The sequence below is a fragment of the Melitaea cinxia genome, chromosome 21, assembly GCF_905220565.1.
Source record: "Melitaea cinxia chromosome 21, ilMelCinx1.1, whole genome shotgun sequence".
Taxonomy (NCBI): Eukaryota; Metazoa; Arthropoda; class Insecta; order Lepidoptera; family Nymphalidae; genus Melitaea; species Melitaea cinxia.
Genome location: NC_059414.1, coordinates 8,364,976 through 8,437,064, shown reverse-complemented (window position 1 = coordinate 8,437,064; position 72,089 = coordinate 8,364,976). Strand labels below are relative to the sequence as shown.

General features: G+C 32.2%; 4 protein-coding genes across 4 annotated transcripts in view; 1 reads left to right on the top strand and 3 right to left on the bottom strand.

Moving 5' to 3' along the window:
* LOC123663831 (leukocyte elastase inhibitor-like) overlaps nucleotides 1-1,376 on the top strand; it is a 3,350-nt gene extending 1,974 nt beyond the window's left edge. Inside the window, exons 5-7 of the mRNA XM_045598466.1 lie at nucleotides 24-238; nucleotides 341-523; nucleotides 866-1,376. Of these exons, the coding sequence (XP_045454422.1) occupies nucleotides 24-238; nucleotides 341-523; nucleotides 866-1,147 (680 nt within the window). The 3' untranslated portion in view covers nucleotides 1,148-1,376. The remainder of the gene's footprint in view (nucleotides 1-23; nucleotides 239-340; nucleotides 524-865) is intronic.
* A 3,290-nt stretch (nucleotides 1,377-4,666) lies between these two features.
* On the bottom strand, nucleotides 4,667-13,727 carry LOC123664059 (facilitated trehalose transporter Tret1-like). Its single transcript, XM_045598678.1, has 8 exons — nucleotides 13,659-13,727; nucleotides 10,509-10,644; nucleotides 9,654-9,882; nucleotides 9,149-9,305; nucleotides 8,007-8,224; nucleotides 6,737-6,908; nucleotides 5,729-6,015; nucleotides 4,667-5,409 (listed from the first exon to the last, which is right to left on the bottom strand). Exons 1-8 carry the CDS (start codon nucleotides 13,725-13,727, stop codon nucleotides 5,133-5,135), a joined length of 1,545 nt encoding a protein of 514 aa, XP_045454634.1. The 3' UTR covers nucleotides 4,667-5,132.
* Nucleotides 13,728-27,096: 13,369 nt separating this feature from the next.
* LOC123664288 (facilitated trehalose transporter Tret1-like) lies at nucleotides 27,097-41,439 on the bottom strand. Its single transcript, XM_045598879.1, has 7 exons — nucleotides 41,386-41,439; nucleotides 38,572-38,707; nucleotides 33,350-33,578; nucleotides 29,604-29,760; nucleotides 29,019-29,411; nucleotides 27,819-28,105; nucleotides 27,097-27,441 (listed from the first exon to the last, which is right to left on the bottom strand). Exons 1-7 carry the CDS (start codon nucleotides 41,437-41,439, stop codon nucleotides 27,129-27,131), a joined length of 1,569 nt encoding a protein of 522 aa, XP_045454835.1. The 3' UTR covers nucleotides 27,097-27,128.
* Nucleotides 41,440-65,792: 24,353 nt separating this feature from the next.
* LOC123664287 lies at nucleotides 65,793-71,141 on the bottom strand. The gene has a single exon (XM_045598878.1). The coding sequence runs from the start codon at nucleotides 71,139-71,141 to the stop codon at nucleotides 65,793-65,795; it is 5,349 nt and encodes a 1,782-aa protein (XP_045454834.1).
* Nucleotides 71,142-72,089: the final 948 nt, after the last annotated feature.

Sequence of the window (72,089 nt, the reverse complement as noted above, 5' to 3'; positions counted from 1 at the left end):
TAATAGTCTGTATTTTATTGTAGATGCTGTAAATCCTAGCACCCAATTGGTGATTGTAAATGCTGTATACTTCAAAGGTCTGTGGGAAACTAAATTCAAAAAAGAAGCTACGAAGACATTAATATTCCATCTAAAGAATGGAGAAGCTAGATCGGCTCAATTCATGCGTATTCGTCACTCATTTAAATATGGAATCGATGAGGAAACTAAATCTTACGTCGCTATACTGCCTTTTGAGGTTTTCTAATATATTTTTTTAACAAAATCAGTTATTATAAAACACTTATTTGTAAAACTCTTAAATATTTCATAACTAAGTGGAGTTGCATTTCTGTTTTAGCGTCATCAATACTCACTGATATTGATTTTACCGCATCAATTATCGAATGCAGACAAGACATTAAACTCATTAACGAATATCAAATTAATGGGCTATCACAAGTTCGAAGAAACTGAAATACAATTGGAATTACCAAAATTCACAATCAGATCAGATACTGAGATGATATCAGTACTGAAAAGGGTCAGTATGTTTAATTTGTAAGACTTGATCTTGTTTCATTGATAGATACCTGAACTACAAAAGTATCCAAAGATAAATTTTATCTTTTTCACCATCAATTTCCACTTATCTACGAATCGGAAAACTGTGTGTGTGAGTTCAATAGCAGTAGTTTTTTAGTTAAGATAGCATAATTTACAAGGGCCTGTTTTACCTCCTGGTACTGAAATCTATTAATAACTTATATGTAATTTAACTCTACCAGCGATCCATGAAACAGTTCCTTATTCTTGTAAGCGTTTTTTACCACTATTTTAGGTTCAGCTGTAATTCGTAATTTATTGGAAGTGTTTTTTGCTACAGATGAATGTTTCAAGAATATTTGACCGCAGAACAGATCTTACAAGAATTGGCACTTATCGAACCTATGCACCTGAAATATCTCAAGCGGTTCATACAGGATTCCTGTCAGTGGATGAGCAAGGGTTATCTGCTGCAGGTGCCGCTGGTTTTGCAGCAGTCGCTCTATCTTACGAAGATCCTCCAGCAATCTTCCAGGCAAATAGACCCTTCCTTGCTGTATTGTGGGATACGCAATTTGCTATACCACTATTTATAGCGAAGATTGAAGATCCAACACAGTGATTATTTGTGGATATAAATCCTTTTGTTAAGATTGATATTGTAAAAAATTTAACAATACACCTACAATTGCTAAAAATTGCAGCAGTTCTGTATGTTATAGGAGAAAATGTATTAATTAAGACACGTTTTTAGATTCGATAATATAAATCGACGTTCATATGTGACCTAATTTTAAGAGCGAAACGCTCCACAATAAACTTAAAAAAATAAATAAACAGGATTGCTCTTATAAGTTTTTGAAATTTGATGATCACTTGCACAATTTATTATAAGATATCAAATGGCAATATCAAATATTTACTATATTCGATATTGAGATTATTATATTCATAACACGTGATCTTGTCGAACATTTGGATGGATTGGTTGCAACAGTAATTGAACATTAGAAATTTGGGAAGATCTAATACAAGCGTGCTAAACATCTCATTTGACAAGTAGATTGACGTAAAGATACGAAAAATAGACAAGTAAATACGCGTTATCAAAGATTACTTCAAGTGGTAATCTGATCTCGATCAAATTTAAATGGGACCACAAGACAAGCATCCCTGCTGAAAGTTACAAATAAAAAACGATGATTGTATGGGAAGTTATTGTAAACTATTATGTGTTTGAAATAGGGGATCCAAAATCTTCATAAATTTAAATACGTTAGATAAGTATTAAATGTTACCAGCTATTAGTTGTTAGTAACATATTGATGCTTTAATGAGTTATCGTTAGTATAAAATATTTGTTTATTCACAGTTATTCACATACACTGTGTACACCTGTACATACACACACCTGTGTGTGACGGCTTAACGTGCTCTCCGAGGCACGGTGGGAAGACCTACAAGGACTCCACAAACACCCAGACCTATACACCCAGACCAGAGATGTATATGTATCTAAATAAAAAATAGTAAATAGATCCCCCTTGATTTCCCTGGGATTCCATCATCAGACCCTGGTTTCCTTATCACGGTACCACGCTTGGGATATCTCCTTTCCTACTAAAAAGAATTATCAAAATCGGTTTATAAACGACGAAATTATCCCCGAACATACATTAATATATTGTGTACGGTTGAATTGAGTAACCTCCTCCTTTTTTGAAGTCGGTTAAAAAACCATTGGCAGTTACGAAGAGGACGCTGAAAATAAAATAAATAAAAAATTGTGTGGTGTCATGGAACACCAGGTAGGAACGAAGTTCCTTCGGATAGTATAGAAGCAACACAATTTAATAAAAATGTTGAATTTTATATATATTTTCTAGTTCTTGATTTTTTTTAATTTTGTTGATTGGTTTTTAGTTAAGTATGTACAAAAGTATTTAGGAAAATTTGTATTTTAGAAAATAACAAATACAGTAAAATAAAATAAATCACAGAAAATAATAATAAAATTCAAACTATTAAGTGAAATAAAAAAACATATGTCTTTATTTATTTTTGTCGACAGTATAAAATTACATAAATAATTTAAAAAAAAGTTTACTAGTAATATTTTAGTTTTTTTTTTTTTTAAGTCTAGGTCGGCAAACAAGCGTACGGCTCACCTGATGGTAAGCGATTACCGTAGATTATAGACACCTGCCACACCAGAAGCATCGCAAGCGCGTTACCGACCAAATCCCCAATCCCCCCAGGAGCTCTGGTCACCTTACTCACCAACAGGAACACAATACTGCTTGAAAACAGTATTATTTTGCTGTGATCTTCTGTAAGGTCGAGGTACTACCCCAGTCGGGCTGCTCCATATTTTGATTAGGAAATTCCTGCTGTGCCCTACCTCAGTTGCTTTAGTTTTAGAAACGTCATATTATACAGACGTGTGACTGATGTAATATCAGTCACATCCGTTATATATTTTTCTTACGGTTTTAGTATCACATTTTTTTCAGTTCGGTTGCACAGCCAAATGTCAAGCCTGCCGTAAGGAACTTCGTTCCAATAATAAATAGATAAAAATATATTCGTAACCTATAAAAACCGTACCGTAAGCAATTGTAAAGCACTCAGGGAAAATATGTATTTTTTTATATACAATAATAGGCTTGCGTTTGACCACTATTTCACCTGATGATAAGTGAAAATGCGGTCTAAGTGAAAATGCGGTCTAAGATAAGAAGTAACCTATTCACTCGCGACTTATAGAATCCCAGGTTATAGTATTATTAAAAATATAAATAAACATGTAATATAATTAAAAAAATTAATCAAATAAAAATACTATTTCTTCACAAATCACTTTATATTACAGATTAACCAAATTTATCTTTTAAATTTCAAATGTATACACTAGTAGTTATTTTAATCAATAATTTAACACTGCAGAATAACCAATTTAATTGTGATCAAGACATTTATATAGCTCACCCCATCACCATCAACTCTCCTCTACTAGCCTCACACTTCATACCGCCACACTAGCGCCTCCTCTTCAACACCCGCTCACTTCACTTTACTCGTTACAAATTATTTCTCAAAAACAAAACAAATCAAATGTCTATAAACCAGTGTCAATAATTTATAAAATCCAAAAAAAAATATAGCAGTATGAAACCCATTGTAAAAGGACGAGAATACAACGAAAATAAAAGAAAGAAAAATAGCTTATGGAAAAAAGTTAAATGGCTAAGTTATAGGTAAAGGTAAAAAGATCTACAACCTTTGTATTTACACTTTTTTTACATAACCTCAAAATTCATGTGAAAATTTTATAATATCCATTTTTGTTTTTTTGTTTTTATCTTTTACAATGTACTGTGTGGCTACGGTACTAAAGAATATAGCCACCCCCTCTCTTCTCGTGGGTGTCGTAAGAGGCAACTAAGGGATAACACAGTTCCACTACCACCTTGGAAATTAAAAAGCCAACCGATGGCGCGATAATCATCCAACTGCTGGCTTTGAAATACACAGGCTGAAGACGGGTAGCAGCGTCTTCGATGCGACAAAGCCAGTACTGCGGTCACCAACCCGCCTGCCCAGCGTGGTGGCTATGGACAAAACACATGAGTTCACGTTATTTTTGGCGTAAACTTGTGGAGGCCTATGTCCAGCAGTGGACTGTATAGGCTGTAATGATGATGATGATGATCTTTTACAATTTTATTTTTACGCAATTTGGTGAAACTTACCTTTTTAAGTCTTATTTAATTGTTCGTTAAAATATCTACTTTCAGATGGTGTCAAAAAAAGACATTACTATGGTAAATGTTCTCAGAGTTCTCTTGCTTTTCCAATGGGTTTCATCCTACTATAATTTTTTTCACTTTTTGCTATTTTCAAAGGCTAAACGCACTGGTCTATATTGCAGTATGGTGTCAAAGTAGTTCTGACCGATCACAGTAGTAGTCAGAAAATATTTCTAGTAGTACAGTATTTTCACGTTTTTCAATTATGGTTCACATCGTCTAATTTACAATAAAAATGAGTTGAACTGTTAAAAATTATTTACTACTTCTTAGAAACTTTAACTTATATGAAAAAATATATCTTTAATTACAATCATAGTTAAACAACAAAATATTTTGGGTAATTTTTATTCATTGAAGTGTTAGGTTTGTTTTTGCGTTTGAACATATATTTTGTATAATAAATAGATAATTAGTATACATATATCAATAAAAATATGTAGCTTTATCGGTCTGTTGGTACCTGCGAAAGAGACAGTAAGTAGTCTATCGTAGGAAAAGACGACCGTGTCTGTATGTTCAAAGATATTTATTTTTCACATGAACTACGCGTAGTGCCCTAATAAAAGCACGTTGAATACGGTCACTTTTTTAGATATGTTTTATTATGTTTGACAAGATACCATACTAGCTGAACCAACAGCTAGTTTCGTAAACATAACAACATATACCTTTTTGCTATTGTGATAAATAGTAGTTAGTATTATTAGTTATCGTTAGGTTAAATACCTATTTTATATGCTTCTAGGCTTCTACGTATTATTATTCTAAGAACATGTTATATTTTTCGATAATCTTTTATCTTTTTTCTCTTTTCAAACATTTCAAAACTGAATTTCCACCAAATACTCGCAGTTCACCGTTGTAGAATCCTTCTATCTCTTGTAGCGTTTTACCTTCGGTTTCTGGGAGGAAAAAGTACAAATAAATAGATCCCAGAAAACCGAATGCTGCATATGTAGCGAAAGTTCCCCATAGTTGAATATTAGTTTCCAGATCAATGAAAGTTTTTGATCCGAGAAACGAAAACAGATAGTTGCTTGCTGCAGACAACCCCTGTGATGTTGCGCGACTCCTGTAGATGTGTGAAAAAAGTAAAATGGATAATATAATCTGGTAAAATAAAGTTCGATAAAATGGAAAACATGTCGTATGTATTGTAGATTAAATATTAAAATTATGTTATCGGTTTATATAAAAATCTATTTAATCTAAATAACTTGAAAGAAAAAAATTATATTAATAAGCAGTAGTATTTCTTGTAAATATCTACATTCATGTTAAAGTTGATAACTGTTTCAGATTTGTTGATTTGTTTTTTCTTTTATATCAATTGTATATAATTTTCAAAATATTTGTTTGGTAAATAGAAGTATAATTTTGTGATAGTTTACCTGAACGGAAAAAGTTCTCCAAGTAAAACCCATGGTACTCCCAAAGCAGTAAATATTGTTAGAAGGTACAGTAGCACCAATGGTAGGACACTAGTCTCTTTAGGGAATGTCGATGGATTGTATGAAAATACAGAATCATCTAAATTTATTTTAGCATATGTACTCAAAAGGGTACAGACGACTGCGCTTGCGAATAGTGCGCTTATGACAACTATTCGCTTCCCAAGAATTTTAATAAGTCCGATGACGATGAAACTTATAACGAATGTTATAACTCCAACCATTAGCTGCAAAAAATAGATAAAGGTGATTTGGTAACGTAATGAATTTCTAACTTAAATGTTGTAAGGTATTTTATAATATCTTATATATAAAATTCTCGTGTCACAATGTTAGTTACAATACTCCTCCGAAACGGCTGGATCGATTTTTATGAAATTTTGTGTGCACATCGGATAGTTCTGAGAATCGGCCAACGTCTATTTTTCATACACTTAAGTATAAGTGGGGGGGGGGGGGTGAAATTAAGGGGGTTAATAACATATATGGCAAAATAACGTTTGCGGGGCTAGCTAGCTTTTTTATAATAATTGTTAAAAATAAGCGTCTTGTTATTAGTAATTTATGAGTTAAATAAAAAAAAAGCAAAATTTTAAGAAGTTGTTTCCTTCCAACATTATTTATGCTAGAAATTGATAGTAAAAAAAATTTTTTTTTAGTTTTTAAGTTACACCAATTTTTTTAGGATTTCTGTTACTTAGTAGTACAAAGCAAGTTACAGTAGTAGCTAGTATTACGTCACGTAGTAATAGTTAATTTATCCACTAGCCTTTTGATTGTTTATTTGTGAAAATAATTTTATATGCCAAAAGAATATTATGGAAGATTATCGATTATTAGAGTGTTATCACTGTGTTATAATAACTTTTTACTTCTTATAGCCTATATTGATTGATGTTTTTTTTTAAAGATTCTTATATGATAGTGTTATACTGATTGATATCTTACCACAACTCTTTTACCATCTTGTGCTATCCCCAGAGCTCCAGAGATATTGATTAAGTTTGGTCGAAGGGGCGTGAGACCACTCATCACGAAAAATAAGAAATACATCACCACAAGCGATAAGGGTCGTAACGTCTCTTTACAGAACATAACGTATTTGAATTTTATAGTACGTCTGAAAAAAAAATACAAAACATACTTAAAACCGTTACTTTTGTTACAAGTGTGTTATCTAGTACTATTAAACGAGCAATTCTTGTATATATCTATATATATGCAATCTGAATCTCGGAAACGACTCCAATGATTTTCATGAAATTTAGTATGCAGGGGATTTCGGGGGCGAAAAATCAATATAACTAGTATTCAGTTTTAGAAAATGTCGTTTTATTTCTGTATTTAGGCAATGAAAAAATGGCTACAATATCGTTATAATACAAAGGTAAGTTTTGCAATTGTCAATAAAGTTGCAATAGCTTAGATGGGAAATCGGCCTGTCGAGATCGACCGAGACGACCATGGTTCAAATCCCCATGTCGTCCTCCAGATTGATTATTTTTTTCCTTTTTTTAATTGCACTCATAATTTTTTATTTAAATAATCAGTTCATATTATTTCTATCGGTAAAATCGGAAAATATTGTTCATATTTTCATTTCATAATTCCGAAGCTCTGGACAAAAATTCAACTAGATCTTCCTATCTTTGGTGGACACTATACCTAAGTCATATGGCATTACAGTAAGATTACATAAAAAAATCTTGAGGTAGAACTGGCAGGTATCAAATATGAGGTTAAATACTTCTGCCTGGTTCTTTTATAAATAAATAAAAAGATATGTAAGAGGTAAAAAAGGTTTATTGTTTTGCGTGTGTGATATCTGTGTGCGCGTATGTGTTTCTTTTTGTTTTGTAACTCTAAGAGCTTGTTTCACTGATTCTCTCACATATTGATATCAACATACTTACATACACAACGTGCATCACGACAATGATAATAATGATAAGTTTTTAATTTTACCATAATGACTCTTTATACTTGAATAATAAAAATGTTTATACCTTTTGGTTTAATAGTACCATTATTAAAATTCTATAACTTTTATACAACTGAAGTTCATCATCATCACATCAAAAAAATGAAATTTATAATTTTCGTTATTTTCCTCACGTAACGGATTTGTACGGCCATGTAGATGTCACGATCTCGCCGTTTGTGCCGTTGAGTTAAAGCGTTTATATGTATTTATATGATTTGTATATAGATATGTTACCTTAAAAACCAATTCATCGATTCATGTTCGCAGCGCTTGTAATCTTGATTAGTACTAGAACATATGACGCAGTTTACTAATTTTTTACTATAAGCAGTCAGTTCAACGAATTCTTCTTGGACGTTTTCCGGTGAGGTCCAACCGCGTAGTTTACACAGGGATGTCAATGCATCCTTTTCTCGATTTTTCGTTAGTAGCCATATTGGTGTTTCTGGTGACTAAATAAAAAAAAATCATTTTAAATTATTATTATTATTTTTTAACCGACTTCCAAAAAAGGAGGAGGTTCTCAATTCGACTGTATTTTTTTTTTTTTTTTTTTTTTTTTTATGTATGTTACATCAGAACTTTTGACTCGGTGGAGCGATTTCGACAAATTTTCTTATAATCGACAGGTGGTGTGTGCCAATTGGTCCCATTTAAATTTATTTGAGATCTAACAACTACTTTTCGAGCTATATCTAATAATGCGTTTTTACTTGATGCTTTTTTCGTCGACCTACATTGTATTATACCGCATAACTTTCTACTGGATGTACAGATTTTAATAATTCTTTTTTTGTTGGAAAGAAGATATTCCTAGCTTAGTACCATGATAGGGAAACCAGGATCTGATGATGGGATCCCAGAGAAATCGAGGGAACTTCTTGAAAATCCGCAATAACTTTTTATTAGGTGTACCGATTTTAATGATTTTTAATTTAATCGAAAGCCGAAGTTTATCATGTGGTCACATTTAAATTTTATCGAGATCTGATAACTACTTTTTGAGTAATCTTTGATAATGCGTTGTCACTTGACTATTTTTTCGTTGATCTACGTTGTATTACTCGTCGATGTAATTGAAGTCGGTTTTTTTTTCGTTTGCGAGCAAACACAATTATTTTGCATAGTTATAGTTCATTAAAACATCATAGCTTAAGTATTCCAATGAAACAAAGAAGCGATGGAATAAAAAAATATTGGATGGTCTCTTTAAGATTTTAAGTTATGAAAATAAAAAATATAAATTTTAATATGAAGTAATATTTGACATTATTATTTTATTATCGTCTTTAATGAAGATAAAAAAAAAAACTTATTGCAAACCAGATTCTTTAAGTTGTGCTAAACTTTTCTAAAATAAAAATAATTTAACTTACTAAAATTACGGTGGCCATCGAAGCAACTGGTGCAATGAGGCATACTAACGCAGCGCTCCGCCATTCCAGAAAAGTGCCCAAGAAGTACATAAAGAGTACACCAAATGCTGTGAACGTTTGAGTTAATGCACACAAAGCTCCTCGAATCGACGGCTCACTGTCAAAATCATTATAATTTATTTTCATGAAGACTTTTTGCTTTCTTTAGCGAACTAAATTTTAAAATGGAAAAGGGTTTTATTAAAATATCGAAATAGCATACAAAGTACGATATATAGAGATATTTTTGTTATTATGATAAAAATATCATTGTTACAATCATTAAAATTTTCATAACTTCCATCTCAATCAAATCAAAGGGCTTTGCCTATTTCTAGCTTATTACTGCACAATTTTGTTTTGTTGTTGTTTCTAACTAAAAAAACTTTAATTGATATCGTTTTAGGATCAATGATTTTATCAGACAATATTTTTACAAAAATGTAGTAGGAATGATTTATTTTACGTGATTTCTCCTATATAACAGCTGATGGGGGCTTCCATGATTCCTGAGCTAATTCCCAACAAAGCGTTAGCGATGAATAGAGTTGGAAGGTTCCATGAGTAATACATGAGGATCCACGCTACTATCATGGGTATATTCACCAGAAAATTAGACTTTCGTCTACCAAAGTAATCGACGACTGGTCCAGAGAGTATGGCACCTACTGGCTGTGATAAAAATGATACGCTTCCTGAAAATAAATATTACAGAAACCATATACATATAGCTAAACGACTTCTACAAATGTCCTATTTCAAAGTTTTTAACGGTTTCACACTAAGTTAAGCCTATGTCCTTCCCCAGACGTCAAACTATTCTCATAATAAATTTCATGACAAGCACTTGAGCAGCAGCATGATTTCAGCCTGTAACATCTCACTGCTGCATAAGCTTCTTTCTCCGTGGGAGAAGGGTCGAAGCCTAATCCACCACGCTACTTCAATGCCGGTTGACGGATAATATGAGTAACGATTGCCATCAGTTGTCTATGATAACAACCGAGACCGACTGCTTAACATGCTCTCCGAGGCACGATGGGGAGACAACAAGGACAACCAGAACGAAAGAAAAACCAGAAAGAAATATTTGTACGAATACATATATCCTCCCGAGCGGGACTCGAACCCACAATCAGCGATGTGTGAGCGCTCACGGTCACCACTACACCAGAACGATGTCAAAGAACAATTTAGTGCCCTGAAACACAGTGATGCTGACCTAAGCTTGGCATGTTTTGTCTGATAACATATGTATAGTGCGTAAATGGGTGACCTAATAAATTAAATATAATATTGTAAGTTTAATTAAAAAAAATACCAAACCAAGACGCTTCTTCTTCATTTAGAGATAAACCTTCTGAGGCATTCAGTAGTGCTGGGATCATAATCGTCGAAAAATTTATTGCCATTCCCAAGTCGAACAAAAGAAGAAATGATGACATCGATGCTACAATCTGTATATAAATATTATTATTATTATTACTAGCTACCCGGATAGACTTCGTTCTGTCAAAAGTTAATAGTAAAAATATATATTTTTTTTAGTATCGTAACCTTCCGAGGGCCTTAAGGAACATGCAAAAAAATAAATTAGTCGAATTGGTCGAACCATTCTCGACTTATGCGCTTAGCAACATTCATTTTTATTTAGATAAGATTTTATTAATTTGTTATTATTATTACTTTTATTATAGACAGTAACGCGATTAAAATTTTGAGATTTCAGATATTTTAGGCTGCGTTGAGACGCTCTCTATGGTCACGGGGAAACTTGCAATCGCAATGAGTCACGTACAAGGGAGTGTACATAGTGACTGTTTAAGTTTAAAATTTTAGTTGTCTGTGAAATTGATTTACAAACGATAGCTTAAAGTGACAACGTCATAACAAAACATCTTCTCGGACGCATCAAAGCAATCGAGTGGAAGAGAGAAAGATGCGGTGCAAGCGTACAGTGGGTGTAACGGGACAATGAGTCATCCTTTTTCGTGCATGCAGCCGGCGTTCATCGATTTATTAGACGTTGTCACGTCAAAAAATTATACAGTCTATACTTTGTTTTTAAATTGAAATAAATAGGTAATGAAGTAATCTATAAAATATAGATTATGTTTAGAGGAGTAACCTATGAAATACGTGTAAAAAAAGTGTGTGTGTGTCAGCTCTGACGCACGATTGGAGTTTACTCTTACTTCATATCGACTATCTAAATAGGCACAAAAAAGCTTACTAGTCTGAGAAAAAGATTAATTGCATATCAAAAGGGTAAATAAAAAAATCAACTAAACGCCATTTATCAATGATACGCTAGCTACAACGAGATGCCGTTATTAGAAAATGTCGTTATGCCTTTAGACTTTACGCGATAGATGGCGTTACAAGAAACGTAACGAAGTTATTCGTTCAGTAGATTTTACTCCTCATTTTTTTCATACCTTTTATGAAAATCGATTCTTAACGAGTAAACTCCAAGAAACTCCAACTATAAAAAGTCAAGTCTCACATATACGATGTCGTGATAGATGACATTCAGGCAAATGACTCATAAAATACATGAAAATATGTATGCACAATGTTCTTTAAGCGAGACAGTCTGTTGTAATAATCTGAAATATGATCCCCATTACAAAATAATATCGTCTTGTTTACCAAATATAAAGACTTAAAGGATTAATTATTTATGTTGCTAATTTAATCAATTACTGGATAAGAATATTTATAAATTATTAAGTAATACATCCTATTTATAGTCATTAAATTAAAGTGTCTAAAATACTCTTATTTAATCTTTATGTAATCTTTTTATATTTATATAATTATATTCATAGTATTTGAGAGTTGTTCAAACCTTTAAAAGTACCGTGAAATCGAAGAATAACCTTTTTTCTGCATCCGTTCTTTAACTCAATTTTGATAAATTATAATTTTTTGTTTAATTAATTAAGTTGCTTACAAATTTATTTATAAATAAACAAAGTTTATTAGCAACTTATAATATAATAATAATAATTAGATAAATAACATTAAACTAAAAAACCTTAAGTATATATATATACATAATATAATAATTAAAAAATATTATTAAAAGGAGTCCCTTTAGGCAAGGTTCCGAAGATACTGGCAGCGTTCCCCCTTTGAATAGCTAGACTAATTCTTTGTCCGAAGTAGCTGCCAGCTCTTCGGTCTCCTGTGACGTCGAATAACCTTTTCGATATTTCCTTAAAAAGGGTTATAGCACTAGGACCCCACGGACCAAGGGTCTCGACACCGAATGGGACAAAATCATATTCGGAGCCTAGACCCCTGTATTTGTCTGCTTTTGTTTTTTCCGCCGCTTCACAAGCCGCACCAGCTCTGTTGTTGGTTCCATGTAGATGGGAAGGGGCCAGCGTGTCTGAACAGGTTGCATCCCATACCAGCACCCGGCCCATCTTCCATGGAATCAAACTCATACCGTCCGGTCTCTTGCCATCGTCTCTTGCAATACCAGTCGGCTCAAGTAGACTTGGCACGTTGACGGTGGCAAGGGACCGGCGTATGATATCGTTAAGTGCGGCATGTCTCGAGAAGCGGCCTGCACTTTTTAGGCATGACAGACCGTGATGTCCTAGCTTATCGACATCACTGCCACAGGGACATTTATGAGGAGCGCAGACCGGAACCCCAAGCAGTAGACAGGTTGCGATTCGAAGCGTGTCAGGCTCAAGAAATGTTCCTGTATTTGTCGAAGGGTACGCGTGAAGCCAGTAGCCGGCCTCATGCGTACCCACGGCCAAAAGCCTAGCACGCGCCGAGCCTGTACTACAGCTTAAAAGATTTTCATAAGTCAATTTGCAGTTTATGTCGTCCCAGCTCCTCTGTGATTTTGGAGAAACTGGAAAATTATTTATAAATAAAATTAAATAAAAGAGGCCTTAAAATCAATAACGACTCGAACTGCATCGGGTTTCGTGTTCGAGATTCAATGTTGTTCAAAAATTTTGTCTGTTATTTAATATTTACGGTCATTGCTTCGTAGTCAAGTTAAATTGTCTTTTTACTAAGAAAGTTTTGGGGTAGTTCTGATTTCTTTCATTCTTTACGTATTTTTGGATGTTGAATTCAAATCTGAGGTTTGCGGACAAAATTTCGTGACACAACATTGAAAAAATCGCAAAAAGCAAATAAATCTGCGCTTTTTCGGTTTTTTGCCTAAAAATCAAAAACTATTAAATTTTTGTAAATGGTTTGTATACAGAAAATAAAGTAACTAAAATTCTCTACAAATATCACTATTTAATTTTTTTTCCAAACCAACCGTTCGGTCTCAAATGCGTATGTTAATTTTATTTTGCTTTGAGAGAAATTTATCTGACTGGAATGGTATTTTATTTTTCATTTTTATTTTTACATACAACAAATGCTAATTCTAAAAATTTAAGTTATAATTTTTGATAATATTGAAAATAATATAAAATAATTTACGTACCTGTGAAAAGATCGATCTAAAACGACCAACATTTTCACTGTTTGCACTTACTTCCAATTTATACACCATTTTATATTTTATTTAAATAATTAATATACTTAATCCTTATATAAGTATACAAAAATAAACTACATCATTTTATTTGACTGAAACTTAATACTTCAAAGTATAATACAAACAGAAGCAACGCGTCCACGACTACGCCTCAAATGATATGAAATGAATTCTTTTAGTTATCTCAATTTAACATTGCTCATGAAAAATTTTATCAACAGAATTTTACGTAAACTTATAGTAAACTAACATTTGAACAGTTACATGAAGCGTAAGAATTTGCTAGGTCGATTTTAATTTGACTTAGCGCATAATTTGTCTTTTAGATACAAATTTGTTTAGCTTCGTGTTTCGACATTTTGTATTTACGTGCATTATACCGTATTTTTTCATAAAAAGCAACATTTCGCGGTAAAAGTAATTACGAAACTTGTGTAACAAAATTTAGCAAACTTATTCTTTTATTATGTCTTTACTAATTTATATTTAGAGTAAACTTGAGTATAGGCCTATTTCGAGTAGTGGACTGGCAGTACCCAGAAGGAGAGATGGTATACATATGTATTATTTTTCAAGCAAATAAATGACTCGCTCACAACAACCACCATAAGTGTAATAATCTTTTATCGAGACCGGAAATAAAAGCAACAAAAACATTATTTAGATGACAATAAGCATCTATATGACTAATAACCATTCTCATCGGTTTCTGATTAAGTTTATCTTACAGATAAGTTACTGAGAGACATTATCAACAAATGGCAAAACAAGTCCTTACAGTTTATTTCACTTCAACTATTAAAATACAAATTCACTGGTTGTGAATAAAAATATCTTATAGATGAAGTGGAGTGTGAAAAAGAAAAATATATCATAAACCGAGGTAGGGCACAGAAGGAAATTTCCTGCTCAATATATGGAGCAGCCCGACTGGAGTAGTACCTTGACCTTACAGAATATGACTTATAAATAATACTGCTTTCAAACAGTGTTGTTTTCCTGTTGATGAGTAAGGTGACCAGAGCTCCTGTCGGCAACGCGCTTGCGATGCTTCAGGTGTTGCAAACGTCTATAAGCTATGGTAATCGCTTACCATCATGTGAGCCGTACGTTTATTTGCCATATATGTTTAAAAAAACTATTCTCTCGGATACCGTCGTACGTCGACTAGCTCTAGCAACAACCGGCAATACAGGCCCTCAGCAAATAATTGTCACGAGTGGAAATCTCGCTATAGGTGGTAGCTGACTATCGTGGTAATTAGTTATAATTTTTACGTTAAAACCACAGACCATAGAGTGGCTAAAACATATGGTTATTGTTAAAAAATGTAGTCAAACTTATTACAACGTTTATTATATTGGTTTTAATCATATTTTTTTTTTATTGTAATCCTTGTAATTTCAATTAGATCTTCGTATTTTTGTATATCTTCATTGTAAATAGAAAATAATTTTTATCTTGAGACAAGTCAAATCAAGTTTGATTCATTCTTTTAAAACACATATACACATATTTTTAGCAAAAAAAATCTTATTTTTTTATAACTATAAACACAATCACAAATAATTGTGTTTGCTAGCAAACGAAAAAAACCGACTTCAATTACATCGACAAGTAATACCACGTAGATAGGAGACAAATAGTCAAGTAAATACGCATTATCAAAGATTACTCCAAAAGTTGAAATCAGATCTCGTTGAAATTTTTAATGTAAACATATGATAAATATCGGCTTTCGATTAAATTAAAAATCATCAAAATCGGTACACTCAATAAAAAGTTGTACGGATTTTCGAGTTTCCCTCGATTTCTCTGGGATCCTATGATCAGGTCCTGGTTTCTTTATCATGATACCACACCTGGGATATTTTCTTTTCAACAAAAAAGGAATTATCAAAATCGGTTCATAAACGACGAAGTTATCCCCGAAAATACATAAAAAAATGTATATTATACGGTCGAATTGAGTAACCTCCTTCTTTTTTGAAGTCGGTTAAAAAAAGTATAAGGATGAAACATGGCAATCAATGTACTTGTGAGACACATAAATGAAGTAAATGTTACTTATCCTTAGCACAAATAAAGTATACGATTAAACAACCAATAACTTCATATTTATATATATACTAGATGACACGGCAAACGTTGTCTTGCCACTAAACGCTATTTAAAAATAGGAGTTGGTGGTAAAAGGGTGCAAATTTAGGGTTGTATGTATTTTTCAACGCCAAATCATAATAAAATAAAAAATAACAATTATCTAACAATTTAAAAAAAAATTAGGGGTGGACTACCCTTAACATTTAGGGGGATGAAAAATAGATGTTGTTTGATTCTCAGACCTACCCAATATGCACACAAAATTTCATGAGAATCGGTCGAGCCGTTTCGGAGGAGTTTAACTACAAACACCGCGACACGAGGATTTTATATATTAGATTTCAATAACTTAATATTGTAAGGGGATCCCTTCCACGAGAGTTTGACTCATTAGCCGGTTTTTCCACATAATTTAAGTAATTAAACTATTTTAATGTTATCGAATGCTTTTTTAATAATTCAAATTAATGGACGCAATTACTGATACATTTGATTAATGGATTTCTCAATTTGATAAATTATTGACAACGATTCCACTCCCCTTTTAAAATATATAGTTGTTTAGACTAAATATATATAAAAAAATCCTGTTAACGACTTATAAGTACCTAATTACGTAATGTACTACACGATTTTTCCGGCCCGTTGGTCCGACCCTTTGGACCGACGATCTACGTAAGATTGCCGGTGTAGGCTGGATAAGGATTGCGGAAAAATGGGATGCCTGGCGCGAACCTGGGCAGGCCTATATCCAGCAGTGGACTGTAGTAGGCTGAACTGACTGACTGACTTTTCAAGATTAATATACTGGTTTTTCATTTACTATTTTTTAATAACGTGTATTTACTTGAGTATTTCTTCGTCTACTTACGTTGTGCTAGGTACTTGTCGACGTAATTGAAGTCGGTTTTTTTTTCGCTTGTGAGCAAACACAATTATACGTAAATAATAATTTAAAAATAAGAGCTATTTATTTTTAACTGACTTCAAAAAAAGGAGGAGGTTACTCAATTCGACCGTAATATATATTTTTTTATGTATGTTCGGGGATAACTCCGTCGTTTATGAACCGATTTTGATAATTCTTTTTTTGTTGGAAAGGAAATATAGGAAATAAAAAATAAAGGAGATATCCCTAGTTTGGTACCATGATAAGGAAACCAGGATCTGATGATGGGATCCCAGAGAAATCGAGGGAAACTCTCGAAAATCCGTATAACTTTTTACTGGGTGTACCGATTTTAATGATTTTTAATTTAATCGAAAGCCGATGTTTATCATGTGGTCACATTTAAATTTCATCGAGATCTAATTACAGCTTTTTGAGTAATCTTTGATAATGCGTATTTACTTGACTATTTTTTCGTCTACCTACGTTGTAATACTTGTCGATATAATTGAAGTGGGTTTTTCTTCGTTTGCCTGCAAACACAAGTATGAATTTCGTTATTTGGTTCATTGAACAAAATGACCTTGAAACAAGAACAAAAGACATGTGTTTAAAAAGACATATAGACGTACACATATTACGTAGTAGTATTGAAATTGAGGATTTGTCATTGAGAATAATAACATCTGTCATTTACAAATTATTGTTTTTTTCTTTCTATCAGTATACAAAATAATTGTATCAGCAAAGATGCTTTATCTTTGTTTATTTAGATATGTGTCAGACTGACTAAAATTTAGATGATTAGAGGAGCCCGACTAACGCTTATACAAGTACAATCGCGATACACTGGTATTTCGAAACCTGTATAGACTCTAGACGATGCGTTGGCACAGCGGCCATTCAACTGGCTGTTAAGCTGGCGGTCGTGGATTCGATCCCCGCTCACAACAGTCATTTGTATTGGCCATATAGATGTTTTTCCTGGTCTGGTTCTTTGACTGTTTGTGCTTGTGTATGTGTTTTGAGACCTAAACACAGGAGAAAATTCTACTGGGGGTCGTTGACTGTGCTATTTATTTATTTATCATCGTTAAATTTACTTTAAGATTATTTTACCAATTCCTGATAGAGATATCTGTATTAGTGTGTCCGTCACTAAAGCTAGTTTAATATTAGAATCCTCTGATGTGCTAGAGGTCGTGAATTCGATTCCCTTTCAAGACCAGCATTTGTACAGGTTATACAGATGTTTATTGTTTTCATGTCGTTTCTACTTGTGGGGTGTGTTTTTGGACCCCCACACAAGATTCAAACCTTATTAGGAATCGCTGAGTTTGATGCGTTTATTAATTATTATATTAAAGAAATAATCAAAAGTTATGACACTCAGAAATTTTATATATTCCATACAATTGCTTCAAAGTATTAGAAAAAAATCTTTGTTCGTGAAGAAGTAGTTGCATGCTATATTTATTTTATTGCAGTTTGGAAATGTAATAAAACATATTGTATTTTTAATCGCTATTGGTTTGAAACTATGCAACGTTGATACACAATGTATTGTATATTCTTTTTCGGTGAGTTTTATTTTATCGACTGTGATAATTTACATTGTATCATCTATCGTAAAATGTTGCTGTATTTTTTTCAGTGTTATCAATTGTTTCAAGATCGCAGCAGCATTTAACACACGTATGTAATTCAAGACAATTCATTTTTATCTATATTTGGCCTTGATTATGTACCATTAGCTTAAAATAACAAAACATTTACGTGTATGCAACCTGAATGGAAGCAACGTGACCAAAGTATTCAAATTTATTTAAGATTTATTCGAATAAGTTTTATTGTAGTTCGCCATTTTTATTTTGGATCGTCGAAGATATATTTTTATGACCACGAAATTTAGGGCAAAGTGATAGAAAATAAAATAAACAGGCGACTCGAAATGTGAGCTCGAAAGATAAGGTTAAATAACGAGAAATATAACAAGTTTTTGTACCGTGTGTCTGTTCATGTTTTCACGTTAAATAACCATTATAGGTACATATTCTGTGAAAGTTTTAAATGTACTACTTTTAAATATATATAGCTTAGAATCAGACGGAAGATATGACAGAGTGGAGGCTCAGTAATAAACCCTCCCTTTTTACGTGGGGAAAATCCATCATGGATACCCAGCAGCGCGGGGGCGCCAGAGGGTTATGACAGACTCCTACTGACTAAAACAGTGTGGTTACGTGTGAGCAGTCGTCTGCCTGGGTGGGCGAGATGGAGTCGCGATATATAAATTTAATTTATTATATTATGTTATAATTAGTAAGTTACTTTCGGATCTTTTCACAATTCCATGAAAAGGAACATTGGACGCTGAAGTTGGGCATTGCTTTAATTCGTAACAGTGACGTTATCTTCTACACAAAAATTTCGCGGTATAAAATATTCTTACAAATGTACAAACTATTTAGGTATCATATTTGAAGGCTCATTTTAAAGAACAATTGACACGGTGTAAGATAATGTTTTATAATCGACTGTTGACGATATTTAAATATTGACGAAGATTATTCACGTATTAAATTATATACTCATTTTACAACAAATATACAAAGCAGATTCTCAGAGATTTATGTGTTTGAAGAAATGTTCTAAGAATTTATATGAGATCATAGAACTAAATTTACTTCAATCTTTTACAGTCTTTACTTTTTCTTTTTTGTGTAGAAACAAAGCGATAAAACGTTTCTTTGTCTTTTTTTTTCTTCAAGGTTGTGGTGGTTTACTGCCGTAGCAACACAGCTTATCTAGCCAGCAGATTATATTAGCTATATTTTGTCTTAATACCATAGACCGTTATAAACTTTGTTAAAATTATTTTTTACTGCTCGGCTTTTGAATTGCAATAAGTTTCATCGTCGTGATATTAGTGCTGTCAAGCTCTTCTCATCATATTTATTAATATGCTAAGGTGTTTGCTTCCATTTAAAAAAAAAAACCTCACAATTACTCCACATAAATTATTAATATATCATTTTATAGATAATTGCTTTCTCTTTTCTCTCTTTCTCTAAAAACTAAAATAAATTGACGGTCGGTAAATTTTTTGTTAAATTTCAAGCTAATTTTTTCTCAAACTAACGCGGTTGAAACCGCGGGGCCCAACTAGTTTATTACATAAAACAACAACACCGACATACAATTTTGTTCTTTTTTAACCCCCGACGCAAAAAGAGGGGTGTTATAAGTTTGACGTGTCTGTCTGTTTGTCTAACTGTCTGTAGCCCCGTAGCTCGCGAACGAATGAAGCGATTTTAATTTACTTTTTTTGTATGAAAGGTGAGTTACGGGCGAGTGTTTTTAGATATGTTTGTTGAAAATCGGTTTAGCCGTTTAAAAGTTGTGGGGGTGAAAGTGGGGAAGAATAGCCGAATGTCTGCAAATATAATCTAGAGGGGTCTCAAATGAAAGCGCATCACAAAATAATGTATTCAATGAAAATCGGTTGAGCCCTGAAACAACTCTGGGGGTAAAAGTGGGAAAAATACCCAATATCTGCAAATATATGTGGTGGGGAGAAAATGAGGATGGAAATCCGAATTTCAGTAAATTTACCCAAGTATCAAATGAAATAACATCATATGCACTTTACAAAATTAATAACAAAAATTATTGAAAAATATAAAAAAAAATCGGTTGAGCCGTTTGAAGTTAATGGGGCTAAAAGTGGGGATGGAAAACAGAATGCCTGTGAATGTATCCTAATGTTGTATCAAATGAAAGAGCACTGAAAAAGAATATTAATGACTTAATGGAGAGTGTTCTTAGTTTCGTTTGATGAGAAAATTGGTGAAAAGCTGTTTTAAAGTTATGGTTATGGTGTCAGAAAATCGGGACATGGAAATACGATTGTCAAGTGAAAGTATCAATTACTACATCTCAGTCGTTGTAATTCTGCTAAAGATACAAAATTTACATTATAATAAGTTTATCTATAAAAAGTATAAAATAAAAATTAAATAAAAAATAAAAAAAGCCGACACAATAACCTAAGTTGCCTTTAAAAAGTAAAAAATAATTAAAGAAACTCAATCTTAAAGTACCTAAGTATGTACGAGTATTAATAATTCTAAAAACAATACATCGCGTTGGGGGACCGCTCCAAACCAAACAATTCAATGACAAATAGTCTAAAATAACTTAACTTAAATAAGCAACATAGAAATTTAAAAATAAAATTAAGAAAAGAAAAATTTTATAAAATTACTTCAAAATATTGCGTTTCGGATACGACGTCTACCCAAATAATAAGGCTCGGGTAAAAGACTTAGTTAGGTACGCAGGTGATACTTATGAAAAATAAATAGTAGGTAATAAATAGGAGTATATAATGTAACTTTAGTTCTGGGATTCTTAAACGCCCTACAGTTGGGCAGAACGAAGCCCAGCATGCGAAAAGCCCTATTTACAATATCGTCGATATGCAGGTTAAAACGTAATTTACTATCCAAGATCACTCCCAAATCACGAGTGTGGTCGAATCCATTTAATAAAATAACTATATAATATAAAATTTACTGTAGGGCAAAATAAATTATTTTTATATACAAATAATGTAGTATTGGATTTTAAATAGATATATTATACACAAGAACTTACAAATAAAATATTTATATATAATTCTAGTAATCTTAAAAACTATCGTCATCACTTCCTTCTGATGAACTTTCTACAGACACGTGAATAATAAACTGCTGTTACATATTTTCTACATATTTTTCAACTTGTACATTTTTGTTTAGATCTTGGTTATCTATCACATGATTGACATATGACGAACATTTTTGACTATCCACTTTAGCTACTCCTTAACAAAAACAAACAACAAAAACGAACAAAAGAGTTCGGATTTTATTAATTTTATAACTTTAGTTATTTCCTGCCCTTCATTAGAGCCCAAACAAGCTCAATTGGGTTTAGGTCATTAGCCATCTCGTCTACTACAATTTTTTCTAAGCGATCTTTGTTTTGCTTAACTAAATCCAAAAGTTGCAACAAACGAAAGTTGAACGACTGTAGCCATTCAATAGTATCTTGTTTGTGCGATAGAGTGGAAGTTCTCTGTCAAGTTTCCAAAAATGATACAATGCATTATCTAAAACAATAAGGGCATCCAATCCAATCCAATTTAGGTAGAACGCCAATTTTGGTAAAATTATTAGATTCAAAATATTTCAACCCTCCTTCTGTAAATAGTAACAATAAAGCATCCGTCAGTAAAGTACGTATATTATAACATTTATATAGTGTGTTTTATACGATATGTGCAGAATTATTTATAAAAAATGTATAAAAAAAGAAAATACTTTATTATTATCTTAAGATGGAGACGATTTAGTGTATACCTATATGGTGCAATTTCTTTTTTTTCTTCTTCTCATTTTGTTTATAATATATGTGTATTTGTGTTTATATCATTTCACTTAATTGTTATTTTCAATTTACGTTCATTGCTTACATACTTTATTAGTTTATAATAGAATATATATATTATATTTTTATTCTTCTTTTTATTTATTTATGTATTTTTTTATGATAGTGCTAATGATAATAATAAATTCTTTATTTTATCAGAAGTATTTGAATGTAGACTTTTGTATGTAAGTTTATTATCTACACCACCTACCCAATTTAGATAATAAGTTTCCTTTCTATGTATGGGTTGTCTGGAAGAAATGGCTAATTAGCCATAAGTCCGCCCATTGTACTTCACTGAGACACTACACAAACAAAGCATAAAGATAGTTACAGTATATTTATGCTTTGTTTGTAATATATTTGTGGTGTACAATAAAGTATAAAATAAAAAATAAAATAAATAATAAAATACAGAATTAAACACAGTATATTGACGGACGTACTACGGACGACGTACCTGACGGATTTTTCAATCCTCTCCGATCCGAGCAAATCTCGATACATTAACTGTTTTGTTGTTTAATGTCCGGCATCAACCCCCCTCTCAGTATGCATATAACTACAGTGTTTGTGTTAAACGGACTCTATGTTGATTATGTGAATCAATATCATTTGTTAAAAAAACAACAGACTATAGTATTTTAATAATGGCCTCCATGAAACTCAAAACTTAGAATTAATTTTTGTTTTTGACCATGGAAAACGAGTTTCCTTGTATTTTAATGAGCTCGTTATTATTTTATCTTAAGAACATTAATCTTCTTAAACTATACATGTAAGTATAAAAACATGTTCACAGCCAATTAACTTCTGCAACATGGCATCAACTTGTATCCACGATAATCGTCCCGTGTGCGCTTCATCTCCGGACGGTTGTTCACGTCGCAGTTTCCTCGACCAATGCGATATGTATGAATATAATTGCGACTATGGTACTCGTACGTTATTTCTCTTATTTAACTATAAATTATACCATATATCTAGGAATAAAATACCACCTACCTATATTTAGGAATAAAATATTCCTACTAAATGAAAATTCTCTCCAAACAGCGTATCAATCTATGAAGTTTTATGATAGTTGAGTCCATTTAATTGTTGATGTTTACGTTCGTTTTAGCCTTTAATATCCCACTGCTGGGCATAGGCCTCTTACCCCATGTTCAGAGCTTAATCCATCACGCTATTTCAATGCGGGTTAGCGTATATATCCCTACTATGAGTAACGATCGTTATCAGGTGTACATGATAACAACCGGGTTCGACGGTTTAACGTGCACTCTGAGGCAGGGTAAACTTGATGCATGTCTTATGAAATGAAAATAGTATAATTATGTAATATATATTTTTAACGTGAAATTAGTTTTGAATTATTAAACGAATTAGGACAAACTTTAATCTTAACAATTATTATACGATTATGTAATACAATATAGGTAGATAACATACTAATTAATTTATGAGGTTAATGATTAGGTATTTATTTATATAAATTATACACACTGATAGTTTAGTTCGTCAGCACTCTAAATATCTATGTAATAGTATTAAAAATTGTGTCAAGGTTTTTCAAAGGTAAATTGTAGAATTATCTATAAAATTGACGATTATATTATTATAAATACATTATCATTGTCATATATGTTGCTTAATGGATATTGTAAAATTAAGATCCTTTATGGTTTTTATATTTATATGTATAGAAAGCATAGTTCAGCTTTTCTTCTTGTCTGTTACGCCTTATTAATTGTTATACTAAATAGAGCAATTGTAATCAAATTTAGTAAGTCTAGAGAGTATATTGGCTTGTATAAAACATTAGCACACATTCGTTCTAAATTTTAATTGCCTTATTAATTATTATTACTTTATTACTTACATGTTGTTTTAAATTTGTCTTAAAGTTGAGGAAGTTTAGACAAAAAAATAAATAAAAAACAATTGAATACCTACGATACAACAGCGCTACTGGCGAGCGTACTGTTTTTCATTCATTATCCTAGTGCATTTTAATTAATTAAAAATATAGGAAGTTAAAATGAAAAATATACGAAACTGAAATATTTATATGACCATTAAAATTATTTCACAATACGTAATATTTATAAAATAACGAACTTTTTACAGCAATACATTTAAATAACTCATTTTCAATAAAAAATGCCTTTCAAAAAATAAGAAATATTGAATGAAATACGTTAAGTAAATACCGTAATGTATCAGCCGAATCAGTCCAGCCATTTTTAAGTTTTAGCGAGACAAACGAACAGAAATTGATTTTTATATATATGATATTTTGAATATAGAACAAAAAATTTAAATGTTTATCACCAATAGAGTTTATCAATTATTTTATAGGCCTCAACTTTGTGACATTGGAGTAAAACTAGCATTGATAATACTACTATCATTTATCGATTTTGAAATAGAACAATATATCTTGATTTGTTATCTTTCAGAATACATGACGAAAGTGCCCAGCATTTGTAGTAGCGGTCAACAAGATTTTTTGTGCTAAAGATCCAAGATTTTAATATCAATAAAATAATGAAATTATAATATTAATTTTACTCCAATGATAACGTACTACATTTGTCAAACCTTTCTTACTTTTTTTATATTATTTACAACATTATGTTGAATTAATTGAAACGCAAATAAAATATAACAATATTGATTTTATCCTTTATTGTAAAATACATAACAAAACATATTACGATATACTTTTAAAATAGTCTGATGGTCTTCTGTCATTCTTCTGTAATTTTATTTTGGAAAAAAAATTAATTCGCATTGCAATAACGCTTTATGAGTGAAAAATTCAGTTATTAATATCTTTTTTATACTTTATTAAAAACATGAATTTCTATATTTTAAGTTACTTAGAAACATATATTTTATATTGTACAGCATTCACATTATCCCCGCAAAACAATGTCAATTCATTCGAGGGTTCACAAAATTGTGGTAATTAACATTTTTAATACTTATATTATAATAGCTATCTAAATAATAATATATTACCGCTAATATTTACAATTTTAAAACATACGCATACAACTACAACCAAATATTCTTTCTCAACAAATCCGTTTAAAAGTAGCGTAATTAAAAATGCATCTACATCAACTATGTCATCAAACGCACAGACAAGAAATCGTACAAATCCAAAAAAATAAATAAAAAGAACAGGTAATTTAGAATAAAAAATTTAAGAAGTACTTTGCAGTGTCAGGCTAAATGCTTGGGGAACTACAACAGAAGCAGAAGCAATTGGGTTTAATAAATCTTATAACGAAACTACTAATCATGATTTGACCGTGCCATTAGAAACAACAATAAGGACACAAATAGACACAAATAATAGTAATGTATATATAATGAAAAAAATATACTCTATTTAATGTTACAGGTGAAAGAGGCACAAAAACGAATGACCAAATAAATAATACAAATGCAGGTTTTAAGCCTACCACAGAACATAACGGCAAAATATTATTAACAAAACGATTAACCGATAACCCAATAAAATTAAGAAATTACACAATTTCATGTTTAGGTAGACGAAACGATTCAAAATATTGCTGTAATAGGCCAAGTAGTTGGGAAACTACTAAAGAAATAAGAAACATATTGATTATAAATAGTAAAAAAATAGAAAATGAAGATTTTATCGAGGACAGTGAGGTAGAGAATGGAAACATTGTACTAGCAGATACAACAACTTTGAAACATCCAACATACCACTTTAACGTTAGTTCAACAACAAAAACAAAAACAACAAGAAGAGTAATTACTGAAATATCACCTAGTTTAACAACAAAAATGCTACTTACTTTTGTGCCAAAGAAAAAAAATTCGAAAACTAAAATGCCTTGTAAATACAAATGTCAACGGCCAGTAACTTGGATAACAACTACACGGAAAAATAAGTGGACGACAATCTAAGTTAAATATTAAGTAGCAATAAATATTGTTTTTTTTTTTTATAATAAAATGTTTTATTACTTTATTTTGAAGTTTGTACTTGTTAATTTTTCAAATAACAATGGACAAATCACTACTGTTGCAAAAGAAGTTTACCTTAAAAATGTTTTTTTTTTTATTTGCAGATTTCGCTATGGTTGACTGTGGTGAAAATTGTATATGCAAAAATGATGTAACAGATACTGTTATTTATAATATTACAAATAAATCAGATAGTGATTATCTAAGTTTGTCACAAGAAGATGATGGTATTATAAAACTACAGTACAAACAAGTCAGCAAAGACTTATGTGGAAGACCCAATACGTGGGTTACTAACGAAAAAGGAGAAACGAGAGATTTTTATCGAATATTAAATTTAGAACAAAATGAATAAATATACGTAGTTAGCTCTTAAAATATTTTCTGTCGTTTCTTGTTGCAACCACTTAATTTTTAATGTGTATACTTTTTAAATAAGTATTGCTCAAATACCTTACGCCTTTCGTATTAATTTGAATACTTAAAAATATATGTAATTCATATTTTGTTAATTCCTAAAATAAAATAATTCCTAAAAAATAGAAAACGGCAGTCACTTTGATGAAAATTTTACTTCCTTAAGCATTTTTAGCCAATCTCTGTCAGGCAGTTTTATTTAAACAGATTGGTATTTATATATTTTTTTAATACAATAATAGGCCTGCGTTTGACCACTATTTTACCTGATGATAAGTGAAAATGCGGTCTAAGACGGAGCACGCTTACCTAGAAGTAACCTATTCACTCGCGACTTAAAGATCCCCAGGTTATAATTTTCTGGAAACACAGATATTATATATTTAATTTGTACATAGTATTAATATAATTTTAAGCGAAAACAGTCTTGGATAACTAATTAATATTTTGCAGAAGAGTACAGCACTATATTTTAAGAAAAATATCGTTTTGGCAAGTAAAAGTAAAATAATAAAATAATCTCAGTTGACTAGCATTGGCTTATCAGCGTTTTTGTTTTTAAATTTATTTTTCCTAATTGAGTTTATAAAGAAATCATCGGCAAAGATCTTTTGATTCCCCTTATAGAAATCCTCAATTTCTACTAATGTCTTATTTTCAGTTTCTGGTAAAAAGAAGTACAGAAAAACAACTCCAATATATCCTATAATAGCGTATATTGCGAACGTTCCACGTATATGGAAAGTGGCTTCAAGGTTGTAGTTGGTTTTTGATCCTAAAAAGACTATGAGATAGTTAAAAGCAGCCGCTAAGCTAGTCGCCATACCTCGACTCCTGTAAATAAAGAGAAAGCAATGATTTAGTCTTATGAATTTGTTATGAAACTGTTATTTTGCTCAACTTCAGAAATATTGGCTAATATTCAGAAACAAAATAATATCTAAGTTCCGACTTGACTAAAAATTTGACTTGTAATAATTTATATAGTTCGTACCACTTATTGTAATTTGACTTTGACATATATGACAACATCAACGTACATTTCTTTATAACGCAATGCTCATTCCTCGAATTTAGGATTACACACACTTTTGAATATGGAACAAAATAATTCAAAATTTGATATATTGAGAACAATAGTTTCTAATATGTACACTTGATTTTAATAGTTCGCAACTTAATTGAATATATTATTAAAACTATTATCTTACTTAAAAGGAAACATTTCCGAAAGCAATATCCAAGGTATACCCAAACCCGTGAACGTGACGAGCATCATGAACACAATTAATGGTAGAAGTTCTGCTTCCTTAGTAAATGTATTAACTTCATATGAAAACACATTGGAAGGTATTTTGGTTGCCGCGTAAACACTCAAAGCAACAGAACAGCAAGCCGTCGCAAATAATGACGAAAGGATAAGCTTTCTTTTTCCAATAAATTTAACTATAGCCGCTGCGAGTAAATTCGTAATTATTAAAACTACACCGACAGCAACCTGAAAAACAAATATTAAAGAGATAAGTCATATTTTGAAAATAAATTTAAATTATATAATGACGTTCTAAGTTTATAGCATTGTCAATGACGTAGTTAGTAGTAATAGGTTATCAAAGAAACGGCTTTTTTGGAATTGTTATTGACAAGTTTATTCGCTTATGCTAGAATAAGTTAGATTCCTGTGAAGATTGCCACAGGTATGATAGTCATGGGCCTGACATTTTCAGTCTAGCTGTAAATAGTCTCTCAATATAATTGTGTTTGCTAGCAAACGAAAAAAACCGATTTCAATTACATCGACAAGTAATACAACGTAAGTAGACGAAAAAAATTTAACAAACGCACTAGCCGTCACTACGATTTTCGAGGGTTTCTCTCAATTTCTCTGGGATTCCATTATCAGATCCTGGTTTCCTTATCATGGTACTACACTTGAGATATCTCCTTTCCAACAAAAAAAGAATTATCAAAATTGGTTCATAAACAACGAAGTTATCCCCGAACATACATCAAAATATATATATACTCTGTCGAATTGAGTAACCTCCTCCTTTTTTAAAGTCGGTAAAAAAATTAGTAAAAAAAGTTATGACAGTGTGTGAAAATAATAACTGAACTATGAATGGCTTGCTTAGCTCATATTTGTACATAATTAATGTAAAAAGGACACGAACCGATGCTGAGAATATTACTGTAGACGAGTACTATCACCGACTTTAGGTTTGAAAAACAAAAAATTAAGGTTTCATTCATAAAAACTCGCGAGAACGCTTAGACTTCCTCCCTCATAGCGAATTTAGCGATATTTCGTGATGAGTGACTGTCCTAACATTTTTATATATGTATACATAAAATTATATTATAGCATATTTATATAATAGAAATTATGTTATTATAACAGTTTAACTCACCACAATTACTTTTGGATCAAATTTCATTCCCAGTGCTTTACACAAATTTACCATGTTTGGTTTAACTGGGTGTAAGCCACTCATTGTATGGAAAAAGAAATATGCCAGAACCAGTCTAAATGGTCTCATAGTTTCTTTGGCAAACAAAATGTATTTGAATTTCAAAGATATTCTTTTGAAAATATTGTAACTAGAATGCATACATTGCTCAGTCTCTTGTTTTCCTTCACTAGTACATATAACACAGTGGGATATATTATCGTTATATTGTAAAAGATCATTGAATTCTTCTTGAACGTCTTCTGGTTTAGCCCAGCCTCGTAGACGACATAGGGACTGCAATGCTTCTTTTTGTCGACCCTTTGATAGTAACCAAATTGGTGTTTCAGGAACCTGTAGCAATTTTTTGTATTTAGAAGTTATATTTTTCGATGGAGATTACGTTTTTTCAAGTTAATTTAGCAATTAAAGTCATATTGGTGTATGGTTTTATTAGTATGTCGTGCAGTAGATATGAATATGTGTATGTCAAGAGTAAAAACCCTTTTTTTTTTTAAAAAAACGAATTACATGTAACGAACTTACCATCAAGACGAGTACCATTGTCGCCATAGGTACGGTGAGCGACAAAAGTGCCGCTTGACGCCATGGAACAACGGTACCGAGCAAATAAGCGACGAACATTCCGGTAGATGTAAAACTATTTGATAGAGTTGTAAGGGTCCCGCGCAGCATTGGATCACTGTCAAACATATAATAGAAAATTAGTATAGTTGTAAAAATTAAGTTCAATATCTACATTTTCTTTTTTTTATCTTTTAATCTGATTTTTTTTTTTTTTTTTTGACGACGCGTCCTTGTACGAAGTCTCTATTATTATTATGTTATATATATTATTATTAATTTATCTCGTTTAAAATACATCATTTTGTCACGCCTAGTTTTCATTGTATATGTTTTTTGTCGAGCTATATTTGTTGAGAAGAATTTATTTAGAAGGTTAACAACTTTATGGTTATACATCTAAAAAGTGACCATGAGCATATAGCTCTATCGTATATTTTTAGAATTAGCTTTAGATGATATTAATACGGAATATCTTAAGTGTCTAAGGCTCTAAGTCTCAACCTTTTTTGTTGTAGTAAATGTTTCAATGATTTTTAAAATTGGAATTGGTACATAAAGAAAAGACATGTATCTATATACCTTTATTGAGGGATTCAGTTAATAAGGCAGAAAGTTACTAATAAGTATACTGGTAAGTGAGTGGGTGAGTTTGATGTTATTTAGTTAATATATAGATATATTAAAAATGTATTGACTATTGTCTTTATATTTAGACAAAAAAACGGTCATTATAATTGTAGCTAGTCACAAAACTAAATCTTTCGGCACACAAGAGCCGCGGCGTAATAGTTAAGAATCACTGGTTAAGAATTTTCGAAGGTTTTCATAAAATCCGTTCTTGGCGTAGTTTTATAAATTTTAAACTACATCGGAGTCACAGTTCAAACTTGTGGCAGAAAAAAATACGGACTTTCAAACAAACTTGTGAGAGCCCTAAGACCATTCTAATCCGGCTTTATCGAAAAAACCGTTCGTAGCGGAATTTTACTACCTATAAACTACCTTCCTAAAAATTTCATCGACATGTGTCTAGCGATTTTTGAAATTTCGCGATGATTCATCGACCTAACAATTTTATATATAATATATAGATGTAGACACAAGTGAGAAACTTGAAAAGCTTCCTAAACCAACAATTTAAATCTAACATAATAATGTATGTATAGGGTAATGTATATGGTAAATTTCTTCCGAAATGTTTTCTACCTGAAACAAAAAAATTATTTTCTCTACCAAGATGTCAAATAACAGCTTTCTTACTTAGCTAACGACGCATGTTCGACTTAAAATTATACAAATGCGGTATTGATTCTATTATCAATTCTATGTTTTGTTATGAGCTTGAATGGGCAACCGTAATTTTGGCAAGAAATGTAACATATTTTCTTTACAGTTTTTCATTGATTATGAAATAAAATCAGCTTTGAAATTGTTTGATTTGATTATTCCTAATTGAGATTTTTCCTTCATCTATGTCATGATCCAAATACGTCTAAACATTTATTGAAGATTTTAATTTTTAAATATTACGGTAATCGTTTTAGAAGGAATAAACTTCATTTGCACACGAGTTCGACATATCAATATACTATACAAGATAATAGAACATTTTCAATAATTATTAATTCATAGCTTCAAATATCTTATATAAATAAAAACGAATGTTGCTAAGCGCATAACTCTCGAGTTTTTTAAAGTTTAAAAAATCCATATAAATAAAAATCTATTAACTTTTGACAGAACGAAGTCTGTCCGGGAGCAAGTAGATCATACTCGTAATTATATTTGTAAAATGTATATCAGCGCTATTTTTTGCATATGAGCTTATAAAATAGTGAGTGCCAATAACCTTTTAATTAAACACAGATAGTATTGGGAACATGTCATCATAAATTATTTATTTATTGTACCGTAAAAATAATGTATGTTTTTACTAACCGACTTCCAAAAAAGGAGGAGGTTCTCAATTCGACTGTATTTTTTTTATGTATGTTACATCAGAACTTTTGACCGGGTAGACCGGTTTCGACAAATTTTGTTTTAATCGAAAGGTGGTGTGTGCCAATTGGTCCCATTAAAATTTATTTGAGATCTAACAACTACTTCTTGAGTTATATCTAATAATGCGTTTTTACTTGACGCTTTTTTCGTCGACCTATGTTGTATTATACCGCATAACTTTCTACTGGATGTACCGATTTTGATAACTCTTTTTTTGTTGGAAAGAAGATATCTCTAGTTTAGTACTATGATAAGGAAACCAGGATCTGATGATGGGATCCCAGAGAAATCGAGGGAAACTCTTGAAAATCCGAAATAACTTTTTACTGGGTGTACCGATTTTGATAATTCTTTTATTGTTAGAAAGAAGATATTCCTAGTTTAGTACCATGATAAGGAAACCAAGATGTGATGATGGCATCCCAGAGAAATCGAGGAAACTCTCGAAAATCCGCAATAACTTTTTACTGGGTGTACCGATTTTAATAATTTTTAATTTAATCGAAATCTGATGTTTGTCATGTGGTCACATATAAATTTTATTGAGATCTGATAACTACTTTTTGAGTAATCTTTGATAACGCTTAGTTACTTGACAACTTTTTCGTCGATCTACGTTGCATTACTCGTCGATGTAATTGAAGTCGGTTTTTTTCGTTTGCTACTACTAACTAAAAATAAAACTAAAAATAAAATGTAAGTTTTATAATAATGAATCAGAAATCTTTAAGCATTGTAAAATTTTACCAGTACATTCCAAAGTAGGTTTATTGCTTAAAGAACAATTTTCCAATATATCGTTAAAAATAATATTGAACATTTTGTATGAACACGGGCGATCACTGATAGACAACTAAGTACGCAACGCGCTAACAATATGTATGGTGAGCGTACAACTGCTTATATTGTGCCTCGACTTATTAACAACCTACCCTTAGATTTATGCAAAAATATTTCAAATAGAAATATTAAAAATAAATTAAAACAACATTACTTGAATATTTGAAACTAAAAATTTACCTAAATTGTAGTTTTTTGTATTATTGTGTTTATTTGTAACATTACAAATAGTTTTTGTATTTTTGTTAATATTTTAAGTATTGAAAAAGAAGTTAAACATTGTCTGTAACCATTAATAAATAATGCATGTGTATACTTAGACTAAGATAACAGAGGTTGAAAAATTAGTGGTTTTTAGTTGTTATTTTTTATTGTTAATTTTATAAACGATAATTAAAAATTTATATTGATATTTTATTGTTGATCAGATATTTTTAGAATTAGGCCTAAAATAGTCTACTTTTATTACGTGACACTTTTAAGATAAAAGTTCCCTTTTATCATTTATGTATAAAAGTAATCTTAAAACTTTTTGCTGGATTACATTAATTTTAAAATATGCTTCTTTAAATTACATTTTATTAATTCCTAGTAAAATTACTGCGTCTCTGATTGGTACGGAATGATGATTGAATCTTAGACAACTCAATACTTGCAAAATTACTGTCATTATAAGTTTTTTACCATCGCGTCGTCGATAACGTATGTCCTAATAATTTAATAATTGTAGTAAAAAATTCTATACTTAACTTTTATTTGAAATTCATATTTATATAATACTCACGCTTTAGTTCCAATAAATAATATTTTAATATACCTAAGAGAATTAAATAATTTTGTATACTAAATTGTACAATTCTTACCTAACTTCGCCAACATAGGTAACAGAAGGAGCTTCCATAATCCCTGTTCCGATTCCCAATAGTGCATTGGCTAGAAAAAGTGAAGGGACATCCCAAGCGTAGTACATAAGTAGCCATGCGATTAAATGCGGTATATTCACTAGGATTAAAGCCTTTTTTCGCCCGAAGTAATCTAACAGCGGTCCAGAGAATACACTTCCTAATGGTTGACACAGAAATGCCATGCTACCTGAAAAGATATAACAAAATATTTATTGCTTTTATTTGACATTCAGTTATATGAATTTATTATATTATTCTTAAATAAATAGGGGTTTTTAACCGATATCAAAAAAGGATGAGGTTCTCGATTCGACTGAATTTTTTTTGTGTTTTATTTTTTAGTGGTGGGACTGATTTCGATGATTTTTTAAATCGAATGGTGGCTTCTTACGTGGTTCTATTTATATTTGATCGAGATTTGATAAGTATGACATACTTTGAGTTATCTTTAATGATGCGTATTTACTTGAATTTTTTTTTTTTCGTAAAGAACATTGTATTAGTTTTCGGTGTAATTGAAACCAGTTTTATTTCGCTTGTGACATACAAAATTATTATATGAAACAGTTATATTTTTATAAGTAGCAGAGTCCGGACAGAGTTCGCTCTGCCAAAAGTTAATAATTTTTATTTTTATTTTTTTAAGTATTATTTTTTTAGTATTAAAACTTCCGTGGACCTCAAGGAACATGCAATTCTCGAGTTATGCGCTTAGCAACACTAATTTTTATTTATGTAAATAAAACCCCCTAAATACCCATGTGATTTGTCATAAATCACAAGTCACTAAAATTTTCCATAATAATTTTTTATAACATAATTTGTTATAAGGTTTCATGGAAAAATACACATGATATAAATAATTTTATGGCCTTACATAATTATATAGGTATAGTCGTAAAATTTTAATGAATTTAATTGAGCAACACAGTTCACTTTTATATCTTTGAAATAAATTTAGTAAGTTATAAATACGTTGTTGTTAGCGTCTTCGGTGCGACAAAGCCAGCCCACCTGCCCAGCGTGGTGACTACGGGCGAAACACATGAGTTCACGCCATTTTTTTTTTTTCGACTGTATTAGGCTGAAGTGTTTAATTTATAATTTGGATATATTATTATTATATCCGCCAACCCGCAGTGGAGCAGCGTGGTGGATTAGGCTGAAGTGATGATATCTTAATTTATAATTTGGATATATTATTATTATTATTTAACTTTATAAAATAACAGAACAGTATTTATATGTCAGTTGATTTGAAATTGAACAAAAAAATTAGCAACCGTCAATCATGTTGACGTTGTGTTTCAATGTATATCTACATAATTATATAATTTTAATAATTAATTAATTAACAAAAAAAATCAGTAACAAATTTTTTTAGTTGTTGTCGTCGGTAGAGCAAGCAATTATCTATAATATGATAATTATATAATTTATGTGGAATAATTGCGAGGCTTTTAGTAATAAGGGAGGCAAACATTTTAAACCTTATAGCGTATTAATATATATTCACATATTAGTGTTTAATTAAAAATAAAACAACTAAAATCTGTTTTATTTATTTCTTAACCGACTTCCAAAAAAAGAGGAGGTTCTCAAATCGACTGTATTTTGTTTAAATGTTACTACAGAACTTTTGACTAGGTGGTCCGATTTCGACAAAAAAAAAAATTAATCGAAAGGTGGTGCATGTCATTTGGTCTCATTTAAATTTGTTTGAGATCTAACAACTACTTTTCGAGTTTATCTAATAATGCGTTTTTACTTGGCAATTTTTTCGCCGGCCTACGTTGTATTATACCGCATAACTTTTTACTGGGTGTACCGGTTTTGATGATTTTTAATTTAATCGTACGCTGATGTTTATCATGTCACACATTTAAATTTCATCGAGATCTGATTACAACTTTCTGAGTAATCTTTAATAACGCATATTTACTTGATTATTTTTTCGTCTACCTAAGTTGTATTACTTGTCGATGTAATTGAAGTCGGTTTTTTTTTTCGTTTGCGAGCAAATGCAATTATTTATAGCTCTGGATAAAAATAACGAAATATTACAAAAATAAAACAGAACAAATATTATGCATTATTTGTTTAACAGCCGCTCTGGTGTAGATAAGTAGTGTACGCGCCTAAACACGGAGTGAAGCTTTTGCAACCTGATTTTTTATAAATAAATAAGTGAATTAAAATGTTATCGCTATATGGTGTCAACAATTTTGAGAAATCGCTTTCTTACGGCTATTGAATTGATACAGTAAAATGGCGTCTAGCTGAAGCCGACTTAAAGCCATTGAGACCTGCAAATGGCCCAAAACTAGAAAGACATTACAGAAACTCAAGGTTGAGTTATAGTAGAGAACACGAGAATTGGACTCTGAATGAATGGACAAGAGTTTTGTTTTCAGATGAGTCTAGATTCTATTTATACAAGCATGACAAGAGGAAAAGAGTGTACAGAAGACCGGGAGAGCGCTATAACTAAGCCTGTATATAATAAAAAGTACCACACGGCTGAGGCTCTGTTCACGTGTGACTGGGATTTCTTTCGAAAGCCGCACTGAGCTAGTACTGATAGGAAATGGAATTTTAACTCCAGAAAGATATGTCACTGAAGTTTTGAATGACTACGTTGGTCATTTTTAGTGGGCATGGATGAGAATACCGTTTTTATGCAAGACAATGCCCGCCCGCATACAGCTCAGATAGTGTTTGCCAATTTTCAAGTAGTCAGTTTCGCACACATGGAGTGGCCAGCACGCAGCCCTAACTTAAACATTATTGAGCATGCATGGGACGAACTGGGACGACGTGTACGTCATCGGAATCTGCTGCCAATCACGCTACGTGGAATGAAAGAAGCTTTAATAGAGGAATAGCAAAATATTCCGCATTATTGCCTTAAAAAGTATAAAGTGTGCCAATTCGTATAGCAGCAGTATTGTGAGCTCGCGGAGGCAACACAAAGTACAAAATCCGTTAAAACTGCATATCTATAACCAATCTACATTTAAGAGAATACCGGAAAAAACTACTATGTTTATTTATTTTAAATTTATTAAAAATAAATAATTTAATTTAGTCTTTATTTCATAAAGCTATAGGTCAGGTACTTTTGAAGATATTGAAGATTTTCTAACTGACCCTTTATCTTTGCGGTCAAGTTTATTTATATATATTTTTAGTTCCGTTGAAAACTATAATAGTGCTTGACTTGGAATTTTGTGTCTTAGATAAGGATCGGAGATCAATCGTAGCGATAAGACCGACATTGTACATGGTTATTTATAATAATATGTAATAATTCGGTACTATAAACAGTAAGAATCTTATTAAGTAAAAATTGTATTTAGTTTGTTATTAATATGAAATAATATGGTATCTTTGGTTTTTAAATTGTTTAAAAATGTGTACATAACAAAAATATTAGTAAAATATAACAAAAAAGATCGTTAAAAGCTGTCAAAACATTGACATTAATAGATACTGTGACAGTATAAACTATGAAAATTTAAAATAAACAGTGATAAGACAGTGGAAAACCGTTATTGTTTAAGATCACAACAAGATAACAAATTTACGATTTGCTTATTTAAACACCTTATCTTTATAATACTATTTATTATAAAGTTTCCCTAACATAAGGTTCTTAATAATTTCAGACAAGGTAATCTATAGTACCTGATATTTTGGTAATTAGTATTTTTAGGGGTTTTTTTATAACATTACAGTCTTTGTAACTAAAAAACAGAATTCATTGACAGTCTTTATTTATTAATCATAACCTTTTCATTTCTTCATTTCTTTTATAATAGAAAAATTTGCATTCAGCCCAAATATAAAAGATAATACGAAGATGTTAATACGAAAGTGTGCTAATATAGGCAGGATCAAATTACAATTGATGCACTTGCTTCCCATCATTTTTCACATTTCACTTAGTTATGGAAAGAGATGGGAAATATGAGCCAAAAGCTTGCCCTTCCTGTGAGTGTTAATATTATTGATTGACTGCTAATATGACTAGTAAGTATTTTAGATTGTTACAGTCACCCGGTGGTAGGACTTACTCAAATTTTCTAAAACGATAGTAGTTCTTATTATTAAGAACAAAACTCGAGATATCTTGATGATATATGATAAGTTTTGAGACAAATTAAGCAGTTGGGGTGTGCCGGTGGAAGTATAGAAGTGGAAGAAGTGGTAGAAGATAGGCTGGAGCTCTGTCCGAGTCATCTATACATAATATAATAAAATGGTAGGAAAGTCAAATCTGTACATTGAATATTTTTTTAAAATAATACTTACGAAACCAAAAATATAGTTTTTAGAATTTTTGTCTGTTTGTCTGTATGTATGTCAGGGATAAATTCAAAAAGTACTGCATGGATTTACTTCAAATTTGGCACGAATATTATTAAGAAGTCGGGTCAACTACGGGGAACGAGCAGTGAACCTTTACTTCTTCAACGCATTCTGTAACAACGCGTAATCTAACGACGAATATTTGAATGTTGTTATTATGTTAATAACCATGCTATAAGCTGGCGTCATACTATAAATAAAGACATTCTGTAGTATATTTAGTATCAGCATTGCACCCGTGCGAAGCCGGGGCGGGTCGCTAGTACGCTATAAATAAATAAATATAATAAATCGATATCTACACAATACACACACGGTCGTCTGTTCCTACGGTAAGCAACTTAATGCTTGTATTATAGGTAACAGCCGGCTGGTATAGCTACATATATATTTTTTTCGATAAACATACATATAAATAATACATTTATAAATATATAAATAAACACCCAGACTCGAAGTGGGAATTGAGCTCACAAGCCCCGGAGCAGAGAGCAGGGTCACTACAAACTGCGCCAACTGACCTTTTGTCACTCTTTTTGTCTCTACCTGCCACATTACACAGAACAGGTTTGGATATTAGTTCTGACTCTGTGAAACTAATTCCAAAGCTGTTATCTAAACATGTTTACATTTTTATGCATATAATTTCTTTTTATCTTATTGTTTGCCTTATCATCTATGCAAGGAAAAAATAAGATAAAAACAAAAACGAAAATGGAATATACATATACAATATTGTGTTTAAATATATTTTTAATTAATCCATTAACTCTTAATTTCTCAGGTGTTTTCACAAATGTTTGTCTTACCGAACCAGGAAGCTTGCCTCTCATTTAAGGATAGACCTTCTTTAGCATGGAGAACCTCAGGAACGACCATTGTGACAAAACTGATTGACATCCCCAGTCCGATCAGTAGGACGTTCAGTGCGAGACATGCTAAAAACTGAAACAAAGATACATTTTAAATTTTAAATAAATTACCTATTGTTAGCTTCATTTTTTTCGTATATTTATTGAATATGGTAGTGGTGCAATATGTTTTTTTTTTAATTTCAAGAAAGACCGAACTATTTTCTACGAAATACGTCATCGTTTTTTAATTCAATTAATATTTAATAACTGAAGTAGTTCCTTGCAAATTTGTTGTTAATATAAATATTATAACCATTTAACTGTATTTTTAAACTAGTTTTTTTTAATCCTTGAAATTTAACGATACCTACTTATAAAAAGCCTTAACATTCGTCACCGTGTTTCTATATATTATTAAATATTACATAATAAACAAAGTTCTAGAATATATATTTACATTTAAAAACAAGCACTATAAAATCAAATCAAACCTCAATATCGTTCTCATAGCCTACCTATATGAATTGTTTATTTTTAGTATAGAAAAAATGTAGCCTGATACACATGAATTCCGGTTTAAACCAGTTAAGTCGTTTCTAAGGTTGAGTAATCTTTTAAGACAACGGCTAACGCTTAACAACGTTAATATAAAACCTGTTGACCGTCCCACATGGATTAAATATATTGTCGAATGTCAAAAGTAACTTTTTTTTCTTTAAAAAAATAGTTGACGGTATTTTTTTTGCACTACTATTTCTGCGGTCATTAAAATTCTATTGGGGTTGTGATCTCTAAGTACATCGACCAATCCGTGTCATTGGCAAAATCGTCTATGCTATTTTTCACTAGTGAAACCTAATTGATACTAAAAAGTAATTGATTAAATTATGATTATATTATTAGATTAAAAAAATATAAATATGACTTCCAATTTTTTTTAATAATAATATCATAGTTTTGTCGTTATACATCTATTAATATGGCTAAAAATCTTTATTTTCTTATTTAAAACCATACAGTGATTTGCATGAGAAAGAACAACACTTACATGACATATTTAGTTCCAGTGTGGTTACAGTTCAGTATGTAGGTGGCAGAACTGGTATGTGGTTTTTATGAATCGTATAACCAACCCGTTAGAGAAGTTAGAAGGAGAAAAGAGAAAAAAGTGTCTGTTTCAGCTCCGACGCTCGACTGGAGCTTACTCCTTTAGATTGACTGTCTAAGTAGGCACAAAAAGGCTTACTAGTCTAAGAAAAAGCTTAATATCATATTAAATGGTAAATAAACGAATCACATAACGTCATCTATCGATCGATCGATGGCGTTATGGCGTTTTCTTAGTAGTTACGTAAAGAGGTCATTCGTTCAGTAAACTTTACTCCTTATATTTTTTTTTTTCATCAAAATCGATTCTTCTCCAAACAACGATGATAAAAATTTGTAGTCAAACTGTGTCATTTTGTGTAATGTATTTTTTAAGTCTCCTTAACCGACCGTCTTCCTTGACCGAGTGTGCGACCTTTACATGATCTGGCAAATTATTGAATAGCTATGCCCCTTCAAATGTTATTGCTCTTTTCCCATAATTGGTTCTAGTTTTAGGTGTGACTAGCTTATCGTCTGTGTGAACTTCTTGGCATTTCTTGCCTCTAATAAATTTAATTTGATTGTGATTTTTTAAATAACAATTTTATAAATCAAGACACGAGTATTAAAATGATGAAATTTTAGTAATCTGATATTAATATATCTACAATCTGCATAATTACGACTACTTATTATACTTTTAAAACTTTTTTAAAATAACAAGTAAAGGAAATTTGTAAAAAAATAGCTCTTGTTTTTGATACATTTTAAAGTTTATTAATGTTCGAGGCTATTATTATGTTACACATTGACAAATAACTTATTAAATTGATTGATGATGAATGCGTGTCATAAAAAATTGATAGCACGGGACGTATCAACGTAACAGTCTGTAATGGAATTTTTATTGAACAATATTTTAATGGAATCCAGTGGACACGGCACGGCATATAAAAATGTTCGAAGTTTAAAATTGAAGAATAATATAATTTTTTAAGTCTGTTTTATAATCCAAAGATACATAAATATTATTTTCAAATTTATTTATTTTTCATAGGTACATAATTTAAAAATTATTTATATTATAAATATTTACATTTGAAGTTATTAATATAAATGGGATGAGAAACATTTCAAACGTTTTTCTCATATTTATTATAAATGGAATTAAAAACACTTAAAAATGAGGTACAATCACAAAAAAATAGCTTGGAAGTGCTAAATGCATTTCTTTATATTAATAAAAAATAAATAACCTTTACATATATATTCAGCCTATAACATCCCCCAGCTAGGTATAGGCCTATTTCACCATGTAAATGAAGACTTGTAGCTTAATCATTCCCTAATATGAGTAACGATCGCTATCATGTATTTATAATAACAACCTAGACTGACAGCTTAATGTGCTCTCCAATGCACGGTGGGGAGACCAAAAAGGACAGACATCCAAAGCGGAAATAAATATTTGTACAAATACAAATATTCATCGCGAGCGGGAATCGAACCCGCAAACACACACCACACACACAGAATAGTTGTTAATTTATTATATCTTCAAGGAAATTATAATACTATATTATATAATTAGGTATTTAAATTAAAAGAAAGATCTAGAAATTAAAAAAATATGTAAAAATTTGTCGACTATGTCTTAATTAAGTATACATATAAACTTACCTGTGACAAAAACACTCTAGATCGACTAATAGTTTTCTTCGGCTCCATTACCATTGTGTTTCATTTAATTAATGATTTAAAACAACAACTCAGCGCGCACTCAACAAATAATTTATATTTACTAAACGTAATATTTATATGTACTAACGTACATGAAACAGACTTTCCCTTGTTATTCTTGTTTAAATCAATATTATAAATGAAGTTAATCTCATTACGAGTTTTTGTTTACAAAGACTTCATTGTTTGTTCAAGATTTTATTCTAAAATAATTTTATTAAGATTATCTATCAATTTCGTTTACTAGTATAACTTTACGACGACGTAAAATGCAGTCGGAAATATGGATCGACAACGTACGTTTCCAGACGTGATTTTAAAAAGTTTAATTTTGAACGATACTTGAAGACCGCGTGTCTCCGCGGTAGTCTATTATAAACTGAATTAAGTTTGTGTTTGTGCCTTACATCTTTTTATTGTCAAACTTGTAACGTATTTATAGTTTTATATGTTAGTTTAATGATTATTTAATGTTATAAAATGGTCCCATGATTGAATAAAACGATTAATTTTTGAATCTGATTAATTAAGTATTAAAAAACAAATATTAGATTAAATTTTTGTTTTTACCACTTTATAAAGTTAGGTTAAGTTAAAAATCTATAGTTTTCAATGCTTAAAAAAACTTAATCGTTATTTTTACGTGCTTTTTATAAGCTTTACCTGTATCTTTGTATATTTGTAACCGACTCCTTTGGACTACACTTAAACCTACTTCAAACGTTCAGATTTTGAGTAATTTAAACTTAGTAGACTTTTCGAGGACCGATGACAATACACTAATTTGATAAGATTATTCTTTTTTAGTTTGGTTTATTTATAAAAGCGGGTTTTTTAGTTTTTTTTTAAACTATTATTTATTAAATGATAGTCTTATTAATATATCTAAAAATAAGTACGTTACACTACGTTTTTGTGTAAAAAAATATTAACTATTAAGCATGGCATTCAATAATAATTAATAAAAAAACTTCATCTTCGAAACGCATGTCACAAGTAATATATGAGATTTGCCTTAAAAAGCATGTTTGTACGAATAGCTTGAGAAATAAGTTAAGATTAACGTTGACGTAGGTAACGACCGCTCTGGTGTAATGGTACGTGTGCCGTGTCCTTGGCGCCTAAGCACCGACGGTCCGGGTATGGTTTTGCTCGGAGTGGATTTTTGTGTTTATACAAATTTTATTTCCGGTCTGGTTGTTAGTCTTTGTGGGTCTCCCCAGTGTGCCTCGGAGAGCACGAGTTTTCGGTCCCGGTTGTTATCATGAACACCTAATAACGATCGTAACTCATAGTAGGGAATATATCTACCCGCAATGGAACAGGGTGGTAGATTAAGCTCAGATTCTTTTCTTATATGGGGAAAGAGGCCTATGTCTAGCAGTGGGATATTATAGACTGAAGCGTAGGCTACGCCAATACTGGGTGGAAACAATAGTACTACATAAACTCGGAATATAGAGTAAAATAGTTTGCCGCTAAGCGAAGTAACCATGGGTCAAGTAGGTTTTTCATAAATACCTGAATAGTTTTATGAAATAACGAAAATATTGTTAAGCATTACCATTGACGGAAGAACCTTGTTTTATCGAAATAGTAATAAAAACTGACTAACATTGAAATATTTTTTTACATACCTAATTAATTTTTAATGGTTACATAATATTATAACATATATCTTTTTTAATTAATTATACAAATTGAATGACTTATGATAATTATTATTGACACTTTTTTATGTACAGATATAAATTTATTTGTATTTATTATTATTTTTGTAAAGTTTGGAACACCACATAATATCCATATATCAGGCTCTTTTCCTACGTTTCTATTCTAAACCATATAAAGTTCAAGTCCCCGCCATTAATGAGTACACAGCGTTACAGCCGGTAACATCCCACAGCTGGGTATAAGGAAAAAAAAAAACATTTACATGGCACACGGATCACCACACCAAAGCGGTTGTTAGTTATAGTACGTATTACCTATATGATTATTTTAAGTTGGTCTTAAATTATTTAATAACGAAATTAATAATTGTGTTTGCTTGTAACAAAAAACCGACTTCAATTTACATCGAAGTAATACAACGTAGGTAATAAACGGTATATTTGTTTCTGTTGATTTTTTTAAAAAAGCGTGATGAAATTTTATATGGGACTACCTCTTTAACAAGACCTACCATACAAAAAAAAATATTTATCAAAATCCTTTCATTTATTGGCGAAGTAATCGTGTTACAAACACACACAAAAAAACATTCAATTTTTCTTAACCTTCTCTTTAAGTCATTTAAGAATAATTGTAATTTGACTTAAAATAACCTTAGAAATTTACTTACTCGTACCATACCGTATACTACCAGTGGAACTGTTGCATGATATAGATAAAACTATATTTTTTTCTTTTTTTCAAAGACTGTTTTTTTACCATTCTTGCTGCGACTGCACTACATAATTACATTTAGAATGCAATTTAAAGTTACAGTGACAACACGCTTTGCAATAATTAATTTCGCAATATGCCTCATCGAATATCGCTAATTCAATTATTTTGCAACAAACAATTGAAACACTGGCGTCATCGTGGTGTCTTTTTAAGCCGATTCTATTTTTAACTAACGTCCAAAAAAGGAGGTTTTCAATTCGATTTTAATTTTCTTAATTTTTTTTAATGTATTTTACTTCCGAACTTTTCAAATCAGACTGAGTGGACCGGTATTGATGATTTTTTATTTGAAAGATGGCGCGTGCCATGTGGTCCCATTTCAATTTAATTGAGATCTAATAAGTACTTTTCGAGTTATCGCGTATTTACTTGACGATTTTTTCGTCGAACTACGTTGTATTATACCGCATAACTTTACACTGGGTGTACCGATTTTGATGATTCTTTTTTTTAATCGAAAGCTAATAGTTGTTTATAGTCTCATTTAAATTGGATCGAGATCTGATGATTACTTTTTAGTAATCTTTGATAACGCATATTTATTTGATCTAACGCATATTTCTTCGTCTACTTACGTTGTATTACTTGTCGACGTAATTGATATTGTTTTTTTTTTATTTCTTTTGCGAGTAATCACAATTATTTAAATAATTAGTTAGTCGGTACTTCGACTGACATTTTTTTTTACATTTACTAGGATTCGTATCAAAATAGTACGAAAATTATTTTACGAGTATGACAAAAACCTCCCTTTCTCTCCATTTATTTGTCTCGGTGAGTTTTGTATTGGGTTGAATAATATTATTACTTGTTTTAATATTATTTTAATATTACTTGTTTTAATATTTAATATTGTATAAGGATCCCTTCCTCGAGAGTTTGACTCATTAGCCGGTTTTTTTTCCACATAATTTAAGTAATTAAACTATTTTAATATTATCTAATGTTTTTTTTTAATAATTACAAATTAATGAATGCAATTACTGATACATTTGATTAATGGATTTCTCGATTTGATAAATTGGTTGACAACGATTCCGTTTCCTTTTTAAAATATATGGGTATTGCTTAGACTATATTATCGTATCGTATTTAGTTTATACTAGCTGTGTCCGCAACTTCATCCACGTGGAATTCAACAAAGAAGTTATTGTTCAGGTCGCAAAGTAATAAAATAAAATAAAACTAAAATAAAAGTAGCCTAAGTTACTCCTTGTTACATCAGCTATCTGCCAGCTAAGTCCCATCAAAATCGGTCCAGCCGTTTCAGAAATTAGTCGGAACAAACAGACAGACAGACAGACAGACCGACAAAAATTGTGAATAATGTTATTTTGGTATATGTACCGTGTAAACACCCAAATGCATTTAGTAAAAAGCGGTTATTTTAATATTACAAACAGACACTCCAATTTTATTTATTTGTATAAATGTAGGTTATTAGTAAAAAAAAATACGAGTACGTGTTGTAATAGGAAACTTTTTCGAGTTTCACCAGTTTACGATTCTGACTACTTTTTAATTATTTTAGTTCAACCCTTTTATGTAATTATTGTAAATAATTTTTTTTCCTGTGAACGAGTTATAAGTAATTACGTACAATTACTTTTCACGATTAATATACTGGTTTTGTGTTTACTTGTCATATATCCGACTTTATTCACGCAGTCAATTTTGACAAAAATTTAACTTGTTCATGGTCGAAATTACGATATTGGAATGGAAATACACCAAGCTACAGAATGAGAAAAAGTCTGAAATGTCGAAACATCTTGCTGTGGATTGTATTTAATTAAATCACTATACTGCAGTACAGTCATCATGCATTGCTATCGTTTAACTTAAAAATTTCGTCATTCATACAGAAAAATATCTGTACTATTGGTCGCCCAGAGGTCGAAATTCGACCATAATTTAAAAATTAAGTGAAAGAAAACCAATAAGTTATGAAAAGAAAAAGCCTTTTTCTAAATTTTTCAATTTGACTACAGACTGACAATCAACAAAACGGTATAATAAGAGTGTGTGTGTGCGTCAAATACATAGTAGTGTGTGTAATGTTTTTTATTATTATTGATTAAATAGATATTCTTTGCATAATAAAAAAAATATTTAGTATTTTGCACTCCTTCTCTATATAAACTATAGGTGTGCGAAATTTCACTCTCCTCTGTCCACGCAATTTTCGTAAAAAGGGGTACAAAGTTTTTGCTTCACGTATTTAATATATGGATTTAAGCTGTCTATTCTATACGTTAATAGTTGGGATGTTATGAAGCTCCGTAATCGTAACCAATCTATCGAATATCAGAAATAAAAGTACATTCGTATCCGTAACCAATTCCAAAATAAACGTAACGAATGATGTTAAATACTGTTTCTTTTTAATAAAATAAACGACATCCACTGGCTGTAAAACGACTATGCCTTTTTCAAACATATGACGTTACGTTTTTGTGACAGTCATGTGACTGCTTAGTAAAACTAGAATGTGATCCGACGATGATGGTTTACCTGTGACAATTTCTTGTATTAATATTTTAGAATTTAAATATTAAGGTAGAATGTAAAAGAGACGTAGGCCAATATATTTCTCGTAATTTAATTTAAGCTTGTGGGATTCCATTTAAATTTTAAATTTATAGAAAAATGTATTGTTTACGTTACGGAACTGTTATTTATACACTACCCTATTTTTATATACATATATAAACATAAAATAAACTGTAAAACTAATTATTCTTACAGGACAGGTTGTAGTCAGAAGTTAATGATAACCAAAAATAAAGTCATATTGATTTAAGTTTTTATCCGAAACTATCTGAAACTAACGTATATATAATCCAAAACAATTTCCGTATCCGAAACCGGAATGATAATATTTTTGTATCCGTATTCATATTTAAACTTAAAAATTATACATTCAAAAAGAAGTCACATCACTCTTAAAGAGTTAGTTCTCTTTAAATCAAATAGTCACAATTCACTAGATCATTCGTTTTACAAATTTCTTCAGTTAACATTTTTTATAAATACAACTTAGAGGCCGTATATAAACGAAAATAGTTTTTCTAAAAATAGTCAGAAAAACAACATAGGTAAGCTGCAACGTCTGGCAATTTCTAACATTACTCATAAACTTAATTTTTAAAACCTGTCATAACATCCACAGTATACAGCTAAGATTAAAAAAAAAAACAATTTTTCAACAACTTTACAAGTCAAAGGTTAAAATATCTCAGTATTAGTGTGAAGCCATAATAAAGAATATAATCCCTAGGGTAGACATGGTAACTAACGCTTAACGATACCTTTCAACAGGTGTACTTAAGAGTTATAGCCGACAAAAACTACTTATCTTTTAATTAGCTTGACATATATGTACATGATTATCTGAATTTAATAAGGACGGTTTCGCGTGCAATGAGCCGAGACTGTATATAACGCGTAAAAGAAATAAAAAATTGTATCTGCGCACTATCATTACATATTATATATAATATGTCATGATAGAAAACGAAAAAAAAAACCGACTTCAATTACATCGACAAGTAATACAACGTAGGTAGACGAAAAAATAGTCAAGTAAATACGCGTTATCAAAGATTACTCAAAAAGTTGTACCAGATCTCGATGAAATTTAAATGTGACTACATGATAAACATGAGCTTTCGATTAAATTAAAAATTAGCAAAATCGGTACACCCAGTAAAAAGTTATGTGATATAATGCAACGTAGGTTGACGAAAAAATAAGTCAAGTAAAAACGCATTATTAGAAATAACTCGAAAAGTAGTTGTTAGATCTCAAATACATTTAAATGAGACCAAATGACATACACCACCTATCGATTAAAAAAAAAAATGTCGAAATCGGTCCACCCAATCAAAAGTTCTGAAGTAACATACATAAAAAAATACAATCGAATTAAGAATCTTCTCCTTTTTTGGAAGTCGGTTAAAAACAAAGTTGCTTCCCACTGTCTGTATGCTTAGATCTTAAAACTACGCAACGGATTTTGATGCGGTTTTCTTTAGTAAGTAGAATGATTCCAGAGGAAGGTTTATATGTATAATAGATGCATAATATAGCAGAGGATCATTGATAGTTTTTACAACCGTGCGGGGCGGGTACAAGATAATCGATTTCTTGAACTGAATATATATATATTTGCTAACATTTGGTATATATACATGGTGCCAATTTTAATAGTTTATCATACATATTTTGATGATTTTTCATAATATAGGTATGCTAACATTGAGCAACAGCAACAGAGTCATCCCATGTCTAGCTCTGTGGAAAAAAGTAAGTACGTTTTTCCATCACGATTATTTCGGAGACTTAATCTCTCTATCGACATCGGAAAAAATCACAGCACCAGGTCCCAATTGAACGTATTATATAACACATTTACATCAGAGACCTCAGGTTCAGTAGAGGTATCTGAGAAGAGATTTCTAGAAGTAACTTAGAACAAAATTTTTTAAATAGGTCTTTTGCTTTCTAATAGGGGATTAACTGTCCAACGGATAGAATAGATTTTGGTCAATTGATAGTAACTTATTATTTATTAAAAAAATCTACATTTCAATAATGATGACTGTTAATATTGTTTTTCTTCTTTTGCTATGAAAACAATAAAAGAAAGTCAGTATCATAACTCTGCAATTTTTCAGTTTTCCTCCTCCTTCCTTTATGGCCTCGTGTTCCCATGACCTACTCGAACAATATTACGAGAAAAAAAATAAATATTTCAAGAGCATGGCATGACTGGTTTCATAGTATTTTTTTTTTTCATCATTGCATTACGAATGCAAATTAGAAATGTGTTTATAACTTTAATGTTAATTTATTATTCTATCAGGTATTACGATAAGGTATATGTAATAATACATATTGTGCAAAAACGGAATTTAATACTAAAAAATTCTATAAAATTAAAAAAAAAGATAGTAGTTTATATGTTTAAAAGTAGAAAATAATTTACTTTATATAAAGTCTTACATGTCTGTAATAGTAGAATATTGATATTAATTTCTCAACTTTGAGGTATCATAATAACCGCAAAACATTCTAGAAAGTTACACCTAAATAATTTAAAACCAAAGCCACATAATATAATACCAAGTTATAAAGTGTTTATATAAATATTAAACGAACTGAATATTGCCCATTTTTGATACATATTATCGGCAATATAATTATAACGAAGCTATTCAACATTAGTGTATTGTGCACTATTTCAGATTGAAATTTTTAAACGTATTGCAAAATCACAAAGGCATATTTACTAGCTGTGCTCGCGACTTTGTCCACATATAATTAATTGTGACTTTACATGTTCAACGATGTGTTCAACGTGATTCTTTAAATTGGCATAACTTTATTATTTATGAATCGATGGACATGAAACAAGCCGTTTCTGAGATTAGCGTGCGAACGTACAGACAAACAGACAAAAATTCTGAATTTTTTTTTTGTGCTATCTGCGTTGATAAAGGTCCCAATAATATTTTTTCTCATATATCTTAAATATACAGACAGCGACCCATTACATTTTTAGTATATGTATATTGATATATTATATTATATTATATTATGTAATGATGTAGTGATTGTATAAAAATAAGTATATAATAAATATTCAAGCTTGTCACTTAGCTAGCGACTTGCAATAAATTTACATAAGTAAAGATTAGAGATTAAATCAGAGTAGCTATCAAATATTAAGATATATATATATGTGTGTGTTTAAAATATTATTTACATTATTTATTACTGGAAACTGTTTGTAAATTCAAATTAGAGGACGGAGGATTAGATAAAACGCGCTTCGGATTGAACCTAGACTTATAATTTAAAGAGCTGATCTTTAAAATATTCACACTAAATTTCAATGAAGCAACATAGTGGATGAAGCTTCAAACTTTTATGCAGACAAAGGTAGTATGTACACAGGGTATTTTTACTATGATGTGTCTTTCAAAATTGCTCCTTTCGTAGGTGTTCTATTTCTTGGGTCAAAAGGGCCGAGGAAACCATTGAGTGTAAACATTACAGACAACATCATATCATATCATATGACTATGGAGCGATTATAAAAGTGAAATTATTCTAGAAATTGATTTGTTTACATATTCTCTTGTTTGTTACAATTCTTATTCAGTTTCTTAGTAGTGAATAATAAAGAGTATTTATTATTTTTATAACTGTGATAGTAATAAAACAGAATAAAATAATGTAGCCATATTAATTTAAATGTTCAGATTTAAGGGAAATATAATAGATATGTCATGTAAATCTATACCTGTGTTTGTAATACGAGATAGGTATTTAATACACACGAGTAAGGCCTGACATATCACCATATTATAGCTTATTTATATGGTAGGAATGGAATTAGGATTAATAAAAACTAGTGGTCACCCAGAAGTCGAAATTCGAAGATAATTAAAAATTTAAATTAAAGATAACTAAAAAATTATGAAAATAAACAACCTTTTTAAAAAAAATCTTTTTGACTACCTACAGACTTTGACAATAAACAAAAGAGTATAATATGAGTGTGTGTGTCAAATAAATGGTAGTGTGTAATGTTTTTATTTTTATTTTTTAAATTAGCATTCTGCACTCTTTCTCTATATAAAATTATAAACTATTAGTGTACGAAATTTCATACTCCTATCCGTTCGCTCAATTTTCGTAAAAAGGGGTACAAAGTTTTTGCTTCATGTATTAATATATGTATAGTTAATAAATAAGGAGAAGTGGCTTGAAGTTTGTGTTGTTTCATTCAAAAATAACAATATTATTCGTTTTATCATCATTAGACTCAGCTTGCAAATTTTTAACCTAAAATAGGATATAATATTAGAAACTATACTACGTATTTTGTTTCTATTTATTATTTCTAATTGAATTTAAAAAAAATTACAATCAGATTAACTTAGAATTTGTATACAAAATTTTTCTTTTCCGGTTATGACGAAATATATAAATTATTTAGAACAACATAACATTTTAATATAGATTATTCCACGTTCTTTCAGAACCGACAAAACAGGTTTAATTTTATTACACCTGCAATGTATGTGTCGATAGTTTAATGTATTATAATTCAATGTTTATTTGATTTTTAACCGACTTCAAAAAAGGAGAAGGTTACTCAATTCGACCGTGTATATATATATTTTTTATGTGTGTTCGGGGATAACTTCGTCATTTATGAACCGATTTTGATAACCCTTTTTTTGTTGGAAAGAAGATATCCCTGGTGTGGTACTATGATAAGGAAACCAGGATCTGTTGATGGGATCCCAGAGAAATCGAGGAAAACCCTCGAAAATCCGCATAACTTTTTACTGGGTGTAACGATTTTGATGATTTTTAATTTAATCGAAAGCCGATGTTTATCATGTGATCACATTTAAATTTCATCGAGATCTGATTACAACTTTTGGATTGATCTTTGATAATGCGTATTTACTTGACTATTTTTCGTCTACAGCTGGGTCAAACACAAAAACGTTAAAAAAAGTGTTCAGGCTACATAAACTATAGATATTAATTATTTTATCGTGCAGGCATTTTTAAATTCAAGGTAAAACTTTGGACGATTGATTTCTAAAGTTTTTCAGATCTGATGACTAAAATATTAATTTAAGGATCTCTTTTGAGCGAAAATGTTCCCTTCTGTGGACTGTTCGGATAAGACGTTCTTCAGTATGACAGTGATTTAAAAATATTTAAGGATCGATTAGTATCTTTTTTGAATTAAACAAACATTTGGAAACTAAGAAACAATTTAAATATGTGTTCTTTAAAAAATCATCGTTCCTAAATTACGAATAAAAACATATGAACATGTTGTTCTGATATTTATAGACTTCTTCTGTAGACACGTAAAATAGACAATGTTTTAAAATTTTGGAACCCATTCGATATTTATTTTTTTATCGTATTGGCATTACTGGTTTCCCAGTCTCCAGTAGTCATCTCTTCGTAATTCTGATGAACGGTTTTGGTATCGATGAAGAATATTTATTTAAGGAGTTACACAAGATTTTGGTCTAGTTTGGTGAGTCTTTCCTGTACTGCGTGTATGTTAGTAAGTAGACTCTTTAAAAATAAATGAGACCTAAGCTTCTATGCATATTAAGTGACTGATTGCAAAATCTAAATTTTTTTAATTCTAACTTCAATATGTAACACGCCATCTTTAATATATTTACAATTGTCTTTTTCCGGTAGACATCTTTCCTGTAGATGCCGGTTTCTACAGGAAATACTATTGTCTACAGGAAGGAAGTAAAATATCTTTTCCCGCGTAAGAAAACTGTTTTCATGTCAATAAAGCTATATTACTTAAAAGGTGGATCACCAATACAGATCCAGTGGTATCTAAAAATACAACAAAGCAGTGTCGCAAAACCATTAAAGAAAGAGTGTCAACTACAAAGAAATCACTGTTCCAAAAATTAAATTGTAATTTACCCACTTTAAGGAAGCATGTGGCAAACAGGATTCATCAAAGGAAATCATACAACATCTTAAGCAAAATTTGTCATCCAGCGGAGGATTACTTCATATAGATTTTTCCGAAAACTATAATTGTAAGTATGGGCAGGAGGTTCAATCAGCGCCTTTCGGAGGCTCCGAATCTCAACTATCCTTACATACCAACGTAGATCCTACAATTAATTATACAAACACTACATCTTTCTGTACCGTATCGGAGAACCTGCGACACGATCCAACTACTATATGTTCACTTCATTGCTCTAATAACACACAACTAATATTTTTTTAACATTTACAAATTTTGCACATTTTAAGCGATGGTCCCTTAACTCAATACCACAACAAGTCTATGTTTTTTTTACCTTGCTACATTATTAAGTAAAGAGTTTTCCGTTACAACTATTAATTGGCATTTTACTAAGCGAGGTCATGGAAAAGGTGCATCTGATGGTGTTGGTGGGTGTATCAAGCGCATTTGTGATAGTCGTGTTGCAAAGGGAAATGACGTATCGAATTTAGATGATTTGATAGCATGTTTAAGCTTAAATTGTAGAGGTATAGAAACTTATAGAAACTTATAAGATCGACGAGTCGATGTTTCCTGAAATCGATTAGGTTTTGTTTGAGATTGCTACACGTTCTTTTAAAGGGACGCTCGACATACATCAAGCTTTGTGGAATATTCAGAACTCAAATATTATCCGTGCTAGATGACTAAGCTGTTTAAACTGCACAGCCCATGAAGACTGTTCGCATTACGAACTAAGATAAATTCAAATACAGTTTAAACTCCCAAACTCCCTTACTAATTCTGTGTTATCTGATCCTCATTTGCCCAATTTTTCGCCTGTTTCTTCTCAAGCAGGATCTTCTAATCATCATAATAGTCCTGCTGGAGCTCACTCTATTCAGTATTCTGGTAGCCCAGGAACTAGTGAAGCTACTACTGAGTCAATAACACCCGGTTACTTTGAAAGATTAACACTTGATAACTTAATTCAAAACTTAAATTTACCAAGCCAAAGAGCCCTAAATAGAGTACGTCGCTTCGTTTCAGAGACTTCCGATTTTTCCGTAGAAATAACACCAAAGAAACGACGCCAGCCTATCATATCAGACGATTCTGACGATGAAAATATATATTTTTTCTTTAATTTTTACAGGAAAATGTTCTTTGTGTGGACACGTGATGATTATTCATTATTTTCTGATATATACCAATTTTATAATATTATTTGCTTTACTATGGGCAATGACTTTATTTTGAGCATTTGTTTTTAAGCGCATAGATAACATTATTATTATGTAACGTTTATGGCTTAATAATTCTGTAGAAAACTAGATTTTTTCTGTGTAATTTCGACAGGAAAGGTGTCCCTTCTGTGGTTAACTTTTGATTATTTTTTATTATCTAAAATACACGTATTATCAAATGTTAATTATATAATGATGATAGCGAATATTGTTTTGAGCAAGTTTAATTAGGCTTTTCAAATGAATCGTAATAATGTAAGTGCTTAAATAAGTTTAATGTTATCAACTGTAGACAAGTAAGTCTTTTCTGTGGACAGACAAAAATAAAAACTGTGATTCTTAGCGAAAGTGTGTAAGACTGATCTGTATCCATATTATTAAGAATGATCAAAGAGTACAATGTAAATAAGGGCTGTTTTCAAAATGAAATTCGATGCTTTAATTTTAGGAAATTATGAATTACGCAATTTGTGTTTGACCCACCTACGTTGTATTACTTGTCGATATAATTGAATTCGTTTTTTTTTCGTTTGCCTGCATACACAATTAATATAATAATTAATTGTACATTAAAAATTGAAATAATAATTAAAACGAATTATGATTAAACATTAACAAGTAATGAATACTATACAACTTATAAATGGGATATACAAAACTATAGATGATGTAGCGATTGCCTTCGACATTAAGCGCATCAGGCCCTGACTTTGTTAAATATGCAGTTGCAAAACCTGTGCTGTGAGATATTAGGTACATATTACAACTATATACATAGTCTTAAATATATTATTTATATAGAATTGCTCCTAATAAGTTCACGATGCTCAAGGCAAACAACTAGAATTCAATTTTTTTTGTCTAATCCGATGCGCTTGTTGAGAAAGTTAAGAGTGTCAGCTTTCCTTTCAATAGTGCTGTTCGATTCCTAATCCTAGTCGGAGTGATTACACCTAATATATATTTAACATATTTATACATTTATGTAAAATGATGCGTATCGTTCGGCTTTTAGGTTATATACTGCCATTATTTTTGTCGCTTAGGAACAGCCTTGTGTAAGCGTATGTTAAAAATACTTGTATGTAAGTACATTTATTTATTTTATATGGAAAAAGCCAGTAGGTATGGAGAAGAGGCCTATAACTACAAAGTTATAGGAAGTTTACTTGTAGGTTCATAATAAAATAAATCTATGATAACAAAACCTTTAAAGAATAAGCAAATAGGTTCTAGGACTATAAATAATGTTTAATTATTCCAAGTGATTGCATAATATTGTGTAAACTTGTGTATATCATAAACATTTTAGACGTAGACATAGGTAATTATACATACAATTACGATGACCGGATGTCTATTTCGCTGTGTTGAAATTCTTTGTAAATGTAAATCAGTATAATAAAATGAAACGACGAAATGTATGTAAGTTCCTGTGTAGGTATCGAATGACTAACTACATAATACTAAGATTTGTATAAATGAATATAAAAAAATATGTCGATATATATTCGGGTAAAAATGTGACAGAACGCAGTTTACCAAGCAGCAGATAAGTTATATTAGGTATATCATATACCAACTACGAACACGGATAAAACCGTGAGAGGTGTCTAGTTGCTTAAAAATAAAAAGTCGTAAAACCAACCCGCTGCCGGCCGAGCCGGTTTATCTAGTTTTTTTGATAAAAGTCAATAAAATGAGTTATAGGTGCTTTTTATCTCGTTATTTTTTATTATAACCGTGGTATGAAAAATATAAGGCGTGTGAAGTTTTGTAAAACAGTAATGCTAAGCAGAGAGAAACGAGTGATCTCTCTCAAGTGACCTGAGAGAGAGAAAGAGATAAACATATTTTTAAATGTTATATAGTCTTTCTTAAGTAATAAACTCCAGTCGCGTTTCGAAACGAACACACACGTTTTTTGAAGTAAAACTTCTTTACGCACGCTTTATTTGGAGAGTACGCTGGTGAATGCGCGACGAGAGCGTTACGGAAAGTGTTATCAGGTGAGTCGAACGGAAGTTAAGTGGGGAACATAAGTTAGTGAAAATAGAAAGAAAGTTACGTTTCGTAAGATTTACTTCAGTCGTGTGGCTTAAAGCACACTCGTTTTTTTTTTATAAGACTATTCACACATTTCATCACATCATCATCATAGCAGCCTTTCGCAGTCCACTACTGGACATAGGCCTCTACAAGTTCACGCCAAAAATGGCGTGAACTCATGTGTTTTGCCCATAGTCACCACGCTGGGCAGGCGGGTTGGTGACCGCAGGGCTGGCTTTGTCGCACCGAAGACCCGTCTTCGGCCTAGGTATTTCAGAGCAAGCAGTTGGATGGTTATCCCACCATCAGTCAGCTTTTTAAGTTCCAAGCTAGTAGTGGAACTGTGTTATCCCTTAGTCGCTTTTTACGACACTCACGGGAAGAGAGGGGGTGACTATATTCTTTGATACCGTAACCACACAGCATTCAAACATTTACAAGTTTATAATTATATTCAATAAACAAATAGTTTTAGTATGTTTTAAATAATGTATTTATAGATAAGACGATTAAAACAGACAATTTTTGTTCGAAAATTAAATGAGCGTGTATAAAAACTCTACGGTTTTAAGCGTCGTTTTATCAAACTTAACAAGAAGATTCTTTGAGTAGGAAACAATCTCATCTCGTAAATGTTTTGCTATTGAGTAAAAAGCATTAAAAGATTATTATTTTATCTCTTTATTACTTGTGTAATAATTTTACATTAAATAAATACAAATAAATAGAATTTGAGTGTCTGTTCGTAATATTAAAATAACCGCTTTTTACTAAATGCATATGGATGTATACACACAGTACCTACATATACCACAATAACATTTTTTACAATTTTTGCCTGTCTGTCTGTTTGTTCCGGCTAATCTCTGGAACGGCTGGACCGATTTTGACGGGAATTTCACTGGCATATAGCTGATGTAGTAAGGAGTAACTTAGGCTATTTTTATTTTACAATTCTTGGTTATTTTATAACTCTGCAAATTGAACAATAACTTTTGTGTTAAATTCCACGCGGATGAACTCGTGGGCACGGCTAGCCTCTAATAATGTGTATTTGAAGTCGGTTTTTTTAGAATAAATATTTAAACTTCAAATACTTAAAAAAAATATTCTTGATTGAGTACTGATTCTTTACTGCTGTGTGGTTACGGCAGTAAAGAATGCAGCCACCCCCTCTCTTTTCGTGGATGTCGTAAGAGGTGACAAAGGGATAACACAGTTCCACTACCACCAAGGAACTTAAAAAGCCGACCGATGGCGGGATAACCATCCAACTGCTGGCTTTGAAATACACAGGCCGAAAGGGAGCAGCAGTGTCTTCGGTGCGACAAAGCCAGCCCTGCGGTCACCAACCCGCCTGCCCAGCGTGGTGACTATGGGCGAAACACATGAGTCCACGCCATTTTTGGCGCGATCTCTTGTGTTTTGCGTGCCCATATTACTTAGACTTCGATGACTTCAAAACGATCGACGACGACTATGACATCTAAACGAATGTATAATGTACTGTACTTCATATTCTTGCCAAGGAAAAATCCAATACATACAACACAAATAAATAATTTGAATTAAGTGATTTGATTGAAAATTGTCATAAGCGATACCAACTAAAGACAAAACTGCCAAAATCAGGAATTTAGAGCTTTTAAGTAAAATTTTATTAATAAAGTAAAAAGTTTCACGTAGCGTATAAGTGATAAGGTGTATGGGGCATCCTATGGTAGCAATTTCGTGATAGGAAAGTGATTAATGATCAATATTATTAAGCACGGCATATTAATCTTTATGTATGTGTATAAAACGTACTCAATCATCAAGAATATTGTACAAAGTTTAACTTTGTCGTTATTGGTGTACCGATTTTGATGATTTTTAATTTAATCGAAAGCCGATGTTTATCATGTGGTCACATTTAAAATTCATCGAGATCTGATTACAACTTTTGGAGTAATCTTTGATAATGTGTATTTACTTGACTATTTTTTCGTCTACCTACGTTGTATTACTTGTCGATGTAATTGAAGTCGTTTTTTTTTTTCGTTTGCCAGCAAACACAATTATATATTACCATTACAGTCTTAAGATTAACTTAAGTTTACCGCAACAAGAAATAAGATTTCTACCATGTGTATGTAATAAACCATTAAAAACTTATTCCGATGTCATTAACTTCAATAAACATATAAGTAAGGTATAGGTACACTGTCGTAAAATCATTAATCCTTGTACTCGTAATGTCAGTGTATAATCAAGTCATACTAAGGTGTATGCAAAATAGTTTTATATAAAAATATATTTTTGTATACAGAGTGGTTACTAGAGTGGTGAGTGGGATAGAACAACATATTGATAGGGGAGCCCTACCGGAAATTTTGGAAGGGACTCGAGCGCGTCACACTTGAGCCCACTATTTAGTGTCTAAAGTCTAGGGCAACCCGATTAGATCAGTAAAAAAGTGATGTTTATTGTCATTAAATAAGAATGTTGTAAATATATGATGATTTTTTTATTCGGTTTAAGCGAACCGTGGCGCCGTCTATAGTGAGTTCTTTACAGAAACCCGTAACTATTCAAAGTTTCATATTACAATGAAAATCTTTGACAGGAGACGACACCATGCTATTTTTAATATATACGATTTTATTTTTGTGTTACCCACACATTAGGAGTTCTAAACATTTTTGAATATCATATCAAATTTAATGTTGTAAATATAATATAATATGTAGATAATTTAAAATAAATAAAATAGAGCACATAGCACAGAATATATACAATTATTACTATATAAATAAGTAAAATTACATTAATAACTAAAAATCAAAACCTACATAATATAATAACTAAAAAATATTATTAAAAGGAGTCTCTTTAGGCAAGGTTCCGAAGATACTGGCAGCGTTCCCCCTTTGAATAGCTAAACTAATTCTTCGTCCGAAATAGCTGCCAGCTCTTCGGTCTCCTGTGACGTCGACTAACCTTTTTGCTATTTCCTTAAAAAGTCTTATAGCGCTAGGACCCCACGGACCAAGGGTCTCGACACCGAATGGGACAAAATCATATCCGGAGCCTAGACCCCTGTATTTGTATGTTTTAGTTTTTTCAGTCGCTTCACAAGCCACACCAGCTCTGTTGTTGGTTCCATGTAGATGGGAAGGGGCCAGCGTGTCTGAACAGGTTGCATCCCATACCAGCACCCGGCCCATCTTTCATGGAATCAAACTCATACCGTCCTGTCTCTTGCCATATCGTGCAATACCAGTCGACTCAAGTAGACTTGGCACGTTGACGGTGGCAAGGGACCTGGGGGTATGATATCGTTAAGTGCGGCATGTCTCGAGAAGCGGCCTGCACTTTTTTGGCATGACAGACCGTGATGTACTAGCTTGTCGACCTCACTGCCACAGGGACATTTATGAGGAGCGCAGACCGGAACCCCAAGCCGTAGACAGGTTGCAATTCGGAGCGGGTCAGGCTCAAGAAATGTTCCTGTATTTGACGAAGGGTACGCGTGAAGCCAGTAGCCAGCCTCATGCATACCCACGGCCAAAAGCCTAGCACGCGCCGAACCTGTACTACAGCTTAAAAGATTGTCATAAGTCAATTTGCAGTTTATGTCGTCCCAGCTCCTCTGTGAATTTGGAGAAACTGGAAAATTTTGACCTGGGCATGCAATTACGAAAGCGTTTCTAGCTTTTTCCAAACCAGAAATCTCAAAGTTTGAAGGGGATGCCCTTAAAATTTTACTTATGAGATTTGCCGAACTATGGAAAGAAGATAGGAAGGCTGGTAAAGCGACACTGGAAATTTTGCGAATCCCTAAACCACCATAATGGATAGGTAGGGATGCTTGGGTCCAAGATTGCTCGTTCAGTTGCATATTAAGAATCGATTCTAAGCTAATTTTGATTAAGTCGTCTACTTGTGTTAAAAGATCTGGGTGATTCCAAAAGGAGCAGCAACGGAGCGCATACGTAAATTTTGGGACGAAAAGACAGTATTTTAAGATGTAAACTGCATAATGTGGACTAATTTCAAGGAGACGGTCAACAGAATTTTTACATTTAGTGATTGAATTATTAATCTATTCAGAAATAGATTCATCCAAAGTTGTAGAACCTAAGAGGTAAAGGGAATTACTGGTAACTCGTTTAATATTTGGAGCCAAAATATAAGATTTTTGTCTTACGACATTTAAATTTAAGTCGCAGTTATTTATAAAAAGTTCGCATTTGCTAAAATTAAGTCCCAAACCAATGGCTTCAAATTTATTTTTGATTAAAAATAGCTACGTAAACACAGTATCCACATCACCACATAGGGTTCCGTCGTCCAAATACCAGACGTTTAATTCAGAATTAAAAAAGTGATTGTTAGAAAAACGTCAGGTTATTAAAGTAAAACTTCTTTACGAACGTTTTACTTGGGGAGTAAGCTGGTGAATGCGTGACGTTACGAAAATTGTGATCGGACGATGCGAACCATATCTAGCTTTCTGGTCTCCACTACTATAATTATGTTACATACAATTTCACATATGTATGAATTATATATATACTAGCGAACTCGGCAGACGTTGTCCTGCCCGGAAAACAGCTACCAAAATTGATTACTAAGATAACGACAGGAGCGCCACCTACCTGTGTAAAAATATAAAGTTTTTTACTACTTACATTCTGTTATTTCTGAAAAAATAAACGATGTAGTTATTTATTTAATTAGACATCACATGACCAATTTACTTTAATCTGTTAGAATGTATAAGTAATGTACATTTTAAGAAATTTTTGTTATAAATTTATACGTATCTCAACTGGCGTTGTTTCATACGCATCTCTGGTTACTTTGTTATCAGGAGTCTTAGCATGATATTTTATAACTAATCCTTTATTAAAAGCTTTTATTTAACTTGCAATGTATGTATATGTTTGTTAGAGTGGAATCTTGCCACCCAATTTGAAGCAGATTTAGCTGAAATTTTATACAGGTACAAGTATAATTTGGATGACAATTTTTCTAGCGTAGTCTATGTGACGTCATTCTAAATCTAATATGGCGGATTAGTTATTTTTAATGCACTCCAACAATATGGTTATCAAATGAAAGTGCTTGCTGAGAGTAACTCTCATCCAAGTAGACTCAGTACTCTAAATCTAATATGGCGGACTTGTTAAGACATTGGACTAAGTTGGACTTTGTGCTTTCCTACAATATGGGTATCTAATGATAGGGCTTACTGAGAGTTACTCGAAGAATAAAGCGTTAATCTAAATCAAATATTACAGACTTGCAAACATGGCGTACTAATTTTATATGCATTCCTACAATTTGAGTACCAAATAAAAGAGCTTGCGGAGAGTAAATCGAAAAACAAAGTGAAGTTACTCTAAATCAAATATATATAGAGGACTTGTAAAGATAACGGAATAAGTTTTTATGTTTCCTGCATTATAGGTATCAAATGAAAGGATTTGCTGAGAATACCAAACTGAGAAGCCTGTCCAGCGATAATTACGAGTAAGAAGTAATAAGCTTTTATTTTTAACGCTTGCAAGTAGGTAATAGTCTAGCTTATATCCCCTAGACCATACGCCTATTTGTCATCCTAGTGATATATTTAAAAAAATATATTCAGTATATTTTTAATAATGATGTCGATTTATTATATATTAAAAATAAATAAGAGGTTTAAATTGAGATTGTTAATGTAACGCTTGTGAAAGAGACGTCTAACTTGGTTTTCTCGGATAACTATTTACTATATTGTTTGGAATGTTTTTTAAAAACAACATATTAAACTGTTGTTACAGAAAACTAGATTCTGAATTTACGAACAAAAGTTATGAAATATAATAGTAGATTAGTAGCCAAGGGCTGTAAGGCATCAATTGCGGGGTGGTTAGATGTATGCGAGCTTTTTGAAAGAAAGAAGTGTTTTTTTATTACTTACCGCCCTAGGGCTTTTCTAGCTACATTATTACCCTAGAGCGCTAATTAGTCACCTACAAGCCCCATTTGGAGGTACTAAGAACCTACTTACCGAACATGAGAGATGTAAAATAATAATATGTCTCCAGTAGAAGAAATCTTAAAACAGCGGTGTTGAAGGAAATAACTATCATTTAAATAATAGGTTTATATTCTACTATATAATCAAGTATTACTTATCTATGTATAATTGTTACTATTGAAAGGTAAATACAGCTAGTAATTATTGCCCGCAACTATCTTTATTTTATTTTGATGCTACTTGAGGAATTATTATTTTCCACCTGACTGGCACATCTGATGGTAAGCGATTGCTGTAGACTATAGACGCCTGCAATACCAGAAGCATCGTAAGCGCGTCGCCGATCCTACCCCAACGCTCTCCAGGAATTCTGGTCACTTACCTCCACTTACCACTTAGAAGACCCTATTACTTAAACTTCGATGACTTCAAAACGACGACGACGACTATGACATCTAAACGAATGTATAATGTACTGTACTTCATATTCTTGCCAAGGAAAAATCCAATACATACAACACAAATAAATAATTTGAATTAAGTGATTTGATTGAAAATCGCCATAAGCGATACCAACTAAAGATAAAACTGCCAAAATCAGGAATTTAGAGCTTTTAAGTAAAATTTACGGGACATCCTATAGTAGCAATTTCGTGACAGGAAAGTGATTAATGATCAAAGGTACTCCATCATCAAGAATATTGTACAAAGTTTAACTTTGTCTCCAACAGTGTTTTGTTGGACACGTAGTTCAAGAGATACGGTAAGATGAACATTTACGACAGTTATGATGCCGCTAGGCAGAGACTCTATTAGTCGATATTATCCTACTTCCCTGATACATACAATACATAGAAGTCAAGAAGAAACGAAATAAAATAAACATTATATTGTAATTAAAAACATCTGACGCTCACAGAAACAGTCACGGTGGGTTAGCTAGTTGTAGGTATAATAAGCTCACTGGAAATATCAAAAAATAATTAACATTTCTACATTCAAAAACCTGCTCTGCTACCATTTTGTTTGCGATCGTGAAGATTCTGAAAAAGGATATCATGAATGATTATTTCATTTTCAATGTTAAGTTACCCATGTTAAGTTAATCTAAAAATTTAATTAGGTATAATAAATATTCCTAAGCCATATTATACTTATTTATGTATTATTTCTTTTCTTATTTATATATTTATTAGAATTTTTTGTGAATAAGTGTTGTTTTTGGTTTTATGTTATACTTGTATTTTTTATATACGCGTTATAGTTTGAATTCGCTTTACTTCCTCGTTTTTACACACCGAAGCTTACTTTCGGTATTTAGTTTTTTTTTTTTGTTACAGTGGGTATTAAATGTATTGTGCAATGCGCAGTAAAATTAAAATTATTCCTTCCTTTTTTTAAATATATTTAACGTCATCATAAAAAGGTCTAATTGATTCGGTTTTTTTAACAACATAGGTACGTAGAGTACATTTATGAAACATTATGCAATATGGTTTTTTATGTAAACCGTAAAATTAACGTATAAATTTTAAATTTCTTATATTTTAATCTACATAGCTTGTGTTACTTCGTATATTTAAAATGATTTCATTTAATTATTTTATCGTAGTTTCTCTTTTTAAAACCCGTATAATTTTTAAAAAATTTATCTTCATAAAGTGTTATAAGTTAATTACACTTGAATATATTTGTGGTCGTTTTAATTTTATTTGAATGGATATTCATTTTAATAGATACATATATGATAGATTATTTTATTAAATTAAAATAGACTCACAACAAACACGTAAACACAAATGCGAATATTACACTACAACACTGATCGACAAAACAACAAGCGTATGTCGTTACCCGATGAATCTGTCAGACTGATGGTCGGCAACGAGTAAAATCTTTATAAAGCTAAATAAATAAACAATAAGTGAAATTAGCACGTTTTTCTTATTATTCTTTACTAGATTTTATTCGCGGCTTCGCTCGCATTGGATTTTTTTAAATAAATAAATATCTTATGTTACTTCTAATACCTCCAAGAATATGTATACAAAGTTCCGTGATGATCGGCTATGTAGTTTTCGCGTGAAAGCGTAACAAAAAAACTTAAATTCTAACTCATAAACTTATAATAGGGATTTAGGTATGCTATGAATTTTCGCGACCGTCAATTGCAACTCAGACATAAGGGAGAAAATTAAATGTCAGAAACTACCGAATCAGATTATTTTTTTTTTTTTTTTTTATGTCACTAGGTCGGCAAACAAGCGTACGGCTCACCTGATGGTAAGCGATTACCGTAGCTTATAGACGCCTGCAACACCAGAAGCATCGCAAGCGCGTTGCCGACCCAATCCCCAATCCCCCCAGGAGCTCTGGTCACCTTACTCACCAACAGGAACACAATACTGTTTGAAAACAGTATTATTTTGCTGTGATCTTCTGTAAGGTCGAGGTACTACCCCAGTCGGGCTGCTCCATATTTTGAGCAGGAAATTCCTGCTGTACTGATTAAAGAGAAATAATAGTTAATTTATTTAAATATTATGCTACGGTAAATTATTCATTAATTAATTTACTTATACCAACATTTCCTCTTTTATCATACTTCATATTTGTTATCAAAACACTCAAATCTAGCAAACTTTTTTTGATATAGCTAGATCGGCAAACAAGCATACGACTCACCTGATGGTAAGCGATTACCGTAGCTTATAGACGTCTGCAACACCAGAAGCATCGCAAGCGCGTTGCCGACCCCATCCCCAGTTCCCCCCAGGAGCTCACCAACAGGAACACAACACAGCTTGAAAACAATGTTATTTAGCTGTGATCTTCTGTAAGGCCGAGGTACTACCCCAGTCGGACTGCTCTATATTTTGAGCAGGAAATTTCCTGTTGTGCCCTATCTCAGTTAAAAACTGCCGGATAACTTAAGAAACGTGATCTGAACGTCTGCCAGCCAACCTTGGTATGTGCAAGAAAGTATAGTGTGTAAGTGTACAATAATATATATATATATAGTTATATTATAAGAGGTATTTATAATATAATAGAGATATTTATAATAATATCATCATCATCACTTCAGCCTATGGCAGTCCACTGGACATAGGCCTCCCCAAGTTCGCGCCAGACATCCCGGTTTTCCGCAATCCTCATCCAGCCTATACCGGCAATCTTACATAGATTTGGACCGCCAACGGGCCGGAGGACATCTCACACTGCGTTTGCCAAGACGCGGTCTCCACTCCAGGACCTGTCTACTCCAACGGCCATCGGTCCTGCGACACAGATGACCACTGCCACTTCAACTTATTTATTTACTTATTTATTTCATTTGGACAAACAGTAGTTGCTACATTACAGATGAGTATAATTAAAAATAGATTTAGTAAGTTAAAAAACAAACATTAACAGCAAACACAAAAATCATTTATAAGTAATTAATCCCTCAGCAATCCCAAAACAACTTTTTTGAAGGCAGGTAATTTATCATTAAAAACATCTGTATGGTGTTCCACACAACTTTAAATGATACAGGAAATGATATGTAAAAATGTTTATTGATAAAATAAATGATAGTTAAAACATGATAAAATTGCTACTGAGTGCACACGCCCGCGAGGTTATATGTGAACTGAACTTATTGCTTAACATACAAAAAAATTAATAAATTTAATTATAATATAAAATGCCGAGTGGGCGCAAATGTACGGTCGTTCACCGTACATGCTCCGGGTCAGGAGATGAAGGGATGATGCTACAGGGTTGACAATAATTAAAGATAAAATAACCTACTAACTAAATACTATAAAACGCTTATATATCAATCAAGAATGATAAAAATTAAAAATTAAAATGATAAAAATGAATCTTAAATAACACATGTAACTTAGAAATATTGAAAATTGATAAAATAAAAAATTAACACAGCATATTATTTTGTAAAATGATTAATAAAACTCGGAGAAGTCGCCTTATGGGCGATCTGTGAATATCTCTAAAATCGTTCATTTCGATATGTTCATGTGACGAGTTGCTCGATGATGATGGGGATTTCTTAATTACTAATAGGTAACGTTGATAATTTTACGACTGGCCTCTGGATGGTGCCATTCTTCGTCTTGATAGTTACGACCCGTACGTGTCCATCCTTTCCAGGGTGTAGATCAACGACTCTGCCAAGGGGCCATTTGCCGGGCGGTAAGTTTGTGTCATGAATGATGACTACATCACCTATTTTCTGATTTTGCTGGGGCTGTTGCCACTTGCTGCGAGCTGATAATTGGCACAGATATTCGTTTTGCCAACGCTTCCATAAATCATTGAAGATTTTTTGAGTTAGCTGCCATCTTGTTCTTTCATCTCGTTCGGTTTCTAGGATGCTGAGTGTCGGGCCACTTGCCAAGAAATGAGACGGTGTGAGGAAATTTATGTCATCGGGATCTTCCGTGATAGCGCACAGCGGTCTGGTGTTTAAACACGCTTCTATTTGTGCTAATAATGTAGCATATTCCTCGTAGGTCAGTTTTTGCTCTCCAAGAACTCTCCGAAGGTGATGCTTTAGGCTCTTGACAGCTGCTTCCCAGAGCCCACCGGCACTGGGCCAAGATGGTGCGTTAAAATGAAATTGTATGTTCATGTCAGTGATTTGGCGATAAAATTGTTCATCTAATAATTGTTGCAAGTTGAGGTATTCTTTTTGTAAGACGCGACCGGCGCCTACAAAGTTGGTCCCATTATCGCAGTATATATGGCGCGGTGCTCCACGTCTAGCTGCCATCCGCCGAAGTGCTGATATAAATGCTGACGATGATAAATCGGAGACAAGTTCGAGATGCACTGCTTTAGTGACCATACAAACGAATACGGCGATGTACCCTTTGGTCATCTTGGCTCCTCTACCTTTGTTGTACTTGATGTCAACGTAGCCAGTGAAGTCGACGCCGCAGTTGTAAAACGGCCGAGTTGGATTGCAGCGGGCAGCTGGTAAATCACCCATGAGTTGGTTTTGCTTATCAGGGTTATGCTTTCTGCAGATAACGCACTTGCGGATGTACTTCTTAACTGCTCTGTTCCCTCCTATCACCCAGTAGTGCTGTCTAAGGCGTGATAGCGTTAACCTCGCGCCACCATGAAATGTGTGTCTATGCGCTTGGTCTATAAGCAAGTTTGTTAAATGACTTTCATGAGGTATGATTAAAGGAGTCTTCATATCATCTTCAATCTGTGCATGCTTGATTCTACTTCCTACTCGTAATAATCCTTCTTTATCTAAGAAAGGATTTAAGTTAAGAATTTTACTTTTCGAACTGATTTTTTCTTGATTAAAAATACAGTTAATTTCCTCCGTAAACTCGATGTTTTGATAAAATTTTATGATCATATGTTTTGCTCGTAATAATTCATTAATTGATAAATAAAACTGTTTATTTGATAAGTCTCGGTTACGTGACACCACACGTAGTATCCAAGCGAGTACTCTGGTTGCATGAATGAAATTGCTGTATCTGCTTATTATATCGTTAATTATACAATGTTGGTTTGTAATAGCAACAGCTGTTTGATGTTTAGTTAATTGTTTTGTTTCTTGATCTGTGTAGTAAATCGGGCATTCTTCTTGATAATTTGAATTGAACGAGGTTAACCATGATGGTCCAGTCCACCATAAGGGGTGCTGCTGTAGTTGTTTTACAGTGATTCCTCTACTAGCACAGTCCGCTGGGTTATCTTGTGATTTTATATAGCGCCAGCATTCTGAAGGCATAATTGTTTTGATCTGTTCAACCCTGTTTGCTACAAATGCCTTCCATCGATTAGAGTCACCTTGGATCCATCCTAATGCTGCGGTGGAGTCCGTCCATCCAAACACTTTGATGTTATAGTTAGTTAATGTGCGTGAAACAACATCCATTAACTTTGATAGTAAAAGGCATGCCATTAATTCGAGTCGTGGCAATGTGATTTTTTTCTTTACAGGTACTAGTCTTGCTTTCGCTGCTCCGATGACAACAAATGAATGATTGGTACTCTTTTGATCTTGATGATTATATATTTTGTAGTAAACAACACAGGCGTACGCTTTAGTTGATGCGTCACAAAACCCATGTAGCTCGATCGTGTCGTATTCGTGACTTTTTAACCACCTCTGTACCTTTATCTCGTTGATATATTCCAAATCTTCCCGGATTATATTCCACTCCCTTTTCAATTCTTCTGGTAGTTCGTTATTCCATTGGATGTCGTGTAGCCACACTGTTTGAAATAAAAGTTTCAGCTTAGTTGTAACGGGAGACAGCCATCCTAACGGGTCGAATATTTTGGATATTTCCGACAAAAGTACCCGCTTAGTTAGCGATTTAGATGGAGTGCTTAAATTGAGTTGAAACGATAAAACGTCTTCCTGAGGGATCCATTTTAATCCCAGAGCCTTTGTTGATTCATAATGCTTGAAGTCGAATGATGTTTGATTTGAGACAGGGTCCGTCAATAATTTGCTGTTGGACGACCACTTGCGGAGGTTAAATCCACCTGAACTGAGAAGTGCTATCAGTTCAGTTTTCAGTTTGAAAGCAGAGTTGATGTCATCACTCCCAAACAACAGGTCATCCATGTAGAACTGTTCTTCTAGTGCTTGCTTAGCTCTGATCGAGTATTTATGACCTTCATCTTTCGCTAGTTGTTTCAGCGTCATCATAGCAAGAAAAGGCGCGGCCTTAGTACCGTAAGTAACGGTTGATAATTTATATTCAAGTAGAGGGCGATTATCGCTGTAGTATTGAGTTTGTTGTTTGATCGGTTCTCTCCAGATAATTTTGTGTAAATTTTGATCTTCAGGATGTAATTTGATCTGTCTGAACATTTTTTCAATATCTGCCGTAAATGCGATCTCGTACAATCTCCATTTTAAAATCAAAGATAATAAATCTTTCTGCAACTTGGGGCCGCTATACATTAAGTCGTTAAGACTAAGTCCTGATGACGTGGGTGATGACGCATTGAAAACGACTCGCAACGTTGTAGTAGTGGAGTCGGGGCGAATGACACAATGGTGCGGTAAATAATACGACGGTTTCGGATTACCGTCAATTTTGTTTACCTTTTGCATATGACCCAATGTAATATACTCGTCAATGAAGGCTGAGTAATCGTGTGATAATTTTTCGTTTCTTGTGAGCTTTTTTTCTAACTGAAGAAACTGTGCTGTTGCTCTCTGCTTAGACTCTCCTAATTTCTCCATGGCGTCTGGTTTCATAGGGAGTCTTACGATGTATCGACCGTCTGATTGACGTGTCGTTTGTTCATTATACTGCTTAACACAATGATGGGCTTCTAATGAAGTGTTTTCAGAAGTATCCACGATGTCTTCGATTGACCAGAATCTTTGTATATCTTCTGTGTTAGTTGATATCACGTTACATTGATAGGTTTTAACGTTACCGCATAATAACCAACCAAGTTGCGTTTGTTGCGCAATGGGCTGGGATTCGTTATCTCCCTTAATAATTCCTCCCATCATGATAAGGGAATAAATGTCAGCACCTAGTAACAGATCTACCGGTTTACTGATATAAAACTCGGGGTCCGCTAATTGAATGTGCTCTATATGCGGCCACGCTGGTTTAGAGAATGATCGATTCGGAAGATTACTGATAAGACTATTCATTATTATTACTTTCGTATTGAACGTGAATTCGCTGTTTATTGCTGATGCTGTTATTTGTATAGAACCCTTGCTATTATTTCCTTGAGAACCTAGTCCATATACTACGCCTTTGCAACGACGACGGGTCAATCGCAGTCGCTGCGCTGCATTCTCGGTGATGAGAGATATCTGAGATCCTTGGTCAATAAGCGCTCGCATGGTGTGCTGCGTACCATCTGCAGCTGTTACTTTTATTAGTGCTGTTGCAAGAAGGATTTCCGCTGCTTTCTGCTGTGATACGTTAACTCTGTCCGAGTGGCTGGCTTCTGTGTGTGAAGAATAACTGAATGCGTCATGCAGTAAGGTGTTATGCATTTCTGTACATTTATTACATGTCTTTGTTGAGATGCATTTGTTTCCCTTGTGATCATATAAACAGTTAGTGCATAGTCGTAGGCCATAGACAGTCTTTAACTTCATGTCATTTGACATTTCTAAAAATTCTTTACAGTTGAAAATGCCGTGTTTCCCTTTGCATTGGGGGCATTGTAATGCTGACGAAACAAGTAACGATTTAGAAATATGTTTGTTCGGTTGATATGCGTTGTTAGTTGAATATTTATTGTAATTATAATTATTTTGCTGATTCGGTTTCTTTGTATTAAATGAAGAATACTGCGAGGTTGATTTTTGCGCAATACTATCTTGTTTTCGTTTCGAAGCTTCTAGTGAGGTAAATTTCATTTCTAAGAACTCGAAAAATTCGGCCAATGTAGGTAATTCTCTCGGGTTTTTTAAAGACTCTATGTAATCCTTATGTGTCTCTTGGTCAAGTTTTTGAGAGAGTATATGAACCACTAGCGGGTCCCACGTAGTGATGTCGACTCCAAGCGACTTTATGGCATTCAAGCATTCATTTGCAGTATCGTGAATTTTCTTTATAATTGCTGCAGTTTGAAGTGACATTGTTGGTAAATTCAATAACATGTTGATATGAGAGCTGAATATTAACTTTTTGTTGTTATATCTGTGATTCAGAATATCCCAACAAATTTGATAGTTCTCTGTACTGACGTTTAAATGCTGTATGAGTTTTTCTGCTTCCCCTTTGACCTTGCTCTTTAAGAACTGCATTTTCTGCGCATTGGACATGGAACGGTTTTTATGAATCGTTTCTAAAAATAGATCTTTAAATGAATTCCATTTATGATAATCTCCGTGGAAGAATGGTATGTCCATAGTTGGTGTTGATTGTGTTCTAAAAGATGCTGACCACATTTTTTGATTTAAAACTTTCTTGATTTCGATATATTCCCGCTCGTAAATGTTAAAGGAACGCTCGTATTCTTTATCTTCTTCGTACAGTTCACTGTCGATCTCCCAATGCAAATTGTCAATATTTGACCAGCGTGACTCTATGTGCTTTAAAATGTCTTCGAATTCCCATTTTTCAGAGATGTTGTTGAAGTCGATGTTAGTGATCGTTCGTGAAAAAGCCTTAAAATTGCTTTTTTGTTTGCGAAGCATTTCATCTAATTTGCTACAGGTGCTGCTGTTCTTCATTTCTTTTGAATGAGAACTCTGATGTGGTCTAGCTTGCGGTACTGGTATCGCAGGAGCATCTACATGGGCGTCGATGTCCGATGAGGCGGTAGCTGGTGTTGGCGACGCTTTGATACCACCTCTCCTAGCAGGTGACGCTGATGGCTTTAACATAAGAGTTTCAAACATTTGTAACTTGCCAAGCTGCGGTTTCTCAGGCATTTGGTGAACAGAAGGATTTTCAGTAAATAAAGAGTACAGATGCAGGTACTGTACCAGTTCTTGATAATAATCATTAGTTTTTTGTTAGCAATTATGCTTGAAGTATTCATGATCAACGTTTTGATAGTCAATAAGCTGCATATGATTGCCATTAAAGTCGTTCCAGTAGGCTTCTAGAGTTGATATACGTCTCTGGATGTTAGAGTATGTCTTCCTTTCAGCACCATCTTTCTTAAATTTGGTGTAAATATTTTCAATACTTTGCATAAGCTGGTACTGCGTGGTAATGATATCTTCCATTTTTGATTCACGATATTATGTTGTTAACTGATACACCCGGAAAACAGTTGATAAAAAACACTGATTGTTTGATAATGATGATATGTTTTTCGAAAAAAAATTGTAAATGATTTTGAGTGTCACTGTAAGTTCCACGTTTCACTTATTGTTCGCCTCACAAGTCGCAGTAAAACGATTGTCCACGTAATCAACACGCACTCGCGAGGTCCATAGATCGAAGGACCATAAAGTTGTATGGTGTTCCACACAACTTTAAATGATACAGGAAATGATATGTAAAAATGTTTATTGATAAAATAAATGATAGTTAAAACATGATAAAATTGCTACTGAGTGCACACGCCCGCGAGGTTATATGTGAACTGAACTTATTGCTTAACATACAAAAAAATTAATAAATTTAATTATAATATAAAATGCCGAGTGGGCGCAAATGTACGGTCGTTCACCGTACAACATCCATTTTCTCACATATACTATTATATATCTTCGATATACGGGATATGGCAGAGAATTTTTTTAGTTTAGTTCTGGCAAACGGGTGATGCAACAAACCCGAATTTATAAGCCCGCGTCGAGGCAGACGACGTGGAACATGTAATCGAAACGAACTCAAGAGGGCAGGACAATTAAGTTTATTTCTTAGTA

What these genes read in the sequence shown, in the direction of transcription:
- LOC123664059 (XM_045598678.1), bottom strand. Translation starts at nt 13,727, where the DNA reads ATGGTGTATAAATTGGAAGTAAGTGCAAACAGTGAAAATGTTGGTCGT. An exon ending in TTAGATCGATCTTTTCACAG is followed by an intron (nt 10,645 to 13,658) that starts GTACGTAAATTA and finishes ATTTATATACAG; the next exon opens with ATTGTAGCATCGATGTCATC. An exon ending in TGTTATATAGGAGAAATCAC is followed by an intron (nt 9,306 to 9,653) that starts GTAAAATAAATC and finishes TGATTTTGACAG; the next exon opens with TGAGCCGTCGATTCGAGGAG.
- LOC123664288 (XM_045598879.1), bottom strand. Translation starts at nt 41,439, where the DNA reads ATGGTAATGGAGCCGAAGAAAACTATTAGTCGATCTAGAGTGTTTTTG. An exon ending in GAGGCAAGCTTCCTGGTTCG is followed by an intron (nt 33,579 to 38,571) that starts GTAAGACAAACA and finishes ATATCTTTTCAG; the next exon opens with GTAGCATGGCATTTCTGTGT. An exon ending in CAATGGTACTCGTCTTGATG is followed by an intron (nt 29,412 to 29,603) that starts GTAAGTTCGTTA and finishes AAATTGCTACAG; the next exon opens with GTTCCTGAAACACCAATTTG.
- LOC123664287 (XM_045598878.1), bottom strand. Translation starts at nt 71,141, where the DNA reads ATGCCTGAGAAACCGCAGCTTGGCAAGTTACAAATGTTTGAAACTCTT.